At 39.4% G+C, this 72,089-nt stretch overlaps 5 protein-coding genes across 5 annotated transcripts in view; 2 read left to right on the top strand and 3 right to left on the bottom strand.

The window, feature by feature from the left end:
- The first annotated feature begins 2,303 nt into the window (after positions 1-2,303).
- Positions 2,304-6,063, top strand: LOC143886204 (Pentatricopeptide repeat (PPR) superfamily protein). Its single transcript, XM_077390157.1, has one exon. It carries the CDS (start codon positions 2,645-2,647, stop codon positions 4,910-4,912), a length of 2,268 nt encoding a protein of 755 aa, XP_077246272.1. The 5' UTR covers positions 2,304-2,644; the 3' UTR covers positions 4,913-6,063.
- Positions 6,064-8,118: 2,055 nt separating this feature from the next.
- LOC143886543 (Eukaryotic aspartyl protease family protein) lies at positions 8,119-21,919 on the bottom strand. The gene is made up of 10 exons (XM_077390558.1): positions 21,348-21,919; positions 21,082-21,217; positions 11,089-11,324; positions 9,872-10,096; positions 9,635-9,770; positions 9,473-9,546; positions 9,290-9,389; positions 9,075-9,132; positions 8,714-8,785; positions 8,119-8,587 (listed from the first exon to the last, which is right to left on the bottom strand). The coding sequence occupies exons 1-10, from the start codon at positions 21,653-21,655 to the stop codon at positions 8,355-8,357; spliced, it is 1,578 nt and encodes a 525-aa protein (XP_077246673.1). The 5' UTR covers positions 21,656-21,919; the 3' UTR covers positions 8,119-8,354.
- A 15,399-nt stretch (positions 21,920-37,318) lies between these two features.
- LOC143886544 (uncharacterized) lies at positions 37,319-55,413 on the bottom strand. Its single transcript, XM_077390560.1, has 4 exons — positions 55,052-55,413; positions 47,725-47,827; positions 37,678-37,839; positions 37,319-37,606 (listed from the first exon to the last, which is right to left on the bottom strand). Exons 1-4 carry the CDS (start codon positions 55,318-55,320, stop codon positions 37,448-37,450), a joined length of 693 nt encoding a protein of 230 aa, XP_077246675.1. The 5' UTR covers positions 55,321-55,413; the 3' UTR covers positions 37,319-37,447.
- Positions 55,414-61,053: 5,640 nt separating this feature from the next.
- On the top strand, positions 61,054-61,600 carry LOC143885968 (L10-interacting MYB domain-containing protein-like). The gene is made up of 2 exons (XM_077389994.1): positions 61,054-61,443; positions 61,580-61,600. Exons 1-2 carry the CDS (start codon positions 61,054-61,056, stop codon positions 61,598-61,600), a joined length of 411 nt encoding a protein of 136 aa, XP_077246109.1.
- Positions 61,601-69,996: 8,396 nt separating this feature from the next.
- LOC143886545 (early-responsive to dehydration stress protein (ERD4)) overlaps positions 69,997-72,089 on the bottom strand; it is a 3,026-nt gene continuing 933 nt past the window's right edge. The window contains exon 1 of the mRNA XM_077390561.1: positions 69,997-72,089. This exon is cut by the window's right edge and continues 933 nt beyond it. Within this exon, the coding sequence (XP_077246676.1) occupies positions 70,146-72,089 (1,944 nt within the window). The 3' untranslated portion in view covers positions 69,997-70,145.

The following is a 72,089-nucleotide window of genomic DNA, read 5'->3' on the forward strand; positions in this document are numbered from 1 at the left end:
TCCTCTAAAATGTGAGCCCGTATGGCTGTTCTATCTTTCAAAAGTGAGGCGCGAAATGGGCTGTTCTATCTTTCAAAAGTGAGGCGCGAAATGGCTTTCCATGAAATTGTCCAGCAAATCCCTAGTAAATTTTACTGCCCAATGAATAAGATTTCTTTCCTACCCCAGGCATTATAACAAATGGCACATTCATGCAGTGATCAAGGTCAATGACATGGCAAACCATCATAGACCAAAACATGATCAGCCGAGTAAACAAGATAACGATGGAAAAAGACAAGAATATCCCATCTCATCTCATGGGTTAATTTTCAAAGGGTTTTTCGCTGATTAGTCTGCAAAATAATTGCTTATTAGTCCCTAAGAAAAGCATATTAGCTAAACAGTCCTACTCTTAGAAAATATTTGCTAAAAGGTCTCTAAAACTCACGAACTTCAATTTTCTCCATTTAAAATTTTAAAATGGCAAATTTAGCCCCCAACCCATTTAATCAATTTTAGCGTTTTTTTATTTCCCTTCTAATATTTTTGGAAAAAATCTAGGATATAAGCAACAATATTATCTCTTCCATTATTCTCGTCAAAAAACCTTCAACAAAAAAATCATTTTAGGAATTAAATAAATTAAAAATCCCTCTAAAATAAATTAAATAGGGTCGGTCTGAGATATCTTTTTTTCATAGATGGGCCCCGTTGGATTGTAGGAATTTTATTGGAAAAGTTTGGAAAGGAAAAAATCTAAAATTTCTTATTTCTTACACATAAAAAAAAAGATAATGTAAACCAACCCTATTCAATTTTTCAGTTAGGGACCTTTGGTTTATGATGTTATCCCTGTAAATTAATAAGACATAATTCCTCAATAAAAAAAATTCCATAGAAATAATTTTCCATCAGAGATATTTTCTTGCAATCCAACGAAGTTAGGAATTTCTTAGAAAAGTTAGAAATGAAAAATATTCCTAAAATTTCTTACCTTATTTATCTATGAAGGAAAGATAACTCAAACCGACCCTATTTAATTTATTTTAGAGGGATTTTTAATTTATTTAATTCCTAAAATGATTTTTTTTGTTGAAGGTTTTTTTACGAGAATAATGGAAGAGATAATATTGTTGCTTATTTCCTAAATTTTTTCCAAAAATATTGGAAGGGAAATAAAAACCTCCAAAATTGATTAAATAGGTTGCGGGTAAATTTGCCATTTTAAAATTTTTAATGGAGAAAACTGAAGTTCGTGAGTTTTAGGGGACCTTTTAGTAAATATTTTCTAAAAGTATGACTATTCAACAAATATGCTTTTCTTAGGAGACTAATAAGCAATTATTTTGCCATGTAGGGACTAATCAACAAAAATCCCAAAATGTCCCATTTTCAAAACAATAGCACAATCTACATAGTCATCTCTGGGACTAAAAAACACCAAAATTGACTAAAGTGTTGCCGCTCAGCTCAATACGAAAATTATGGCTCTCGGCTGCTGAGAAATCAAATCTAAATTCTAAACATAGATCAACTATTCATTCACAAATCAAATATATATTCTAGAATGATGATATGGTAACTTTTAAAGTATAAAAGATTAAATAACGCCTTCTCTAACAGCTTAAGCTTTTGGAGTAATTGGTTGTTTCACATTGTACCAGAGCCAAGGTCCTGAGTTGAAACCTCCTCGATATTAAAAAAAATCCACATGGAATGGCCAACCCAAAAGGGGGGCCACATATAGGCCAACCCTAAAAAAGAGGGGCCACACGTGAAGAGGACTGAAAAGTATAAAAGATTAAATTTCGCCTTCGCTTCCAGCTTAAGCTTTTGGAGTAATTGGTTGTTTCACAGTAACCGAGTTGGGAACCGAGCATGAAAATACCAAATAGGGCCTTCCTTCTTTTTTTCCTTTGCTTTTTTCTTAAAATGGCAAAACTGCCCCTCCCTTTTCCATGTGGTATGTAGTATGCAGGGATTTACTTGGTTCTACTCACGTTAGGCAACCAGTTTCCCAGCAGTAGTCTAAATTCTGATATATGGATTCTTTGATGGTGGGCGTATATTCTTTTGCTGGCCAGACTTTCCTATCTTAGCTAGATGACAAAAATGAAAATGCAATTTCCTAAGGGCTCTCTTATAAAAATAATAAAATGCAATTTCCTAACAGCTCAATAAGCTCAATTTGGTTAAAACTACATTAACCCTTGATTAAGACTATATTAATCCATTAAGCACAAGCAAATCCCTTAGTATTATTGTTTGCTGTTGTAAAAGTACACCGAGATAAATTACTAGTAAGAGGAGGCCAAAAGCGATTGAGGGAGAGAGAAGGGCAAAACCAATGGCAAATGAATAGACATAGGAGTCAGGCTGTTGGAAATCACTCTCAAGCATTACAAAGGAATGCTTGATAAAGTTGAAAATTTTCCCTTGAAAAATTGTTCCCACAAAAACAAGAGCTATATGTTGGGATTCAAAGTTTTTTCTTTTAGACTTGTTCCCTGAAAAAACTTCCAACTAAAACAATTGGTTACAAAAGGTTATTCGGCCCCCACCCCACCTGTAGGATAATGCGCCACCTTTTATTGTGAAATTTCATTAAAGCCGTTGATGTTTTCAAATTCAAAACTTTCTAACAGGGCTGTGGCCATTACCCATGGCGAGGCAAGCTCTACCTTTGATAGACAACACCTACACCATTCTCCACAGCCTCAATCCAGCAACAACAGCTCTCCCACAAGCCCAACAAGCCCATGCCCAAATCCTCAAAACAGGCCTTTCTAACCACACCCATCTCACCACAAAGCTCCTCACCCTCTACGCCAATCACCACCAATTCTCCGACGCAAATCTCGTCCTCGATTCCATCTCTAACCCCGACGCCTTCTCCTTCTCGGCCCTCATCTCCGCTTGTTCGAAATCCAATCGCTTTAATCACGCCCTCCATCTCTTACACCAAATGATCTCCCACGGCCTCTTACCAGACAATTTCGTCTTTCCTAGCACCCTCAAGGCCTGCGCTGGATTATCAGCCCTAAGAATTGGGCAACAGATCCATAAGCTTGTAAATGTAACTGGGTTCGCCACAGATTCGTTCGTTCAATCCTCATTGGTCCACCTGTATGTGAAATGTGGTGAAATGTGCGATGCCCGCCAAGTGTTTAGTAGAATGACTGAAAGGAATGTGGTTAGTTGGAGTGCGATGGTTGCGGGTTATGCTCGACGGGGATATATTGACGAGGCAATGGAACTTTTCGATGAGATGAGGGCGTCTGGGGTGGAGCCCAATTCGGTATCGTGGAATGGTCTTATTGCTGGGATTAACAGTAATGGCTACTTGAATGAGTCGTTGGCATTGTTGCAGAAAATGCATAAGCAAGGCTTTAAGCCTGATGGGACTAGCATTTCTAGTGTTCTTCCCACGGTTGGGGATTTAGAGGATTTAGTAAGTGGTGTACAGATTCATGGCTACTTGACCAAACAGGGATTTGGGTCTTATGCTTGTGTCATTAGTGCACTTGTGGATATGTATGGGAAGTGTGGGTGCACAACAGAGATGTTGCAAGTGTTTGATGAGATGGGTCAATTGGATGTGGGTTCATGCAATGCTCTGGTCTCCGGGTTCTCTCGCAATGGTCTTGTCGATGATGCACTGAGGGCGTTCAGGCAATTCGAAGGCCGAGGAATAGAACTGAATGTTATATCTTGGACCTCCATGGTTGCTTGTTGTGTGCAAAATGGGAAAGATATTGAAGCATTAGAGCTCTTCAGAGAGATGCAATTTGTAGGGATTGAGCCCAATTCAGTGACGATTCCTTGCTTACTACCGGCATGTGCAAACATTGCGGCCTTGATGCATGGAAAGGCGGTCCATTGTTTCTCTCTCAGGAGGGGAGTTTTTGGTGATTTGTATGTGGGTAGTGCTTTGATTGATATGTATGCCAAGTGTGGAAGAATTGGATATGCTCGGCATGTTTTCAATACCATGCCATCGAAGAATGTGGTTTCATGGAATGCAATTGTAGGTGGATACGCGATGCACGGTAAGGCTGAGGAAGCTATGGAGGTGTTTCAATTGATGAAGAGTAGTGGGCAAAAGCCCGATTTTATCACCTTCACTTGTGTGCTATCTGCCTGCAGCCAAACCGGCCTAGCAGAACAAGGATGGTACTATTTTAATAGCATGTCTCGCGAGTACGGGATTAAAGCTAGAACAGAGCATTATGCTTGCATGGTTAGTCTCCTTAGTCGTATAGGAAAGCTCGAAGAGGCTTATGCCATGATCAAAGAGATGCCGACTGAGCCGGATGCTTGTATTTGGGGTGCACTTTTAAGTTCTTGTAGAGTTCATGGGAACATGAGTTTGGCTGAAATTGCGGCAGAGAAACTGTTTAAATTGGAGCCTAGAAATGCTGGGAACTATGTGCTTCTTTCTAATATATATGCTGCTAAAGGTATGTGGGATGGAGTAGATAGAGTGAGGGATGTGATGAAGAGGATGGGTTTGAGAAAAAATCCTGGTTGTAGTTGGATTGAGCTGAAGAACACAGTGCACACACTTCTAGCAGGGGATAAATCACATCCTCAGATGACCCAAATCCTCGAGAGATTAGATAGTTTGGGCATGGAGATGAAAAAATCAGGGCTCCTTCCAAATACCAACTTTGTCCTGCAAGATGTTGAGGAGCAAGAAAAGGAACACATCTTGTGTGGGCATAGTGAGAAACTGGCAATAGGTCTGGGGCTTCTGAACACCCGGCCTGGTACGCCCCTACGAGTTATTAAGAATCTTCGAACTTGCGGTGATTGCCATGCTGCAATCAAATTTATATCGAGCTTCGAAGGGCGGGAGATATTCATTAGGGATACTAACAGATTTCATCATTTTAAGGATGGGGTGTGTTCATGTGGAGATTATTGGTGACTGACCACATTTGGGGCAGGTTAAAGGTTTGCTGTTGATCTCTACAAAAACTGCATCTCTACAATGTTGGTTTCAAATTGTTGCCAATATCAATTGGCATAGGATACATCGTAAAATTGAAACAGTTGCCCAGGCCTGGTCAGCACGACCCCCTTTGTGAGGCACTCATTCTCATGAAGTTACAAGGCTATTTTGCCAAGTTCCTTGGAGAGAGTTTCTCACTCCCCTGGGTATTCTCTACGTACACACCTGTGTCGGCTTTGGGTACATGTTCCCTTTTGTTGAAGGTTACTCGATCTTTTCCTGGGAGTATGACATGGGGTTACTTTAGCGTTGCAGTGCCTGGTACTTGGACATTGGCTTGAGGCATTTCCTCAACTGCCACAGAAGACCTAATTACAGCTCATTTACAATTCAAAAATGGAGTGCGACAAGTGATCACTGGTCAACTCCCTGAACAGCTGGATTCAACTGTTGCACAGTAGAATTTGGCAATGGAAGAAGAGGCATGGAAGCATGGATTGACGCTATTGAAATGTAACTTATTAGCCTTATAACATGCCAATCTACAAAAAATGGGAAATTGAAACAGCTGAAAGAAAGGTTGAATTTCCACCAAGTGGCCAGGGAACTAGTTATAAAAGTACAAACAGTTTCTTATTCATAAAGATGGAAGGAATACATGAAATTTGGTACAGAAACATCAGAAAATATCTGCATCATACTGATGCAGTAATGAAGCAAATAAAGGGGGAAAGTCCCTGTCTTCGTTAGAAATTTCGAAAAATGAAGTTATGTTAACTTAGGAACATATAAAATATGTGAATCATCTTTGCACTTTTGTTCGAGTTTCAGAACTCCCATGCTGGCTGGGCCTTGAGGTCTCTCTACTGAATATCCCCCAACCCCCTTGTTTTTTCTTATCAGTATCTTGCCTTTGAATCTCAACTTTTGATTTTGGTGAATTTGGATCAGAACTGATCCCTGTTGAATTGGGAAGCTTTGTAAAGTTCATGGGACTTCTTTCCTAATCTATGTTCATCTCCCTTGAGCTTCTTTGATCACCAGATGCATCTGTATTTGGAGTCCTGAAAATGCCATAAGTTGAGTCAAGTACTGGCTTAGAAGTTGGAGGGCCAACATGCTGTTTTGGACTTGTATTGATCCATTGACCTACTGAAGCAACAGGTTTCTAATTTAACACTTATGTAATATCAGTGACCTCTTGAGAAAGAAAGTTAGAAGAGCGTCCACACCATCAAATCAATGGACCCATCAGTAAATCTTCTAGCCGTTCCCATTATCATCGAAATTAAATACTTTTTTCAAAATCATCACTCTCATCAAAAGCTGACCAAACTAATTTTTCACCAGTGTCTACTTCAGATACTTATATTGGAGTAGTGATAGGTGTGCGTGGTCACCCTTCATACATTCAAATGCAAGATTAAAAGTTTTTTTAAGGGTGCTACTAGGGTGGCATTGGTTCGGGTTGAGGCCAACCCTAGCCCAACACTAGATAGCATTCCCTCAACACTAACCCGACCGAACCAGAACCCAACCCGCTTCTAAATCTCTCCACCGTAACCCAACCTGTCGAACTCGTTTTTTCCAAATCGGGTCAGGTTCAGTCGGGTTAGGTTCGGGTTAACCTAGGGCAAAAAAAAAAGACATAACTCTAAGAAATCACAATAAAATTAGAGGACAGAGCTCGGGTTTGGGTCAGGTCCGGTTCAACGCTAACCCAACCCGAAATTAAATCAGGTTGCCTTTTTCCAGCCCTAACCAAACCCAACCTGAGGAAATGCCAACCCAACCCGAGCCAAAATCGGGTTCAACGCACCCGACCCAAGTTGCACCCCTAATTTTAGGGGGAAAAACGAGATCTCCATGATATTTTTGGAACTTTTGAGAAATTATGCTCTAGATTTTTTAAGTGGCATGGAGCTTCCATGAGATTGCTCTGGATACATTTTCGGACTGTCAATTCTGTCGGTCAGTTGTCGATTGCGTGGCCAGTGGGTCCATATTTTTGGTGGGCTAAATCCATCCCATTTTATTCTTTCATTTGCAAAATATCCTCTCTACGGAGTGGGGTTTAAGCCTCTAGCTCAATTGACAAAGACTGTTTTTCAATCCTGAGGTCGGAGGTCCAACCCCAGCTTACCTACGCAAAAAAAATCCACTAGTAGGATAAATTTAAGGTGACTACAAAATCTTACACCGACAAAAAATATTTCATATCTGAATAAGATTTTCCAATTCAGCTGTTTGGCACGTGTATGGCTATATCCATGGATAGCCATCCTCAGAACAAGAGGAGCAGTGGGAAGAGAAGGGATACTTCGGGCGTGTTTGGCCACCATGAATTTTTTTTCATGATAAATTGGTGTCTCCAAGTGGTGGGAGATTGGTAGGGCGTCCCATAAAAAAAAGATGGGTAAAAATCAGGAAACTGATTGTGAAAAGTGGCTACAAATCAAGAAACAAAAGAAATCTACACAAAATAGGATCCACTTTTTACTGATTTTAGCCACTTCTCACCCCATCTCAATCGTGCCCTCTCAAATCTCTCTCCTTGCACCCGCCCTCCGCCTCTCTCACCACTTGGGGCATGTTTGGCTACCGTGAATTTTTTTTCATGATAAATCATATGTCCATATGGAGAGATGAGAGATGAGGGTGAAGCAGTTAAAATCAAGAAAACTAGTGTCTCCAACTATTTATGAGAAGTGGCTAAAAATCAGGAAACAAAAAACTCTACTCAAAATAAGATCATTTTTAGCCACTTCTCAGTCGTGCCCTCTCAAATTTCTCTCCTCCCACTTCCCTACCCCTCTTTCATGACTTAAAGAGACCGATTTATCATGAAAAAAAAACTCCTGCCCGCCAGACATGGCCTTAGAGTTGACTACCCGGAATCTGCTCAAATGGCGAACCTCCGGCACCCATATATAAAGGGACTGCTTGTTCTTGATCTTTTACATATGATTTAGCTGCACTCAATTCCCAATAGTTTTTAATTGATAGAATACAAAGACCAAAAGAAAGGAAATACTCAGTGTAAGCAATTATTACCCAGCTCATTCCTCCTAAGACAGAAGAAGAAAAGCTGTAATCAAAATGTAATGGTTAGTGGTAACAGACAGACAGAAGCTCCCCACTTAGCAAAAAGAAAGAACATGCCAGCACAGAACTTCAAAATATAGAGCAAAATCTGAACTGTTTAAAATCCTCAATGCAATAATCTTAGATGAAAAATACTTACGACACTGTCTTGAGATTATCTGGCATATCCCAAAGGAAAAAAATACATGAATGCCAGAGATGTATGCTTCAATTAGGTGTAAATTAAGCCTTTTATTCTGGTAATAGATTATATACACAATAGGGCTACAAATTTGTGTGTGTGGAGCAGCTTCTCAGCTTGGTAAAAGAATGATCAAAGAATGACTGACAACAGTACAAAAAGAAAGAAGAGAATATATATGAAGCAAGGAATCAAATGCGGTGAATGGCTGAAGGAAGGTGTTAACACGGAAACCTGACTTCCGTTCCTCGTCTGTCTCGTGGCTTCTGGAGTGTAACTATTCGGCCCAATTGCCGGTGATGGAGGCTCGGTTGTAAAGTTTTGCTGGTTCATGGGTACAGTATGGGTATCCTCCATATCATAACCTTGGGGGAGAAAAGATTATAATCTCTTGTATCAATCAATCATTTCAAAAAAAAAAAAAAACACAAACCTCTTGTACCAATCAATGAAAAAAAATCAAAGAACAGCGGGTATGACAGAACACTTACAGTCAAACTTCTTCCAACCCAAGATGGACTTCTCTCGATCAAAGACGATGCGATTGCCAGTCAAGAAATTCTCTGCAGGAAGTGAGACAATTGTGGGTTAAGCAATCATTGAAAAAAAGTCAGGACCCAACACAAGATATTTCGGATTATATATTTCAGGGCGTTCTCAGATTATATATTTCAACTTGAAACCAAGAAGTCAGTTGCCATGTATAATTTAACTGGCCTTGCATAATTAAAAAAGATTTCCAGCTCAACATTCCGAGTCATTGAGTCAATATTTGCTAATGAAGACAGATATATGAAAGATTAAATAATGTTATATACAAATGTTGCTTGAATTTAAAACTATCATACTTACGTCCAATGATATTTAAATTGTGACTCTTGACAACAGCCAAACAATATACAAATTCAGCCTGTAAATCAAGAGGATAAAATATTTTATTACAGGTCTTGGGAAATAACTCTATCCTAATAGAAACATTCAAAAAAGGGGGAAAAAAAACTCTATTCTATCAGAAGAATGATCATTTTTTTTTTTTTTTTCGACTGGTATCAGAAGAATGATCATACCTCAATAGACATGACAATAATAGGGTCAAAAACAGAAAACTGGCTTCCACCTTTCATTGTTAAACTGATGCTGGGTATTACAGTGGAATTCTGATTAGGACTGCATATTCAACGACAGAGTTAGAAGTTTGGAGTTCAAAAATACAAGTACATACAAAGAACAAGCTTGTGTACATAAGTGACCTCATAAAATAACAATAATCAAAAGGGATCCTGGGATCGGGTGAACGCTGTTTATCTGCCACCAGAGAATGGAACTACAGAATAGCAGAATACAAGTCATGTTAGACTAGACACACCAGAGTTCATATAAAGTATCAGGTTTCATTACTTAGAAGTACTTACACTCTCAGAAATGTGGGTATAAGCTGGATCTGCCAAGTATGTGAATGAGGTACCAGAGTCAATAATAGCACTAAAATTTGTATTGATGATATTTGTCCCCACACGTATTCCGGTTACACTGACATTGTACGTTGGACTGGCGCACAAATTGCAACAGAAAAAGCAACCATGTCAATTTGGGGAAAGCTAACCAGATTATTCTGAATCCATTAGAGAAATGAAGTAATGAGTACTCACTAACGCGGTTTAAGATTAAATGGAGTTTCTCCTTGGTCTGGGCTGCCTTTATCTCCAAAAATGATTCTTCCAATACCATCACGTCCAAAGCACATTGAAAAAGAATTTGCAGTGAGGCCCGCGGAGGATAAAATGCTTGGAACAGACATCTTCTCCATACCAAGCCCAAATAGACCATTAGGAGCTGCACCATCTAGAAATGAACCGGTTTGAACCTTTCCACAACTGCACAACCCAAGTAACACTGTTAGATCTCATGGGGTGCCAGTAAGAGTTCCAAAGGATCTATATAACTAAATGCGTCCATCATAGCAGAAATCAGAAATGCTATGATTTGTGGACACAGACACGAGTGTCGCGTATCACGAGTGTCGGACACGGCAAACCCCAAAAATTTAGAAACAGGACACAGCTAAAATACAAAAAATATATATATAATCATGATTTGTAGATACTGATTCGTCTTGAGTTTCGACGTAGATACGAATTTTCTGACATGGTAACATCTAAAAATCTAGAAAAAAAAATCTAGAAATGGTGATACATACATACATATAAAAGTACTGATTGCTATCATAATTTGTAACAATATAAATATGATATATTATTTTTGAATGGTTAATGCTAATATAAATGTGATATTCATTTAAAAAACTAATAAATCTCAGAATTAAATAATAATCAAATATTAGATAATCAAATAATAATGCATTCATCAATTTAATCTAGTTCTCTTCCGTCCCCAATATACAAAAGAGGGAGACCAATGTGATACAATGAATATAGTATTGGAATAGGGATTTGCTAGGGACCATCGCAGAAGACATTTTGCGGACCAGCTGTTGCATGAGAGAGCAGGCACATTTGGTGAACTAAATGAATAAGACAAAAAGTGAGCCTATGTGGCTGCTCTCTCATGCAACAGCCGGACTGCGAAATGCCTTCTGCGATGATCCCTAGCAAATCCCATTGGAATAAGAGTCTGTTTAGGGTTTTAGGTTTATGAAAGGGGATATAGCAGCAAATATTAGTTAAAGAGCTAAAAGAAGAGTTTATAATAGAAGAAGATTTAATAATTTTTGCGCGAGAGATTTGAGGGCTTGTGCCAAAAGAAAAAGAGAGAGATGAGGGTGATGCATCCAACCCCTTCAAGACAATAGCTTAAATTTCTAACCAAACTAAAGCTACACTCTAGAATCAATAAGAAAACAACATACCCAAATATGATCTGGGCCTTAACAACATCGTGCAGAGTGTCTTCTGTTGTCAAGTACATAACATCCTCCATTAGAATTCCAGAAGATGAGGTATCAGTAGAAACATATGCAACCTTGTATGGACAATTGCCGGCTATTTCAGAGCATTCACTTCGGGCTTCACACAAACTGCTGTTGCAGGGGACGGTTTTGCTTGTTGATGATGAATTAGGACTGTAAATGCTGAGCTCCAAATCCTGTTGAAATGCTAGCGAAAAACTCAATCAAACTAAAATAATGTCTAGAGCACTCTGCAAAAAGAAGACTTGGGAGATATAGATGATGCCTAAAAAATAAATAAAATAAACGTTGCAGCTTAACACCATTTGGGAAGACAATGGATTTCCGCAGCAAGTTGATCAACAGAGCAGAGAGATTATCGTGCTATATTAGACAATGAAACTAATCGTAGAAACTTGCGAGAGACCAAGTCCAAATTCAGAAGGGCTGGAAATCAAGCCTGGCCATCATTATGAGTAGCTAAGTGAGTAGAGAAGCAGGTTTTCTTTTCTTGCTTTTACTTCGCACCAGTAATGAAAAAACGAAAAAAGGCAAGTAGGCAACTACACATTTGTGAAAGGAAATCAGACTGTGTCCCCCTATGATTTGTGGACATGGACACGAGTGTCGCGTGTGTGTCGCGTGTTGACACGGACACGGAGTGTTGGACACGGCAAACTCCCAAAATTTAGAAATGGGGACATGGCTAAAATAGAAAGTATGTATAATCATGATTTGATGACACGGATTCATGTGCTGAGTTTCGACACAGATACGAGGTATATGAAATGAGCGAAAAAGGTCATTTCAATTCACACAGGTATCTGAATTGACCGAAAAAGGTCAGTTACTTCAACGCTATCCGTCATTACCTACGTACATCAATTGGAAAAATACCCCATAGTTTGGAAATTAAGATTTTGACCTGGCCTGAACTGATTGAAAAAGATTGAATTGTGTACTAGAACCGGAAAGTTTACTTTTTATCCTTTTAGAACTTGGCCTCGAAACTATTTTTAATATATCCAAATAGGGTTATTCCCCTACTTGCATGTACATCTTAAGTAAATGTGCTTAAATGACTTTGCATATAAATACCCAATTCTAAGAAGACGCAAGAAGAAAAGAGATAAAAAAGTGTTTCGTCTGAAATAAAACATAACAGCATATTTCTGCCGAAACAGACCGAACACCGGACGAAACGGTACATAACCATGTTCTGTTCTGGTTTTCAGGACGAAACACAACGTTTCGGCTGAAACGAAACAAAAATGACAACTAAAGACCTTACACAATTGCTCGAGATATTAGTGTCAAATAATCTCAATTTCTCAATCATTTACGGGATTAAGTATCAGGTCTGCATACAACCCGCGTGCAACCGTACAATTTTATTAATTTGGATGAAACAGAACGAACGAAACAGAACGTACAAAAACAACAACTAAGGACCGTGCACATTCTAAAAAACTAACTCATTTGCTCCAGATATTAATGTCAAATATTCTCAATTTCTCAATCATTTTACTGGATTAAGTATAAGGTCTGCATACGACCCGCATGCAACTGTATAAATGTTTATTAATTTGGACGGGGTCATCCTGGAAAGGCTTGGTGAAATCAAGCCATACAGTGCCAACGTCAAGCCAACTGGATCCAAGTATGAGATAAGCTAAAGCGAGTGCAGGGTAAGTGTATGGAAGGCACTCAAAGGGAACCCACAAGGCCCAAACTGGTCAAAGAAATAACAGAGAAGAAATATTGGTAAAATACCTCACGGAATTTTTCTATGGTTTTTCACTTTTTCCATCTCATATTTACTTACCTCTGGATCCCTGTGCATGTAAAGCATATTCCACATGATCACAAACTAGCAAAAGTGACACAGCCTAGAAGAACAGATCTGGTGTAAACAAGAAGAACAAGAAGAATGTGTGAAGAAAAGTAAGCAAAAACAGGGAGAAAATCACCAAAATAGGTGTATCCTGTCGCTCCATCAATTTGGGGGAGAAAACCCCACGAAAAAAATTCAGTGTTTAACTTCCTCCCACGATTACAATCAAATCCACGATCCCCCCCCCAAAAAAAAAAAAAAAACACCGCGCGCGTAAAAAAGAAGACTACCTTAGTAAATTCCACTAAAGTGATCGGCCCCACACCTTTATAATTTACGTGATTTAGATTATTTAAGTTATAAAGTGAGGTGTGTTGATATCGTCCATAAGTAACAAGGTCCAGTGAATTTACTTTATCTTCATTTACTGAAGTATCTCAACAGGTGGTTTGCCCAACTACTTGATGAGGAAGCATTGGTACCGGTTGCCAAGATGCATCTCCGTTATATCCAATATATCTTCAACTATATGCATAGGCTTCTTACAAAGCTGCTCTTCCTATGGATTGTTGTCCTTTGTCTAATCACCATCATCGAAAGCATAGAAATCATATAAGTCTAGCCACGTTGAAAATCAGGCTGATCTAAAGATGATCCGATAAATCAAGCACGTATGCATTGGAACTAATCTTCTTAACAACCTTACATGGACCAACCTTTCTTGCTTTCAGTTTCTGATAAGTGCCACGTGGAAATCACTCTTTTTGAAGGTTCACCATGACATTATCTCCTTCATTAAACTCCATCAGCTGACGGTGAGCGTTGACATCTCTACTTTGTAGAGTTCATTATAAACTCGAGTATTAGCGAAACTATATCAAGCATGTGTTGCAGTTTGTGCTCATATATAACTTAGAATGGAGTCTTCTTGGTAGACCTGTTGACAGAGTTATTGTAAGCAAATTCTGCCTGTGGTAAAACCGAATCCTATGTCTTCACATGATCACCTGCTATGCAACGTCATAGAATCCCATTAACAACCTCTGTCCGCAGATTAGTTTGAGGATGCATAGTGTTGGAGGATGCATAGTGTTGGATTATTGTAAATGAGCCCCCAATTTCTTCCAAAGTCTGCACCAAAAATGACCCACGAGTTTTACATCGCGATCTAAAACAATAGTTGTCGGCGCCATATACACGCAGAACCTCCCTGAAGTTCAAGCAACATGTGATGTGTTTGCAATTTGAGAACATGGTATAAAAATCTTGCAGAATCAATCGACCACAACGAGGATAGAGTCATGCCCCTGGCTGTTCGCAATTCGATCGCAAAATTCATATTAAGATAAGTCCATAAGGATGTGGAAACAGTTGAGGGCTACAGAATTCGATGTTCATACTGACAAACTCTGCATCGGCCATCGTCGGATCAGTCTCTCGACAACCCTAGGCTTGGTGAGCTAATAGTATCGTTGGGCTGCCCAATGCCCACCGAATCTGCCTCCGTATAGCTCCCGTATGGATCTAAACACATTGGTCATAGATACTACAATTTAATGGGCCTGGATCTGATGATCAAGATTATTCACAAGTTTTCACCCAGTGATACATTGATTTTGGGATGAATGGTGGTGGTGGGATGAATGGTCGTAGTGGTGCTTTATAAATTCAGTAACAAAGGTCGTTGGATGGCGAAATCACCAAAATCTGATCTGAGAAGCATGTTAAGTAGATCAAATTGATTTGAATCAACCTCCTTAATCGACCAAATTAGCAAGTTTCAATTGAATACTAATCAGTTTGAGTCGAATTCAAGAGAAGTTGAATTGATTAAAGTACTGAAAAATCCCATAAGGCATGTAATTTCAATCTCTACAAAGGGGCAATGGAGAATGAAACTTGAACCTTCAAATACCTTGATTCAGCTTGACTTCCCGAGAAGTTCAATAAGCAAATCTGTTGATCGCATATCTTTGACCATTTGATCATATGTGTTGGAATGGACAGTGGTGATAATACCTCGTAAATTTCATATCATAGATCTAATAAAGATCCCAGCCACATTTATCATAGGTCTTATGATTCGATGGGCCCATATATGACGATCAGGGTTGATCACAAGCTATTACCCAAGTGATCATTTAATTAGGATGGACACTTGTGATGATGCTTTTTTAAATTCCACATTTTTTAACTAATGATATGATATGATATCCATATTGATTGTAGATCAAATAATTTAAATGGCCTCAATGTATTGAATGAGATGTCCAATCTTTGATCATTAAATCGCCCATCTTAGAATGGATGGTGATGATGAATCCATGCAAAAAGCAGCTCTTGCTATTGAGGACGAGGAAGCTGCATGATGACCGTGCAATTTAAGGGGGGGGGGGGGGGGCGCCTTTTTGGTCGCGAGATGAACCGGAAGCTGGGTTACGGTGCCCAATTTAGTGCGAAGGGCCTGCCCACTGCGAATGTCGAAAAAACAAACACCATAAATGTGTGTCATTTGGGCTTTAAAACCACAATAAGTGATGAACCACAATACACTCCACTTATGGTGGCTCACAGACCACCGAACCTACCTCGGTTTGGTGGTGTCTTCTCCCTCACAAATGAAATATGAGGAGAGAGTTCTTTTTCACTGAGAACATATTCCATAGGCACTCCCATCATGATGTGGATGGCCTAGGATGGAACGGTGATCGGACAGAATTGTCCACATGGAAAGACAACCAAGAAACGACCGCCAACAAATGAAGGTCGACCAAGAAACCACACGCCGATCGTTGAGTGCCATTTCTCACCTTGTGACGGTATTCTTCATTCAAATTATATCCTGTTTGCAAAGCGAGGCTATGAGCAACCATCAACGATAGATATGTGGTTTTCTAGGATTAACTTGAGGTAAGAAATGTTTGGTCAGGGATGGGTAGAAAACAATAGTTGCAACCCAACAATCAGTTTGTGGTTTGCTAGGATTAACTTGAGGTAAGAAATGTTTGGTCAGGGATGGGTAGAAGAAAATAGTTGACAGCATGATCTTTGATGTATGAGATGATCTTGAAGGGTTGCAATGAGCCAAACTACGATCAGCATAGTATAAGGATGAATCTCAACCACGCTGGCTTCATTTTCTCAGGACAGAGTCTTCATGTGGATCTATGCCGTGAAAGCTCTCTTATTCAAGCACGATCATTGCCCTGTATGCAACTTTGGTTTCTCAGCCATCATTTCTCCTTTCTTCATGTCGCCTCCCTTCCCTTTTCTCTGATCGTTTTCTCCAACCCCCTCCCTCCCCTCCATGCTTCCTCCTTCACTCTCTTTTAATAGCTTGACACATGCTGAAGAGGGGTGGTTATTGCAACCCCCCAAACCAGTCCCCTCCCTCTTCCAATAACTTCCACATGTCCATCCGGGGGTGTTATTGCAACAGCCCATATCTATAAATTTTAGCCATCCAACTCATATCACTTTGGTTCCACCACTAAGAGTGTTCAATACATCATAGGGATATTCGATTGAAACCATCTGATCATGCCACGGATGTAGCAAAAGTTCTTTTGTAGGTCCAAGATTGTCATTTTAATGTGGCAGGGCTCAGGGCTCACTCACGTAAAATTTAACAAAATTTTGGTGTCAACATCTGCCACTGATTTCTATTCAAAATAATTCTCTTGACTAGCTTTTCCATCTCGAAATCCCTCTACAGGCATCCTTCCATCAAAATCTAGTACCTCTATTTGAACCCTACCGAAATTTAGATTCAGCGCTCTAGACAATAGTTTTTCAAGGCTGTCGTGCTCAGGATACGCAAGTTACATGGGCTCATGAAAGGGGTTTACACTAGAGTCGAAGCTAATCTCTCCATCGCAGCCTTCCAGATGGTCGATGGGATCTATATATTGTGGTCGCCCTTCTAGTACCTCCATCTGGGCTTTTACTCACTCCCTACACCGTTAATTCTGTAACAAACGTGTCAAATTTGTTACAGATCTCCACAACTCTTGTGTTTCTTCTTGCTAGGCTTGATTTACAAGGCCAACACGTCATCTCCCGCATGCAGCCATGGATTGATTTCACTCTGATGCCCATTTGACATAGCCTAGAAGAAAAGGGAGAAATCTAAATGCAAACAAGAAGAACATGGGGGAAATGTGAAGAAAATTAAGCAAAGAATGGGGGAAATCACCAAAATAGGTAATCCTACTGCTCAAGCAGTATGGGTGAAAAAACCCACAAAAATTTTAAGTTTTCAACTATCTTGCAGGATTTTAATCAGTCCCTCCTTTTGTGCATACATTCAAAACCTGAAAACTAATCTCAACCCTTTATTTTCATCTAATCTCAGTCATCAAATAAAAATAAAGACTACCTTATTAAATTTCACTTAAGTGAGCCCACACCTTTTATAACTTCAGTTATCCAAATCCGTGTTTCAAAATGTGGATGCAGTGCGAAACGCGGCCGAAGAAAATCCTTGTCAACTCGGCACGATGAGATCAAGTACTCGGTTAACACAGCTGAGTACTCGGTTGACACAGTCATAATTCGGGAGAGTCAAAGGGGTTTTTATTGACTCCGTAGGGCACAATGCATAACGCAGTAGCAAAACGCGGAACGCGGCCAAGGTAAAAGGGAGTCGACTTGGAGGAGTATATTATGACGCGGGGGAGTTTTAAAACTATGATCCAAATGAATCCAAGAAGCCAAGTTAATTGGGTTCCTTAATATGGTACTTTGTTGAAGGGTCCTAAACTACTCATTTCCTTTCTGAAATAACAGACCGTAATGTTTGCCGCAGCCATCTGGCACCACCCACTGCCAGATAATCTATTCTAAAGAAATTTAGTCCCATTAAATTCAGGACTTTATATTTTAGATTGAAACAAGTGACTACAGTATGAATTCCCCATTTTGCAATTGTTTGAATCTTTAATTCTATCCCCTCCATCGTTCTAGTTTCCCTTATAATGAATTTATACAACACAGCTGTATTATGAGTTACAGTAAAGACAGTCAGCACTTGAGCCTGCCAAATGATATGTACCGCTCTAATGAAGGCTCTGAAATGGATTGACTTGCATTGCCTAGAACAAAGGAAAAAAGAAAAAGAAAAAAGCCTCCTAGTTGTATCTTCTGGCAACTGGAGGGCCATAAGAGCAACTCAATGAGATAATCGCATCGCTCATCCAAAGCCTAACTAATGAAAGCAGACATCATCTCTGTGCACCAAAGCTAATGCTTTTGAATTTATTTTATTTTTTCGGAATGGTAGCAAACTTTCATTAAAAAAAGGGAGGACCGAGATGGTCAACCCCTTTTTTTTTTTTTTTTTTAGAACGGTATCAACCCCATGAAATATACGATAGCAACAAAAGAGTAAACAACATAAAGAGAAAATGAAAAACGGATCAAGGGGAAAGAGAAGACTTTGAAAAAGCTAAAGCTTTTGACAAGTGTTTATAATCATTCAGCTAAGCCAACTACAAGATCTGGAAAACAGCACTTTGCAACTTTCATCTGGATAAACAGAAAAGGCCTGCCCAATGACTCAATCCTCTCCATGGTCCCTCACGGACTTGAAATCCCAGCTTTTCCTTCTTGTATTTCAGATTTTATATTGAATCCATCTCAAGAAATCCCTCCAAAAGCTTTTGGTTTACCTTATTTCCATAAAAGGTGATTTGAAAACTCCCCAAGTGGAAGGCCCATTTTTTTTACTTAGACCCCATATGCAAACTCCAGAGCTGGTTAGCTAGAACCATAATTGCTAGATTTCCTTATCTTGTGTACCCATAAACTCTCTCTCTCTCTCTCTCTCTCTCTCTCTCTCTCTCTCACACACACACACACACTCTTTGAGTGCTCTACAATTTTATTAGATCTGGAGGGTCTCACACACACACACGCACACACTCTTTGAGTGCTCTACAATTTTATTAGATCTGGAGGGTCTGTCTCCTACTTCTAGGCCCATCTATTTCCTCACCTTTTGCTGTTATCTTGATTGCATCCAGCCCACTAGAGTCACACTCATCTCAAAGGAAAATACAGAAAAATAAACAACATGAGTCAACTGATCAATTCCATAACAGTAAGCAGCCATGAAGAAAATATCAGCCACCGTGAGGAATTGAATAGATCACATAATAAGATTATCAAAATTCATTGAAGGAAAATACAGAAAAATAAACAACATGAGTCAACTGATCAATTCCATAACAGTAAGCAGCCATGAAGAAAATATCAGCCATCGTGAGGAATTGAATAGATCACATAATAAGATTATCAAAATTCATTCAAACAACCTCCTATATATATATATATATATATATATATATATATATATATATATATATATATAGAGAGAGAGAGAGAGAGAGAGATTTTGGGCACACCCTATCTATGTGAGAGCCCATCAAATGAATGCTTTGGATCACCCAAACAATGTGGGCCCCCACTGTATTTTAAGATAGTGTGTAGATAACTTATCTACACTTGTGTGTAGAAACCGTTTTCTCATATATATATATATATATATATATATATATATATATGAGAATAGAGTTCCTAAGGTGTCACCTCATATAGCTTATATGAGGTGGCGCTCACAAAACATAAGGGGCCCACATTTTTGGGGTGATCCAAACCACTCATTTGTAAGGCCCTTAGATGGATATGGTGCCTACAAAAAATCAGGTCCATAGGATCATCCTAACCCTTCCATTTATGGAGGTTAAAAATGGGCAGATTTGTGGAGGTTTTTACCCATCCATTTCAACCTCCACAAATGGAAGGGTTAGGATGATCCTATGAAGTTAATTTTTTGGGCACACCCTATCTATGTGAGGGCCTATCAAATGAATGCTTTGGATCATCCAAACAAAGTGGGCCCCTTATGTTTTTAAGCGCCACCTCATATAAGCTATATGAGGTGACACCTTAGGAACTCTATTCTCTCTCTATATATATATATATGAGTTAAGTGAAGCTACACATACGTGTAGCTAACTTAGCTACACCGACGGCTTAAAATACAGTGGGCCTACATTATTTGGGTGATCCAAACCATTCATTTGATAGGCCCTCACATTGATAGGGTGTGCCCAAAAAATTAGCTCCATAGGATCATCCCAACCCTTCAAACTGTGAAGGCAAAAATTGATAGATTTGTGAAGGTTTTTACACGTCCAATTTTGCCTCCACAAATCGTAGGGTTGGGATGATCCTATGGAGCTGATTTTTTGGGCACACCCTATCTATGTGAGGGCCCATCAAATGAATGGTTTGCATCACCCAAACAATGTGGAACCCACTGTATTTTAAGCCGTTGGTGTAGCTAAGTTAGCTACACGTATGTGTAGCTACACTTTTCTCTCTCTCTCTCTCTCTCTCTCTCTCTCTCTCTCTCTATATATATATATATATATATATATAGCCTTTGTTCTAAAACCATTCACTCCACCCGACCAAAACTCTAAATCTTATGTGATATCATAATATAGGGAATTTGGCATCATCACAGGACCCCATTGTTATGTTTTCCCTCTTCTGATACCATTTTTTCATTGATAAAAATAAAATGGGAAATGTAAATTGCGGTTGAGAACGAAATCGAAATGGTATAAACTCGAAACCTCATAAAATTTCAACCAAAATTTCAAAATTTCGGTCGAGTTTTTTTGTGAAATTTTGGTCCAAAATTTAAGGAAAATCCCAAAAATAAAAAACTTAATTTTATATATTATCCCGAAATCTCAGCCGAAATTACAGAAATGTCGGCTTCATATGACATAAAATATATTCTTATTTGATTTCGTTGGATTTCGCCTGAAATTTCCGAAACCAAAATTTGAACCATGCCGAGTAGATCCTTTCACCTTCTTCATGAAATTTTTCTAAAGGATTCATCAGCCGACCCCAACTAGTTTGGGACAAAGGCTTAGTTGAGTTGAGTTGAGTAGTTTAGACATGCATTCACATAAAAATCCACATGCTAACAAGTAACAACACAATTAAAATATGATACACCATTAAAAAAACAACAACACAAATAAAATAATACTAAAAAATTCAATAAAAAAAAAAAAAAAAAGAAAGAGAAGAAAACATACAAAGCCATAACGCGCAGATGAAGTAGATGCGCATCTGATGCAATCACAGGGCACCCAAAACAGATCACTTCCAGTATCAAGCGCCACCAGAAACGATACACTCGGCGTCCCCAGCGACACAAACGTATAATGCAAACTGAATTCCAAAAAAAGATTCAAAACTAATTAAATAATATAATATAAAGATATTCAAGTTACGAATTTAAATAACCCTAAACCAAGAAAACAGAATTTTAAAACCCTAAATCCTAAACAAAGAGTCTTACAATCCCAACGAAGGTATTTTACACGTGATATTCCCATCAGAGAAGGTTAGCATCTGTTCATCAGATGCCAATCCACGGCCACGAATAACCCTATCTTGATCAGCCAAAGCTGAATAGTAATCGATGCTGCCTTTCTCCGGCCACTGAAATCCGGTGCCGGATTTTTCGGAAACCCATTTTTTTACCGGATCGGAGAATCGATGGTGGAGATCGAAGCTAAAAGTCCGGCCATGGGAATTCTGAAAAGTTAAAGAGAAGGCTAATGAAAGGGAGATGAAAAAAAGTAGAAAATCATAGCAAGAAGCCATGGATTAGGAGATTTCTCTGGTTTGAAACCCTAGAAACCCTAAAAACCCTAGAAAAGAATGCATTGAAAGAGAAACCCTAGGGTCTTTTTTATGTGAGAGTTTGGGAAGCAGACTTTGACTCTTTGGTCGATAGAAATTAGGGTTTTGACTGAGGAAGAGAGAGATTGAGGTCTCTTTCTCTCTCTCTCTCTCTCTCTAGCCTCTCTCTCTCTCTATCTGTTTTGTTTCCTTTTTTGTGAGCTCGAGTAGTGACGTTAGAAGGTGGTGGTTGGAAGCCGTGTTTTCATTTTAAGTGTCGTGACACACGTTGTCGTTGTATTTAGTATCATTAGCGAAAGAGTGATGATATTTTCACCACACCTCCTGCATTAGGCATGCGCCCCCCTTATAACTTGATGCGCCCCCTTTTGTAAGGGGGCACTTCAGTTTATCATTCCTCTTTTTTTATTACAAAGGATTTCTTTGCAAAATGTAAAGAAATTGATATTTGCACACCCAGTTTTAATAATGGGACGACCTAGGTTTTAAATTTCGGTTTGGGGGTAATTTTGGTCCTCACTGAAACCGAAATTTTAGCCGAAATTGGGTAAATGCGCTTGAAATGTCTTTTTTTAGGGCCGAAATTAACGAAATTTCGATAATTTCAGCTGAAATTCTTTAAAGGAATAAAAAATTAATATTTTATCAAAAATTTCGCAAAAAAATTAATATTTTTGGGCCGAAATTTGGTAAACTTCGGCAATTTTGGTCGGTACTCACCGAAATCCAAAATTTCGGCCCGTCCTCACCGAAATTCGAAATTTCGCCCAAAATTTGAAACCTTGGGACGAATCACGTTATATTACACTTTTTTATCAATTGGCTGCCAAGAGCTCTTTGAGAATTGTTATAGCTTGCAAAAGCTAGTTAAAAAATGTAAAACAAGGCATCAAAACATGATCACGCGGAAACTGTCCCAAGGATTATCTAGACAATCTTGCTAAAGCAATTTTGCAGCTCCTCTTTTTCAGGAGAGAAGTGACACCTCGTATGAATTATATAAATACGGTGAAATGGCTGGGTGCGAACTTGCCAGGACATTTCCTAGTCCTTGAGAGTCCATTTGAATCCACCTAAATACAGAAGAAGGAAAGGAATATAAATGCTGATTTTTTACTTTCCTTTATCTCTTGATTTGAGAGGAAAGACAAACACTACAAAACATATTGCATTTGGAAAATTTACTTTGATTTTACTACTATTTGGGATTGGTTTACTTGCACCAAAAATTGGAAAAATCAAAATAAAATGTCATATTTCCCCTCTACTAGCCTTGTTTAGTTGCTATTTACTATTCACATGACAATCCTACGAATTTTCCAAATGTAAGCCATTATTTCTATTTGACATTCCTCCCAGATCAAGAGGAAAAGGAAAGTAAAGAAATGATATCGATTTTCCTTTCGTTCTACTATTGTTGTTGGTACATCCAAATGAACCCTCACACTTAGTTGGAGTGTGAGTGTGACTAGCATGGTTTTAAATTTTGGTTTCGCCCTCACCGAAACTGAAATTTCAGCCGAGACTGGTAATGAAAAAAAGTAATATTTTATTAATTTCGAAATTACCAAGCTGAAATCTTGGAATAATGATATTTTTAATTCCAAAATTTCGGCCGAAATTTGGAAATTGACGGAATTTGGATTTCGGCCAAATTTTGGTTTCGGACCCAACCGAAATAATTCCGGGATTTCGGACGAAGTTTAAAGCCTCAGTGACTTGTGAAGAGAGCAACAATATCAAAATAAGAGTGATGAATCAAACAGTGGTGTGTGGTGCACACCATAAACCATAAACTAGTAAATGATTAAGGCCTTCCACACTCAAATAACCATTTTGCACCACACACAGACCGTATTAGCCATGTGGCACTATCAAAAGTATGACATTCTAGAGTGCATGAATTGATTTGGGTCCCACTAGTTACATCAGGTAGGGCAACTTCACTTCAATTTCAGATGGGACTTCCATAATTAAAGCCAATTAATGAAAATGATCTTTTTTCTTTAGAAAGGGATTTCTATTTTCAAAAGTGGTTCCTTGTTTGACAAAAGCCATATAGATCTTTGATTTTTTTGCCCCCTTGATTGCTATTGTTCGTGTAGTTACCATTTCAAAGAAGAAGAAAAACGTGATTTTGTGTTTAAAAAAAAGAGAAGATGAAAATAGAAAATTCCTCTATTAAATTCTTAAATTTTTAAACAAATGCCATCACCATTAAGGCCCTGTTCGTTTAAGATTATGACAACCGATTGTGAATGCAAAATTTATCTCTATAATAATAGGTATTTTAGTAATTTCAGTCAAAAGTTGAGATATGTTAGGTGATCTTTTAATTTCAGTCAATAGTCAATATGACATTACTCTTTCAAGATGAAGAAATTCTGAAGCATGAAAACGGGCAAATTGCCTCGTCAGATATTTTCTGGGGAAAAAACCTTATTTTGTCTCCCTTCGAGATGGTCTCACTCGTAAATGGAAACTTAAAGGCTTCCTCCAAATGTTTACCATGGAACATGGGTTCTTCCTCTTTAAATTTTCCTGTGCTGAAGATTGTTCTCGGGTTCTAGAAGACTCGGGACAGAACTATGGACGAAGGCCGCTGATCCTCCAAAGATGGAACCCTGATATCTCAATGGAAAAAAAAAATCTGCTGGAAGTCCCTATTTGGATTAGGCTCTATGGTCTGCACCTAAAGTTTTGGAATCCTCACTGCTTGAGTACGATAGCTAGTTTGATTGGCAAACCCCTATACATGGACTCACAAACCGTAGAGACTACTAGGCTCAATTATGCTAAAATGTGTGTCCTAGTTACAACAAATAATCCTCTCACAGACTCTATTAAGCTATGTACTTCTTCAGGGGAGGTCACTCAAGAAATATCTTATGAATGGAAGCCCAAAGCCTGCTCCTATTGCAAGGATTTTGGGTATTTGTCTGAAGACTGTATCAACCATCAAGTGCACCTCCGTCCTAAGAAGGAATGGAGGCCTGTTCAAGCGACTTCTAAAATTGAAGACACTAATACTGTTGTTCCCTTCCCTTCCATTGCCCCACCATCTGAGACCCAAAATAGAAAGACATCTGAGGCCCAAAACAGAAAGTTCCCTGATCATATCTTTTGCTCTCCCATTCTAGCTCCCCGAGCTCAAGGCTCTTCCAATCGTTTTGCTGCCCTTGTAGGCAGGGGCGATGCCACTTGTAAGGAAAGGGGGACAATTGCCCCCCTTATTTTTTGGAAAAAAAAAATATACCTTTATTTATTAATATTTTTTTATACTTACCCCTTTTTAAAAAAATATGCCCCCCTTTCCAATCATCCCTAAGATAGAAAATAAGTTTAAAATTTTAATGTTACCATTTTTATCTCCCTTATTTGTGCAAAATTTACTATAATTTTTGCCCCCTTGTGCAAAATTTTAGATAGAAATTTTTTCTATCTTAATTTTAAGATAGATAAAAAATTACTATAATTTTTGCCCCCCTTGTGCAAAATTTCTGGCATCGCCTTTGCTTGCAGGCCATGATCCCATATCATGCCCGGTTGAGGATAGCATCCAGCACCTTGATGACAATTATGCTAAATTTGATCCTCAACCTTCAATTCTGGATCATAGCTCTTGGCTAAGAGTAAAGAATAAGAAAAGAAATCCGCCATTTACCTTCCCATCCACTCCATCTAGTGGGCTTCCTTTCTTCTCCAAATTAACTCTCGGAAGAAGCTTATGAGCCTGGTATTCTTTATGGTTGAGGAAGTCTGATCTCTGCTCTTCTCTTCGGAGTTTGGCGCTCTTGTTTTGCTTCTGGTTTAGTTTTTTCGATTGTTTTTGCTTTCCCTTGTTGTTGTTTGCCCCTAGCCTGTTGGTGGGTTTGCTCCTAAGCTTCATGTATTTCTCTTTATTTTAAAATATATTTGGTAGGGGTCTGCCTAACCCCAGCTTGCCCATAAAAAAAAAATCTTTTATATTGTTCCTACGCACGTGTGGAGCAAAGAGGATCCCTTTTTTAAGGAAATTAGAAGAAGTGAGTTATGACACCACCTTAAGAACGACACATGGCCTGGACATTTATGAAAGGAAAATGTGAGATCTGACCACAATGTTTCCAACAAGACAGTGGTGGTTTGAATCCACCAAGATCTTTAAACTTAGTAATCTATTTTTAGGGTTTTATTAACTCGTTAAGGTGCATTGAAAATGTAAATCTACAATAAATTTACATTGCTTTTGAGTTTTTTTTTCTCAAACAATGTGTAGATTTACATTTTCAATGCACCTTAACGAGTGCCCCTTAACAAAACCCTTTTTATAAAGGAAGATGATATTTTCACCCCCTGCAATACGCATTTGCCCCCTTATAATATGAACAGTGGGCAACTTTAACGCTTTTTGACGTCAAATCGTCAAATCACGTTATAAAGGGGCGAATGCGTACTACAAGGGGGTGAAAATATCATAGCCTTTTATAAAAGAGAAAAATGGGTTTTGCTAAGTGCACTGGGAACATGTTTTTACACACGCTTTGAGAATGTTTTAAGATTTTTATCAATGTCTTAAGACTTTTTTGTTGGGAATAAGTGTGAAAACATGTTCCCAATGCACCTTAATGCGTGCCCTTAGAGCACTCGTTAGCAAAACCCATTAAAAATGAGTACAAATGATTTTAGTGGGCCTACAAACCCCGCTAATATTTGGATCCATAACACTAAAAATTTGAATGTTAGACTTTTAGGACATAAAGTAGCATATTTGTTGACGACTAACACAAGTGGGGTCTGACTCAAAAGTTCTTGCCAAAGTTTCTTCACAGGAGCTTAGATCCTTACACATTCAAAGTCCAAGCCCGTGCATATCAAAGACAATTTGTCAGACTTCACACGACCTTCAAAATCCCACACGACTAAACCTCTTTTACAATCATCGAAGTTTCCTGCTTCTTGATATTGAACAAATCCTAACCGTCAAGGGCCCGTCTGGATACCTCATGCATTTGTATTTTGATTTGGATTTGAGTTTTGGATACAAAACACATCAATCATCTTCATGATCATGTTTTAAGAGAGAGAGGGAAGGATATCTCGCTACTGCCGGAGCAACGTCGAGGAGGAGCAATGGTGAAGGAAGTTGCCACAAATATTGATTTCCAAATAATGTCTCACAGAACAGATTTGAAAATCGGAATTTTTTGCACTGTTATAGCTGATTTGGAAATCTAATTAAGGATCTGATCTAGTTCAAAATATCAACTAAATCCAAATCTAAATCGTGTTGGTATCCAAATGTGGGCTTTCATCAAAGCATGCTGATGTGGGGCCCTCTTTCTTGATGTAAGATCAACATAAAATTAAACAAAAAAGGAAAGAAAATCTAAAATATTGCAACAAATTATTTATTCCTTGATCAATGCAATAATATTGTACAAAGTCCATGGATGGAGTTTGCTCACTCTATTTACATAAAACGCCGCTAGATAGTTTGATTGGAAAGTGGATCGATGGCCAGGATTTTTTGATTATTGAGAATTTGGGCTACGACCCATCAAACGGTGGGACCCATTAGATAAATGGTCTAGATCAGAAGCCCGGACGATCTGATAACTGTGTTCGAACCAATGGAGAATGAAGCTCCATCTGCTGGATGAATTGAATGTCATGAACCAATGAGCATTCCGTAATTACTGGCTCTCTTCCTTCATTGTCCTGCATGAAAAGAAATCATGTTTTATTTCTGCATGATCAAGGGTTGCGCCTCTAGAGACCGTTACCGTGTAAGAGATCTCACCATTGGATCATCTTGGTATCAGATTGGGTAACTAAACTAGATTGGGTAGTTAAGTTAGATTAAGACCACTTTCTAGGGACCTCTAGCTCAATGGTCAAGGCTTTGTTCTTCAACCTGGAGGTCAAAGGTTCAATCCTAACTTACCTACAAAAAAAAAAAAAGGGAATCACTTTCTATGTTTATTCTAATCATGTTTTTCCCTTTCAGTGTTCCATATTAACACTCATTCAGGCTAATAGTAAACAAATCAAGATTAGTGAAATCTAATTCATTTTAAAGGGATACCACTAAAACTATTTGCATATAGTCTCATGTGCAAATGGTTTTAAAGTTAAATTAGTTTCTCATGATAAATTATTTTCTCAAGTGGTGATAGAGGCGTAGGGTGGGAGGGAGGAGGAGAGACTTGAGAGGGCACGAATGAGAATTGGCTAAAAAACAAGGAAAAAATCAATCATATTTTCAGTTGAGTTTTTTTTTTCCCTAGTTTTCAAGCTTTTCTTACCCTCTCCTCACTCAATCCCTCTCGTGTCTATCCATCTCCCACGCTCCCTCACCATTGGGTAAGCTAATATTCCAGGGAAAAAATTCATGGTCCCGTAGATGCAAAGGAAATCCCTTTAGTGTCTTATTTGCAAATCACATTAAAAAAAAAAAACTGAGATAGGCCTATAGCTCAATTGATTGAGGCTTTATATCTAAACCTTAAACAGCTTGCCTACAAAAAACAAAGATTAAACCTTAAATAATCTTATTTGTTAGTGGCATGCAAAGCAGTCTTAGATTTTCACATCAATCGACGTCCCAAACGTATGGTTGGTGTGCACCACCACTAAAAGAAGAAATGCTAACTAAAGACAAAAACTCTTTATGTCTCGAATTGATTTCAAAGCACAAAACAAACACAAAGTCATATACCAACACAAACTAGAATTCTACCTCCAATATAATTACAGAGGTGATAAATTCGCACCCTCCGTAGGATAATAAAAACCCCTTTTAACGTTAATCGTGGGCAGAGTTTAATGCTTTTTGACGTCGAATCACGTTTAAGGGGTGTGAAATATCCTCAGGGAGTGCGAATAAATCATTGCCCTATAATTAACCTCTATAAAACAAAACTAGAATTCTAAAGATCAAAGCAGTTGGGAAAAAACCCTTTCCCTTTTTTATTGAAACTGTGAGGAAACGATTGAACACAAATAATGAAAATATGCGAACCACAAATAAAGTATCAACAAACAACCACAATCAACACACGGGAATTTTTACGTGGAAAACTCCTTCAACGTGAAGGATAAAAACCACGGAACCTTTCTCGGAGTCCACCCAAATCTCCACTATAATACTTTAGGTACAAAACTTAATTCTCAACATCATCAATGGGATAAACATCCCCCAATCCAACAACAATGGAATCCACAAATATGAGTGAAGATAGAGCAACAATATCAACTCCAAACAAGAAGAAAAAAGGTGAAGAAAATGGTGAAGATCTCACCCAAAATCTATTGTTCGTAAACGACCTAGAAACCTGATTTAGAGAACTCCAAATCACAATCCAACCGTTCAGAATGTAGATTAAGATGTCATGAACATGCTGTCCAAAAATCAGCTCAATCGGACCACGGATCGATTTCCGATCGTCGGTGTGATCACTGCTGCGCAGAAACCCTATTTCCTGCGAATTTCACTTCTTTTTTCTTCTATTTTTGTTGTTCTTGTGTTGCGAAATATTAGTGCTGCACTTGGAGATATGCTTTAGGTATAGAAAGACCATATTGTCCCTCTAGATAAAACAAATTCCAAATAAGCCCTTATTGGGCTGGACTTAAACCCAACAAATCTCCCCCTCCAGCCCAATGAGGGAGATTCCAACACTGACTCATCAAGTGGAATCCATGCCGGCCAGATGCCGGCAAAAATCAAACTTCTCTCTCGGAAGTGCCTTTGTCATCATATCTGAACCATTGGCTTCGGTATAGGGGTGTAAACGAGTCGACCCAAGCCGAGCTTGGCCAGGCTCGGCTCGGCTCGTTAAGCTCCAAAGCTCGGCTCGGCTCAGTCAGGCTCGGCCAGGCTCGTGAGCGGCTCGCGAGCCTTAACGAGCTTTTGTTATATTAAGTTCGCACCCCTCATCTTCCCTGGACAACCCTATCTAGTGTAATTCGACTACTCTTTTTACACTACGGGGGTGGTCCAAGTAACAAATGGGGTTCCAAAAAAGAAGTGACATATTTTGCCTCTCGCTTTCACTCTCTGGACAACCCTTTTAGTGTATATATTAATATATAACATATATATTTAAATATATTAAATGCTTAACTAGCCTTAACGAGCCGAGCCGAGCCTGGCCTATCTTGGGTTCGGCTCGTTAAGCTTAACGAGCCTGGACAGCCGGCTCAGCTCGGCTCGTTAAGGATTCGAGCCGAGCTTTTTCCGAGCCGAGCTCGAGCGAGCTTCCGAGCCCGAGACAAAATTGACACCCTTACTTCGGTATGTACTTTTTGTAGTTCCAACTCTTTGGACTTTAAGATGTCTCGTATCCAATGATACCTTACATCAATATGTTTCGACCTTGCATGAAAAGTGAAATTTTTCGCTAGGTGGATAGCACTTTGACTATCACAAAGTAGCACATACCTTTCTTGAGTGAGACCAAGTTCCTGTGTAAGCCCTTTCATCCAAAGCAACTCCTTGCAAGCTTCAGTTGCTGCGATGAATTCTGCCTCTGTCGTAGACAAGGCAATACATTTCTGCAATCTTGACTGCCAAGCCACAGCTCTCCCTGCCAAATTGACCAAATAGCCTGAAGTAGATTTCCTGGTGTCAACATCCCCTGCCATGTCTGAATCGGTATACCCAACAACAATCGGCTGCTCACTTCCAAATGAAAGTTTCAAACTAGAAGTGCCTCGGAGATATCGTAAGATCCACTTCACTGCATTCCAATGCTTTTTTCCTGGATTTGAAGTAAACCGACTAGCTACTCCAACCGCATGAGCTATGTCTGGCCTTGTACAAACCATTGCATACATCAACCTACCCACGGCGGATGCATAAGGAACTCTTTCCATGTCTTTTACCTCTTTCTCACTCGATGGACATTGTTTCCTACTAAGCTTGAAGTGTGTAGCAAGATGCATGCTCACCACTTTAGCTTTACCATTTTGAACCTTTGAAGCACTTTCTCTATGTACTTCTCTTGAGACAACCATAACCTCCTGGCGTTTTTGTCACGACTGATCCTCATACCGAGAATTTGCTTAGCCGGCCCCAAGTCTTGCATTGAAAACGACTTACTCAAATCTCTCTTCAACTTTTCAATCCTTGAAGCATTCTGGCCAACTATAAGCATATCATCCACATAGAACAATAAAATGATGAAGTCATTTCTGAGAACTTCTTCACAAAGACACAATGATCGTAAGTTGTCTTTTTATAGGCTTGCTCCCCCATAAAAGACTCAAACTTTTTGTACCATTGTCTCGGTGCTTGCTTCAACCCAAATAAGCTCTTCTTTAGCTTGCAAACATAGTTCTCTTTACCTTTCACTTTGAAACCCTCTGGCTGCTCCATGTATCTATCTTTCTCCAAATCACCATGAAGGAAAGCGGTCTTCACATTCATTTGCTCAACCTCAAGATCAAGACTAGCTGCCAAACCCAAGACAACCCGGATTGACGACATTTTCAAAACGGGCGAGAAGATCTCATCATAGTCAATTCCCTTTTTCTGACTGAAACCCTTAACGACCAGCCTAGCTTTGTATCGATGATGTGAATAATTCCCATCATCCTTCAACCTATAAATCCTTCGATTCTTCAAAGCTCTCTTGCCCTTAGGCAATGTACCAACTCAAAGGTGCGATTGTCATTCAACGATTTCAACTCATCTTGCATCGCATCAACCCATTCTTTCTTGTTCGCATCCTCCATTGCTTTTTCAAACCTTTCAGGCTCACCTGCATCTGTCAGTAGCACATACTCCTCGGGAGGGTATCTAACGGATGGATGTCGGTTTCTAGTAGACCTCCTCAAAGCGGTAGCTGGAGGAACTGTAGGTGCATGCTGCTGAACATCAACAACATCATCTGCCTGAGCATTACTATCATCTGCACTCTGGTGGTCATTCTGAATCTGATCCTGAACATCATACTGACTATCGTCTTCAACCTGATCTTGCAACTGTCTCTGCAACTCGATGGATGGGGGTGAGTCAACGTCAACCCAAATATCAGAATCTTAGGATACTGTCTTCTCTATCTTCTCAATATCCATTATGGTCTGATTCTCAACAAAAACAACATCTCGACAACTCACAAGTTTCTTCTCAAATGGATCGTAAAGTCTGTAGCCAAACTCATCATAACCATAACCAAGAAAGATGCATTGTCGCGTCTTGACGTCCAACTTGGACCTCTCATCCCTCAGAACATGAACAAATGCTTTGTAGCCAAATACTCTTGGATGGTTATAGGAGACATCCTTGCCAAACCAAACTCTATCAGGCACATCACCATCTAAAGCAATAGTGGGCGATAAATTAATAACATGTGCCACTGTACTTAAAGCCTCACCCCAAAAGGATTTGGGCAATTTGGCATATGAAATCAGGCATCTGACTCTCTCAACCAATGTTCTGTTCATTCTTTCTGCTATGCCATTCAATTGAGGTGTTTTAGGAGGTGTCTTCTAATGTCGAATACCCTGTTGTCTGCAGTACTCATCAAATGGTCCGATGTACTCACCACCATTGTCTGACCGAATGCATTTCAACTTTTTTCCTGTCTGTCTCTCTACTGAAGTCTGAAACTGCTTGAATACATCCAACACTTGGTCCTTTGTCTTTAAGGCATAAACCCAAAGTTTTCTGGAATGGTCATCAATGAAGGTAACAAAGTAAGCACCACCACCAAGTGTCACAAGTTTTATTGGACCACAAACATCTGAATGTACCAATTCTAATAAATCTGCTTTTCTCGAAGGAGGGTGACTTTGAAATGAAACTCTTCTTTGTTTCCCAGCCAAGCAATGTGCACATTTCTCAAGTTTTGCACTCTTCACTCTAGAGAGTAAATTCTTCTTAGCTAATAAGCTCATACCTTTCTCACTCATGTGACTCAGTCGCTTGTGCCACAACTCAGTTGCATTCCCATCTTCCATGACATTACAGATACCCTTAGAAATCTTGGCCTGCAACAAATATAAAGAAGACTCCTTCTTTCCTCTAACCACAACTAATGAGCCTTTGGTGAGTTTCCACTGTCCATTAGCAAAGGTATTGCAAAACCCTTCATTATCGAGTTTTCCCGTTGAAATCAAATTCAAACGAATATCTGGTACATGTCTGACATCTCTGAGAACCAGCTTTGTTCCATTATTTGCCTCTAAACACACATCTCCCACACCTAAAACTTTGGCCAAGCCATCATTGCCCATCTTCAACGTGCCAAAGTTCCCTAGCGTATAGGAAGTAAAGAACTCCTTCTTTGATGTGATATGAAGCGAAGCTCCACTATCAATGACCCAAACTCGTCTCATTGCATGCAAAATTAACATTATCATCATAACATACAATGACAAGTTCCTCAGTGGCGGTAGCGACCCGATCATTATCATTATGATCCTTCTTCTCATTGTTGTCACTACTATTTTTCTTCTCTCTTTTCAGCTGGAAGCAATTTTTCCTAATATGACCCTTCTTGCCACACTCATTGCACTCTACATCATTTTTCCATGAACGTGACTTACTTCGGCTCCTGTGTTTACCTTTTGGACCTCTACTTTGACTTCTCCCCCTGCTTTCGACAACCAAAGCTTCAGAGTGGGACGAAGAACCTTGAGTTTTTCTTCTCATTTCCTCATTTAGAATGCCACTCTTAACAAAGTCCATGGTGACAGTTTCATCAGGAGCAGAATTACTCAACGACATACGAAATGTCTCCAACGAGTCCGGTACATGTCTGACATCTCTGAGAACCAGCTTTGTTCCATCTTCAAATCCTTCATTATCGAGTTTCCACTGTTCCAAAGCCCTTGTACCTCATCTTCAAATCTAATATTCATGGCTGAAAGTTGGTCTATCACTCCTTGAAACTCATTCAAGTGATTGGATATAGATTGTCCATCTCTATATTTCAACCCCATAAATTGCTTTATCAAGTACATCTTGTTGTTGCCGGTCTTTCATAACAACTCAAGCTTGCTCCATAGAGTCCTGGCATGTGATTCTTTACTGATGTGATTCAAAACATTATCAGTCACATATTGTCGAATGAACCCGCACACAACTTTATGCTTAAGAGTCCAATCGGCATCGGTCATGTTGTCAGATTTTGTATCACCGAACATCGGTAGATGCCAACGCTTCACATATAGAAGGTCTTCCATTTTACCCCTCCAAAGATGATAATTCCTTCCGTTCAAGCTAATCATTCTATTCAAATTCGCTTCCATCGTTCAATCAAAGTCAATAAGAACCTTGCTTTTCTCAAGCAATATCACAAACACCTTGTGTGCAAACAACTCGAATGGTCTGATACCACTATATTGGGAAAAAACCCTTTCCCTCTTTCATTGAACCTATGAGGAAACGATTGAACACAGACAATGAAAATATGCGACCCACAAATAAAGTATCAACAAACAACCACAATCAACACAAGAGAAATTTTACGTTGAAAACTCCTTCAACGTGAAGGATAAAAACCACGAGACCTTTATTGGAGTCCACCCAAATCTCCACTATAATACTTTAGGTATAAAACCCAATTCTCAACATCATTAATGGGATAAAAATCCCCCAATCCAACAACAATGGAATCCACAAATATGAGTGAAGATAGAGCAACAATATCAACTCCAAACAAGAAGGAAAATGGTGAAGATCTCACCCAAAATCTGTTGTCCGTAAACGACTCAGAAGCCTGATTTAGAGAACTCCAAATCACAATCCAACCGTTCAGAATGTAGATCAAGATGTCACGAACATACTGTCCAAAAATCCACTCAATCGGACCACGGATCGACCTCCGATCGTCAGTTTGATCACTGCTGCGTAGAAACCCTATTTCCTGCGAATTTCACTTCTTTTTTCTTCTATTTTTGTTGTTCTGGTGTTGCCAAAAATTAGGGCTGCACTTAGAGATATGCTTTAGGTATAGAAAGACCATATTGTTCCTCTAGTTAAAACAAATTCCAAATAAGCCCTTATTGGGCTGGACTTAAACCCAACAATAACAGCCACACGTCTAACTCTTTTGTTTTTATATTTATCTAGATAAAACCAAAACAAAATGCTAACTACTAAATTCCAAACAAACTAGAACTCCTTGTCTTGATGTAGATTAAGACAATCAACTCAAGCCCAACCGCTTGGCTAAGGGTCTGCGATGACTACATCACCACCATGATCAATATAAAAATGATGGTTCGAGTCAATGTGGGCATGACACAATCGTTTGCTAAGGATGACACGGCTGAGTACTAACGCAGCCATAACTCGGGAGAGTCAAGTGATTTTTTTAAATTTTTTATGGGTGAGTCAAAGGAGTTTTTATTGACTTTCTAAGGCGAAATGTAGACTTGGACAAGAATGTGGCCGGGTAAGGGAGTCAAATTAGGCAAGTTAACTATGGCATACTGGAGTTTTGAAACTAAGGTTCATGTCACACACCAAATTAAAAACCCACAGGCGTAAACCAATTTCTAAACTAATAAAAATGAAATAAAAGCTACCGAACTTGAGAGAGAGAGAGGGACCTGTGATAAGAAACTCAGGCCGGGCAGGTCCGAGCCTGCGAGGTTTGGGACAGACCGGGAGCTCGTCCCCTCCAAACCTGAGCTTCACCATTTCCGAACCTGAACCGACGAGATTGCTTTGCACTGCAAAATGGTGCATTCTCTATCCTCTCCTCTCCTCTCATCTCCTCTGTTCTCTTCAGTAAATGAAATTAAAATCTCACAAGTAATCTCTCTATTTATTCCTAATACTTGTGGTGATCTACTAACTAACATTGAGAGAGAGAGAGAGAGAGAGAGAGAGAGAGTAACATATGGTGGTGACACGTTGAATTTGTGGGAAGCATTTGGTTGGGTGAGAGGAGAGATCGGATGAGTTTTACTGATTGGGTTGAATTCTTGTTTCTTTTGTGCTCATTCCTACAAGAAAATGTCATGAAAATCTATTTATAATTAAGACAATTTTTTCTTTTGGGGTTTATCAGTAGCCTACCTATGGGGTTGAATTCATGTTTTTTCTACCTTAATTCCTATAAATAATTTCCTCCAAAGTGGGAAGGATTATTATTTTCATTTTTATAAACCCGGCACATTTATTCTTTTTGGGTTGATCCTATTTTTGTCTTTTTAATTTTTTTCTTAATAAAAAAAATTATCTTCAACATAAAAAAAAAAACACATTATTTGGGGCAATAGGGTGTCCAAATATGCGATTCAGATCAACCGAAGGTGGGCCTCACTGTGTCATAGCGAGCGCGCCTGATTGTATTACAATGATCTGGCCGGGGACTACAAGTCCGGCTCATTTCCATTGGCGCACCTTGATCAGATGATCCTAGACCGTTCATCCATTAAGCCTTGAATGGGAGGTCCATCCAGTATGGATATGATGGCCCACAAGATCAATGGTCACGATTACAAATGCATAAATATACCTATCCGAGACCCAAAAATGATCATTATTATTGATCTAAGGTTAAATTACCGATGGGGGACACAAAAAAACTGGAATTGCCAACGGGGGGAGGGGGGCACAATTTTGAAAAATTGTTAGAGAGGGACGAAATGGGGGTTATCAAGTCTCTCAACCCTCTACATAGGGTTTATGAAACTCTCAAAAGAGTTATCAACCCTCTTTAACAATTTTTCAAAATTGTGTTCCCCATCGGTAATTCCAGTTTTTTGGTGTCCCCCATCGGCAATTTAACGAAAAATTATTGCTAAATTATTAGGGATTTGCTAGGGAATGCATTTCGGTGGACAATACATTCTTTAATTGAAAATAAAAGCAGTAAAAACATCTAATTGACTATTGATAGTGTATTAAAAGCTGGTAAGGCCTAAGCATGTCCCATACCAGGCTGGGTCTTAACTAGTCCCATACGCAGGTAGGCCCCTACTTTGGACCATAACACACAATAATTAGAACCAACTAATCTCAAATATTGATAGGATTTTTTTGAAGATTTAATCCTTTGAAGTTATGGGGTATATGATCCAACATACTATTAACTTCTCTGAAAATCCTAATTTTTATTTTTATTTTTTTTATACTGGTTTAGGACATATAGTCCCTCAATATCTAAGGAGTAAGATCAAAATGATGAGCTATTAGAAGAAAATAAACAAAAACATCATGTTAGAAGAAAATAAACAAAAACATCATGCAATGGTAATAGGACTATATGGTGTCAATGTGTATTTTTTTAAAAAGCACTATAGGGCGAGGATAAGTGATGTATGCAGCTGAGGCATCCTCATAGATAGAAAGATTTGAACGTTGTTCCTACATGCCCCGATCAATTGGATGAGGCACTCGCCATCTATTTTCATTGTTCAACTGTTTGACAACATGAAAAAACCAAAAGCTCTGCCCGCCCTCTCTATCGATCAAAGGGATGCAAGGGCAGACGCCTTTGGTGTCCCTTTCAGTCAAGAATTGGGGTCTCACAATCACTAGCCAATATGCTTCTCTCATGCCTTTCTTTAGTTTGATATTTTGGTGTCCTAGGCGTAGAGGAACCACACTGCAATGATGCCACCCTGCTAGTTAACTCAGCACGAAAAAGGTTACTGATATTCAATTCATGGCCCCAGAACTAGTAACTTAAACTTAGTAATTTCATTTACTTATGTTGAAAAGTTAAATCTGAAACACAAAAGTCACTTATATATCTGTTTCCATGTTTCAGAAACTAACCTTTGTTATTCTAAAAGAGGCTGCTTTATTCATAAGAAAAAGTGCAGAGGCTCTGCACTGTGTTGACCCAACAGCGGATCGATAATGCTTCTCCATTTCTTGTAGTCGAGTGGCGAGCCAGAGTCGAGCAACGGAAATCCATTAACAAAGAAATAAGGCGTCCCCGTCACCGCCCTTGAACATCCATACTACAAGACAGAACCCAAGATTAGAAGTATGCACATGGAAATGTTTAAGTAAAGAAAATTCAAGCTCTCACCTTGAAGGAAATCCTTGTTGTCAAATCAGTTTCCCTGTTTTTAAATCCGGCTACAATTGCAGATAATGAGGAGTTTCCAACTACTTTTACCATTAGCTTTATCATATGGTCAACAATGGAAGCTCTGGACATGTTAAGGGTCGGTTGATTGTAATACTTCTCCTGTTTATATCCATATAAACCAAATTAGTATGGGATTTGGAAATGGAACTAGAGAAAAATCCATTTAGACTATTAGCTAACATTCAAATACTGAAATCAAGAAAATATTTTACAATATAAAAAACTAAGGGCCTCTTTGGATGCCACCAAAATTGGCCCTTATTTGGAAATAATATTATTTTAATTTAATCATATTTGGAAATGAGGAATTAAGACCCCTTTGGATGACATTAAGTATATTATTTCTAATAATATTATAACCATTATTTGCAAATAATCGTATTTAATTTGAAAAGAATTTGCATGTGAGATTATATGCAAATAATTTTTAGAGTCATTTAGAGAGGCCTTAAATTCCCAGCCATGGATGATGAATCAGGCATGTCAAAAGGATTATCAGCCAGAAACAGTGGGTTTGAAATTTGAACTACAGAAAGAGCTTTGAAAAGAAAAATCAATAACAATATGATCTATTTTACAATTACTGAAAGTCCAAACAAAGAGAGCATAATTGTTGTTACAAGACACTTATGATGTAACTCATTTGAAAATCCAATCCAAATCTAAGCATGTACGCACAGTAAAAAGATGAATATATCAAAAGAAACTCTTCCATACATTCATTTCAAGTATTATAGAAACTTCCACCTTTATTCACCTAACATGAAAATTCCGACAAACAAAACTGTAGAATTAATATTACCTATAAAAGAGATGAAATAGAAATAAAAGAAATAAAAATAGTTAAAATTCTTAAAATTTAAAGAAGTAATAGATGAAATCAAGTGTCAAATATTGTTTTCATCTATCCAACCCACTTCATCTGTCCCAATCAAAGGTCCCTTACAGTCAAGGAGGAAGAAAATCAAACATCTCAAGGGACTCCAGGTGAACTCCGCTTTTTGCCAACTTATCCGTCATACCATTGGCCGATCTCCTAATACCAAGGTCCCTTCTTCTAAAACCCGTCTCACAATACATTGAAGACATAAAGCCAAATTGCAAATGGCTAAAAATACTGATATCAGTAACCATATCAACTAAAGGGCGAACCAATATGTATCGGTCATATTGGTGATATGTACCATCCATTGTCAGCAGAAATCAGAAAATATAGATGATGATCGGCCCCTAAATATCGTATGGGCCTAGACCAATATGAATATGCAGCAAGCCGATAAGATACCAATATTTTCTTCCGTGGTAGAGACTACTAAATTACTCCAAGGAACCTTCCCAGTGAAAAAAGGCAATTTGAGAGGCCATCAAAATCCCTTCAAGGAGGTCTATTATCAAAAGGCTGTCAAATGATCCCGGATGTCAATAGAAGAATCCAAAGACCATTTGAGTGACCATCAAATCCATCCATGATGAGGTGATATAGGACCGGGAAGCGAAGTAGAAGAAAGGGAAGAGAAATAGAAGAAAGGGGAGAAAAGAGAAGAAGAAGAGAAGAGGGAGAAGAATAGAAGAAGAATAGGGGAAGAAGAGGAGAAGAGAAGAAGAAGAATAGAAGAGAAGACGAATAGGGAAAGAAGAGAATAGAAGAAGAAATTTGGGAGAGAAGAAGAGAGAAAATTAGAGGGAGGAGAAGAAACCTGTAGAAGGGAGAAGCCAATCAATTTTTATTAATCATCCAAAGTTATGATTCCTAATACAATGAGGCCTATATATCTTGGCAATGGGATGGAAATAAAATTCTATGAAAAATAATTAAATTCAATAATTCTAAATAACATGGAAAATAAAATTCTAGAAACTAAATAACATGGAAATAAAATCCTAAAAACTAAATAACATGTAAATAAATCTTAATATCTGCATCATGAGGTCTTCTAGATGGAATCAAACACATCTAAAGTAAAAGGCTATGAAGTATCAAATGCTGTCAATCGAAGAACCCAATGACCATTCGAGTGACCATCAAATCCATTCGTGAGGAGGTCTTCCAGATCGAATCAAAGGTATCTAAACAAACCCAATTCTAAATGAAAATGGCCTAATTTCAGCTCCTTCCCTAATTAGATTTGAGGCAAAATTTCCACCCATAGTCTAATTAAGTGGGTAAATTTCTCCACATTTCAAACTTTTTAATCCAATAACAAATGAGCCTATCCCATACTCATACAAATAAAGTTGTGTGCCCCCTCTGTTTATGAAAAATTAAATTAAATTAACAAGTGCCCCCTCAAGTCTTACAAGAGCAAAATCTCATGTACGGATCGAATTAACTTTTAGTTGTCTGAGATTTGAACTAGAAACGTATCTTCTCGCGGATCTTCAAACATTGGAGTCGTAGCTCATTTATGTAGCACCTCTAAAAAATACCACACATTTTCTCTTCTTATTTTTTTTTTGAACATGAAATCAGGGATTAATGTATCAGCCAACACTAAAACAAACTGCCAGATACTTTCCGGTTTTCTAGTTGGATGTGAATCTTACGTCGATACCAAATTGATGCAAACTGTGGGCTCAGAGGTTGATTTTATGAGAAATTGCATCATACATTCTCATAACAGAATAAACAACAAGCAGTAATCAAAAGACAGTTAGGTTTTCAAAAAGATTCAAAGCTTTCAAATTCCTCCATTAATAGAAATCAAATCAGCCAAGAATGTTTCATACAATAGATTATAAATCCAGGAAAATTAGCGTACTAGTCAATAATAATCAAATGCCTAATTATGTCTAAAAACAAAACAGATCGATAAAATAAACTCCCTAACTATGCCCCAATGAAATCTAGGAGTAATGGAATAAGGGTAGCGTTATGTGTAGGGGAGAGGATTAAGGGAGAATGAATGTAGGTTCAATGGAGAAATACTGGAAGGCTGCAATGAAAATAAGATTGTAGGAAAAAGCTATACCCAGGTAGTGTATAGCAAGGTTTAAAATTTCGGTTTCGGAAATTTCGGCAGAAATACAGAAATTTCAGCCAAAATTCGGTAAAAAAAAACAAATTTCAAATTTTGACCGAAATTTTGGAACAAGTAAATTTCAGCCAAAATTACCGAAATTTCGGCAGAAATTTGGGACTCCGGAAGAAATTTCAGTTTCAGGTAGTTTCGGTTTCGGTCGAAATTTAAAACCACAGTGTGTAGGCCCTCAACCTTGGTCGTTTAGCTGTAGGTATCCTCCAAGAGAAGAAGGAGATAGGTATAGATATGACAAGGAGGGGGTGTTCTCATCCGAGACAAGGAGTGATGAAGGAAAGAAGGATCAAAGATCAAGAAAGATCAAAACCTGAGAGATCAAGATCTTCAAAAGAAAGGAAGATCGAGATCCAGGAAAGATCAAGAAAAGAGGAATGAAGGTTGAGGGGAAGAAAAGATAAGAGAAAGAAAGAGGAACAATTCATAAATCGAACCGGGAAGGGTGAGAGGGGGAACTGTTTATAAACCCAACCGGGAAGGGATGAAAAGGTAAAATAGAGGGAACGTTTTATTAAGCCAACCAAGAAGGGTAAAAAAAAGGGAAAAGACGGTGTATAAATCCAACCAGAAAATGGTGAAAATTGAAACAATGGTGGAAAAAATGAATGTAAGATGTAAGAAGGGAGAAACAAAATGAATAAAGGATGTAAGAAGGGAGGAGAGAGATGGAATTGTAATCGAGGTGAGGAGAGAAGAGAAAGAAGGGAAGAGACAGGGGGGCGTCTTCTTACATCTTTTCCAAGATATCCATGAATTCTCTAGGGCTTCCTCTTTAGGTCTTTTATATAGAAAATGAGGGTTTTTTCCAAGGTTTGTACGATGGTAGGCCAAGGTTAAGTCATAATATGTGGGTTTAAAAGAGTAAGTGGGAGATGGGGGAAAAATGCAAGGTGGGCCATAGGTGATGCGGATATCCCCATGTCTAGGCTAAATAAAATGGTAATAAAAGAAAATAACACATGTTCAATAGTTCAACCAAAAAAAAAAAAAATTTACAGCTGCTAAGATAACTGAATCACATTGTGAATTGTACAAATAATTGTATGTATATAGTGTAAAAAATACTATAAGATGAAGATATACAACATGTAGAATAAAGAGAAGAGCAAGAGGAGGCAATTATATGCTTTCAGTCATTACAAGAAATGTGTTACAATGGCTTTTATACAACTTGTGATTAAATAACAAAAATTACCATTACTTATTCAATTCGACTATTTGCAACACTACCCCTTATGCTGATGTGCTCTACAGAACATGTTCAGTTTGTCAACCAGATAATGATGATGATCTGCTAGGAGAGCCTTCGAGAATGGCAAGATTTACCTACCAATAAAAAAAGAACTCATCTACTACTTGTTCTTTACTAGTAACGATCAGGGGTAAATCTTTCCATCTTCTAACCTTCCACGAATGAAATGGTTGTCTATCTTAGGGCGCATTTGGATTACCGGAATAGGGAATAAAAATTGGCATCTGATTCTCTATCCACAAATTCCAGAATTTGGACTGGCATTGCTGGCGTAAAAGGAAATTTAGGGCAGAATATTACCGTTAAAAAAAATACAAATATTTGAAGGAATATCAGGCGGATTTTGATAGCACCCAAAGAGGTGGTATTTTAAATTTCCATCGTCTCTCTCTCTCTCTCTCTCTTCCCTCTAGCTAAAATCTTTCCATATTTGCCTCTCTCCCTCCCTAAAATCTCTCTCTCTCTCTACATGACTAATTTCTGGGAGAAAATCTCTTTCTAAACTTAAGGGGAAAATATCTCCCTATTTACCGATTCCTGATCCTAATGGTTACCCAAATAGTAGAATCGGAATTGATATTTCCTTTACCAGGGGAATTGGAATAGGATTGGAATTGGATTTCAACACTGAATCCTGATTCATGTAATCCAAACACACCCTTAAATTCTAGGACATGAGATAGTTTGATGGCACTCTAATTATTGCATTGAAGAACATGTACTCATAATCTCAAACATAACTCTTGTAGGTGTCTCAACCACATATGCTAGATTGTAGTGGACATCATGGACCTGCATTCTGCCTCTGCACTTGGCTATAGTCCTTTTCTTTTGGCTGCCCCAAGAGATGAGACAGTCGTTGGGAAAATTGCAACTTCCCGACACTGATCTTTCATGCACTAGATCACCTGCCTAGCATACATTCAAATAACCACATACCCTAACTATCTTACCCTATTGTGTCATGTACATAGTCCATAATCTAAGGCACCTCAGGTGCACCTTTGAATCCTCTTGGCAGATTAGAAATGATCCTCTCTAGGATCATGAAAAAATTGACAAACCTGATTCATTGCATAGTTTATGTCAAATCTAGAGAGTCAAATACTAGACTGGTTCTGCCATACTTCTATAGGTATGAGGATCATGGACTTTCTGTGCTCCTTTTCCATTGATTTTCCTGTTGTATACTGTTGGTGTGTTAGATAGAATTAAAAATGAACACATCCGTAAAAAGGTGGGGGTGGCACCAATTGAGGAGAAGATGAGAGAACACCGCTTAGGATGGTTTGGGCACATCCAACGTAGGCCTTTGGATGCTCCAATGAGAAGAAGTGACTCGTGCTAAGTTGATGGAGTAAAAAGAGCTAGGGGCAGACCGGAAACAACTTGAGTAAAAACAGTGAGATAAGACTTGATGGCTAGGAACATAACAGAGAACATGATCTTGGATAGGAGAGAAAGGAAGAAAATGATCCATGTAGACGAACCCAACTAGTGTCAGGATTAGACTTAGTCAATTTGAGCCGGGTATAGATGCTTTCACCTTCTTCATGAAAATTTTCTAAAGGATTCATTATCCGACCCCAACTAGTTTGGGACAAAGGCTTAGTTGAGTTGAGTTGAGTAGAGGAGGTCCACAACATACTTCTTTTGAGAGGGGCACATCACTTCCTTGGATCTTTCTACCTTTACTCTAAGAAAGTATCCCAGCTCACCTAGGTTTTTCATGTCAAGGTTATCTTTCATGTTATTTTTGAGATTCTGGATGTTAGATCTATCACTCGATTCTTTGACAATGTTGCCTACATGGACTAACACTAAAACTACGTCAGAATGAGAATGCTCAATGAAGCAAGCGTTATCAGACTCACTTCTCCTATATCTGCTATACTTCAATGCCTGATGAAGCTCATTGAATCAGCCCTAGGATTCTATTTCACTCCATAAATCGCCTGCTTGAGTCTATAAACTATTTGATCTCTATCTGCAGCCGCAAAGCTTCATGTTGCTCCATATATACCTCTTCTTTCAACAATTCATGAATAAAAGTATTTTTCAAGTCCATCTTGCTAAGGTCCATCCAATGGTATTGGCTTGAGCAATAACAAGTCTCACTGCTGTTGATTGCTGGACTGAATGTCTCATTATTTTTATTTATTTTTGAAAGTTTAGATATTTCATTAATATTAAGATAGCATTCAGGACCAGGAGTCCCATCCTGCGTTACAAAATATTGAAAAGTGTTGGCACGGGCATACCCGAGACCAATTCGAAAATACAGCAGAGTAAGTCAAAATACAATACCCTAACACCTCCTCCTCTCTTCTTCCATCAGCAAGCTTTCTTTACAAATTCCAGAAGATTCTTTGTACACCTTCACCTGTGCCCTTCAAAAAACTGTGTATAAATCTGTTCTCATAACAAAAATCAAGCTGACACTCTGAAACTCTGAAACTCTAGAGCAATCATAATCCTCCAAGAAAAATATAGCAAGGCAAGAGTATCCAGAGAAATAGGTCTAAGCGAAAGACAGAGTCTCTCAAGCCATGACTATTGGAGATTGTGTACTTCTGGATATAAACAAGTATTTCACTTTGCTATTTTAATAGCAAAAAGTATCTCGGATGATCATCAAGAAGATTTTCCAAGTTAAACAACTAATGTTCTCCAAACTAATTTCAGAAAAATCACTACCGTCTTCAGGCAATAGACTAAGGAAGGAATCAACCCAAAACGAAAGACACTAAGGCCTCTCAAGCCTAGGGGAGTCAACTTCCCGCCAATTAACACATTTCCTGAAGTCGTTAAGATAGTGAACTCCATTTTCTTTTTCCTTGACTCTATTCTCCTCCTCTAAATGATAACTATTTTCGTTTTTCTTTCTTCTTTCTTCTTCTTTTTTTCTCTTTCTCTTTTTTTCATTTTTTTTTCCTAAACACTTCTGACTTCTGAATAGCTAGGGAAACTTACCAACTCTCATCCGGTGCCAGATGGTCCTTCCTTAGGGTATGCTACCCTCGGCCCCCAATTTTTCAACACTCTTTCCATCCTCCTGTTCCGCACAAGCCTCTCTTCGCCCCATCAAATCTCTGATCGCCATAGATAAGAACAGTTTCTTCGTAACTTCTAAATCATCATCGAAGCCTATCCCAAATACATCACCTATAACCAGCATCTCGTCCAATGCCTCAGATGGGAAAACATCAATTTCTCCCCCCCGCCCTCGCTTTCCTCAGCCATTTTGTCTTTCCTTTATCGTCAACCTCCATACCCATCCAATTTCAGATCTCCATACTCACCTCCTTGTCTAAAGTGTCCATTGAATCTCGGGAATCCTCTAAAGAAATTGCTATTAGTTTTTCTAGTCTCTCTATTTCATCTGCCTTCTCTTTTTCCCATTAAAACCGGCGAGCCCTTCTCTTCTCCTCCAAAGCTTCGTTGAAAAAAGAGAGTTTGTAAATTCGAACAAAGACATCTTTCGGATTAGCCGACCCAGAGACTTTCTTAAGCTCTTCTTTGTTTGCCAAGGCATCCTTCTTAAATTGCTTCCACTGCCTTTTCCAAATCCCCATTAATATCTCTCTTGGGGTGGGACACTCCTCATACGCCATTTTTTCATCGTATTCCAATTCTTTTACGAGCTGGAGATCATCAACTTCAAAGGATACGACCTTCCTCTTTCCGAGAGAGTGACCAGAGGCATTCGACATTAGAGGAGAAGGGGATTTGTCAAAATCCTTCAATAAGAGTCTGAACTTGGATGCCAAGAGATTTCTCTTGGATTCTTCCTTTCTATGACAGCCCAAAAGCCTCCTTTTAAAGAGGGAGAGACCCCCTTTAATGGCTAATAAATGAGAATCAGTTCGAAACCCTCGCCCAAACTGACCGACCCGCTCTACTCGGTTCAAATTTCTTTTCCTTGAAGCGATGACACGATCCCCACCATAGTTATAAATTCCGTTCCGGTCGCCGTTCCGTTTTGGCTACTGGAACGGAACGTTTCGGTGTTTCGGCCGTTTCGTTCGGCGTTTCGTTCGAAACTTTCCGTTCCGCTCCCGCGAGGGGAATTTAAAAAAAAAAAGTTAAAAATATGAAAAAAATTCAGTGGGTATGGTGAATTTTTTTGGAATTTTTGTTCCACTCCGACGAGGGGAATTTTTGGAAATTTTTTTAATCTTTTTCGAATTTTTTGCAAAAAGACAAAAATAGCCCTCCAAACAGCATCCCCACGGTCATAAAACGAGGGTAAATATGTAAAATACACTCCCCAACAGCCATACGGGCATTTCTGTAATTTTTTGGATTTGTTTTGAATTTTTTTAATTTTTTCCAACTTTCCAACCCCATTCCGGCCGGAATAAGGGGTTTCGCCCATTCCGCCGGAATTCCGGCCGGAATGACCGGAACGGACCGGAATCCGGACCGGAACGGAAAATATAGGCATTCCGTTCCGGAATCCGGACCGGAACCGGAATTCCGGTGCGTTCCGGCCGGAACGGAACGGAATTGATAACTATGATCCCCACTGATTTGATAGGAGTTATTAACCGGGACTCTCTACCTTCCTTTATTCTTTTTGTTTCTATTAAAGAAACGGTTTTTAATTTTCACTGCCCTAATCACTGAAGCCAACTGCAGAATTGGATCATCAGAAAGATCTTTCCGGGAGGCTTTTCCCTTGGCTGAATGTCTCATTATAGCCAAGTTCCTCTCTTTGGTTGTATCCCTCAGCAACAGTCTTGCTCTGTACATGTCTATGGTTCCATCGGACTTTTGTTTCACAATAAATAACTACTTGCCTGCTGGCATATGTATCGTTTCGATAAAATGCCCCGATTTCTTCTTCAATTGCTTCTATCCACCTAATATATTTATTGCCTCACTGAATGTATCTGGCTCTTCTATAGATGCTACAGTCTGAATAGTTAAAAGCTTTCTGAACTTGCCTGTGTTTTCTTACAAATATAATGCTTATCATCTAGTGCTACAGAGTGGCTGACAGCAGGGGGAGTAGCCTTAAAAGTGAATGGTTTTGGGATAACAGTGTCTGCAAAGGCAGGTTTGTGCATCCAAAGACAACACATCATGAGATATATCCCCCTTAATTTCACGACATATATTCAGTGAGTCATAGAATTGAGACTCGTTGAACATAACATACCATGAGTTTTCTTTTTTTCTTTTTCTTTTTTTGAGACGACAGTGAAAGGCACCGATAGCCATTGTGATTGTGCAATAAAAAAAAGAACATTGTTTTCCAGTTTTGCCATTAGAAAGTTCTAAACCAATGACACATATTCATGAATCTTCAACGCATTACATATTGAGCAGTTCTTCCAAGATATTCTTTGCATAAATCTATCGAAGTGTGCAATATCTTCACATAAAAACAGACAAGTAACAAGAACTTGAGTAAAAAGAGAAACATAGACCATCTAAAAGAGCAACAGTATTGATCCAATGACTTGAGAAGTTAATACATGTTAGCAAATTCTTTGAGATGTGAAGAAATATCCTAAATATCTTACTTATATATATATATATATATATATATATATATATATATATAGAGAGAGAGAGAGAGAGAGAGAGAGAGAGAGAGAGAGAGAGAGAGAGAGAAGTAAAAGCTAGAAATGCTCTTCTTAGTTTGCCACTATTGAAAATGACCTATTAGAAAATGTAGAATTATCCAACCTGATGCTTGAAGAATAGCTCCAACAAGGGGTACGTTGTGGAGTTGTTCACATTATTGGCAATATGTAGTGCACGACAAGCAACAAAAGAATTGTCATGGTAACTGCATTTTTCAAAAAAGAGTAGACTTAGTACAATAGAAGTACATTACGGAAGTTTATTGGAACGTTTAAATTTCAAATTAACAAATGATATAAAACTCTTATCAGATGTCACTTCAGGAAAACAATTGGCTCTTTTTGTTAATATATTTTTTGGCAATGAAAACTGTTGAGAGAGAGGTTTAGAGAAGAAAAAGTGACTTAGGGAGGAAACTCCCCCTCACTAATATATTTATTAAAAGAGAGGTAAGCACAATTACAACTATGCCCTCAGGCTTATTACATATATCCAACACTAAGCTGGAATGTAGATATTATACATTCCTAGCTTGCTACAAATATCATTCAACTTTGACTTAGGCAAGGGTTTTGTGAAAATATCTGCTAACTGGTCCACAGATCAAGTAAAAGAAACATGTATCTCGCCCTTATGGATTCTCTGGCGAATAAAATGGCAATCAACCTCTATATGCTTGGTTCTCTCATGGAAGACATGATTGGTGGCTATGTGAATCGCAGCTTTATTATCACAATAAAGCTGAGCTGAAGAAGAAGAGGGAAAACCAATCTCTATCATGAGGGAACGTAACCAAAGAAGCTCCCCACTCGTATGGGACATAGCTCAGTATTCTGCATCGGCACTAGACTTCGAAACAACTTCTTGTTTCTTACTTTTCCATGACACTAGATTGCCACCAACAAAGGTGCAGTAGCCCGTGGTTGATCTCCTATCTGCTGAAGATCCTGCTCAATCTGCATTATAATAGCCTTCCACCCTGACATGTCCATTTTTCTTGAATAGTAGTCATTTCCTCGGAGCCCCTTTCAAATAGCGGAGAATCTGAACTACTGCTGTCCAGTGAGAAGTACGAAGAGCACTCATAAACTGGCTAACTACTCCAACTGCATAGGAGATATCTGGGCGAGTAACCGTGAGATATATGAGCTTACCAACGAGTCTCCTATACTTGCCAGGATCTTCCAACAGATCTCCTCCCTCTGGAATAAGTTTCACATTGGGATCCATAAGCGCAGATACAGGTTTTACTCCAAGATTCCCTGTTTCTTCCAGTAAGTCCAATACATACTTTCTCTGTGATAGAGATATCCCTTGAGAGGAATATGCCACCTCTATCCCAAGAAAGTATCTAAGCCGACCCAAAACCTTTGTAGCAAACTCTGCCTGTAAGAAACTCTTCAATCTCTGAATTCCCCTTGACTTGCTACCTGTAATGATGATGTGATCAACATACAAAATCAAAAGGATGCACTCTGCAGAAGATTGATGACTGAACACTAAATGGTCTACTGCACACTATCTGAGTCCAAAACGTATGACGGCCTCACTAAATCGACCAAACCATGCTCGTGGAGATTGTTTCAAGCCACACAGTGATTTCTTAAGGCGACAAACAGAGGAGGACATCTCCCCTGAGCAGCATACCCTAGAGGCTGCTCCATATAAACTTCCTCCTGGAAGTCGCCATGTAGAAAGGCATTCTTGACGTCTAGCTGATGTAGAGGCCAACCATAATTAACTGCCATGGATAGTATCACGCAAACTGAAGGAACCTTCGCAACTGCGGGAATGTCTCATGATAGTCAACCCCAAATGTCCGAGTGTGACCCTTGGCAACCAGACGGGCCTTCAACCTTTCAACTGTCCCATCAGGAAAATACTTGATTGAGAATACCCAACGACAACCAACTGGTCGAGCCCCAGCAGGAAGTGGAACAAGATCCCATGTTCGGTTTGATCGGAGTGCACCCATTTCTAGATCCATAGCAGCTCGCCAGCCTGGATATTGAAGAGCCTCCTGTAATGACTTTGGTAACACAACAGAGGACAAGGCGAAACAAAGGCTTGGAAAGAAGACGTCAGACGGTCATAAGAAACAAAATGAGATATGGGATGTGCAGTAGAATGAGATCTAGTACGAGATGCAATAGGAGAATCGGAAGCAATAACAGAGGAGGGTAGAGAAGATACCTCAGTAGGCAAGGTAAGGACCTCGACAGATGAAGGCGATGGATCTTGTGAAAGAGGTGGAGGTCCGTCTTTCCGCACGCGTCGCCTATATTCTTTGGTAACTGGTGGTCGAGTCACTGGAACTGATGAAGAGGGCAATGGATCTGTGATCGGAACAGGCTGTTGGGGTACATGAACCGAGTCAGAAAGCAAAGGAAGAAATAATGGGACCTCATTCTCCAAGGGACTTGTAAGAGCAGGAGATGAAAGACCAAAGAAAGCTTCAGATTCAAAAAGGTCACATCAGCTGAGACAAACCATCGGTGTAGTCGAGGACTATAACAACGGTAGCCTTTCTGAGTTCTAGAATAACCCAGAAAGACACACCGTTCCGACCGAGGATCGAGTTTGTCCCGACCAGGACCAAGAAGGTGGTTGAAACAGACGCACCCAAATACTCGAGGGGTGAGAGGGAAAGAATCCTGCTAAGGGTATAGCAGCTGAAAGGGAGAAGAGCCACGAAGGACAGAAGAGGGAAGACGATTTGCAAGAAAATATGACGTCAACACGGCCTCTCCCCAAAAATACTTAGGGACTCGCATTTGAAACATGATTGTGCAAGTAACTTCAAGTAAGTACCTCAATATCCTTTCAGCGATACCGTTTTGCTAGGACGTGTAGGCACAAGAGGACTGATGAATAATTCCATGACCTGAAAGATAATCCTGAAACCTATGTGTGGAAGAGAAAAACTCGCGAGCATTATCAGTGCGAAGACATTTAATATTGCAATTAAACTGATTCTTTATTTCAACATGAAAATTCTGAAAAGCAGTGAAGACCTGAGAGCGGTCTTTCAACAAATATAGCCATGTCATACCCAAGTAATCATCAATAAAAACAACGAAATACCGAAATCCATTATGTGATGCGACCCTAGAGGGCACCCATACATCACAATGAACTAAGAGAAATGGACTATCGACTCGACTAAGGACTCGTGAAGGAAAGGCCACCCGGTGGTGCTTCCCGAGTTCACACGACTCGCACTGGAACGTAGAGACTAAAGAAGGAACAAATGACGTCTGCTGAAGGCGCTGAAGAGATGGATGACCAAGACGGCAATGCCACTGATAGGCATCAACCGAGGTATGCAAGGATGTAGGGGAACGACTGTAGTCAAGGCGGTAAAGTCCATCCACCTCACGACCCGATCTAATCGTCTTCCTAGTCGAAAGATCTTGAAACACACAATATGATGGATAGAATGGGATGGAGCACTGAAGATTTTTCGTTAATTGACTGACAGAAAGTAAACTAAATGGAGATTTAGGGACACATAGTACAGATGATAAGGAAATATTAGGCGAGAGACATATTGTACCAATACCAGTGATGGGGGAAGTGGACCCTTCAGCAAGGGTAATGGTCTGAGAGCCAGTGGGAATAGAACGAAAAGATGATAGCTGAGAAAAGTTACTAGTCATGTGATTGGAGGCTCCCGAGTCAATAATCCAGGACCCGGAGCTAGAGAGTAAGGTCGTGGGTGAGCTACCTAGCTGGGCAAACCCGACAGTGAGCTGTGAAGCACTCTGTCTAAACCGTTGCAGCTCCTCATAATCTGCCCTCGTGAAAGTAAAGGGCTCATCAACTGAAGTAGAACCAGGTGTAGGAGTCACGCTGTCAGATGGGCCAGAAGCAGTGAGATGATCTGATCGAGGTGGTCGAAGCTCAGGATGAAGCGTGTAGCATGTCTCGATCTGGTGGCCATCCCGATGGCAAGGAGTACAGTAAGAACGGCCACGCCCACCACCAACGCGGCCACCTCCACGGCCACGTCCACTCGCCCGGGAAAATGAGCCACCTCCTTTGGGTGGCCTGAAGCCACCAATACCATCAGAAGATACGAGAGCCGAACTATCAGAAGGGACGCTGGAAGATGAGTCATCAAGGCACTGCTGCGCTCGTGAATATGCCTCTCATAATGACAGAATAGTGCCGGAGCCAAGGATCTTACCTCGTCCAAGGAGGTATGTCTCAATTGCAACTTTCCAGGGTAAGTAGTTGGTTCCATCAAACTTGGCAATGTTCAACTGTGGGTATGAACCCTCCACAGGTGCCAAGGTAGGATGAGACGAGGAAGAAGTAGCCGAAGGTGGTGGGGCAGCACGGACATCTGTGGTCATGCCAAGAGAGGGATCCACAATGACGGGTGGATCCATAAGGACAAGAAGTGACGAGAGACTAAAATACCAACAACTAGAGGCGCTATAAAGAGGAAAAAGAAGGCGATGGACAAATCAACCAATCAAATAGAATGAATCATAGTCCGGCTCGACGGGCCACGGATAGGAACCGAGAGGGCGACATGCTGAAGGCGGGAAGAATCCGCGAAGAGAAAGTGAAGAGAGCCGACCGAAATCAGCACATGAGAATGAAAACGAAGAAGAGGAGTGAAAAACTAGGGTTAGGTCTATTTATTTATGTTTAATTTTGAGTAAGTAGGAGTGTCGAGGGCTGGAGGGGAGGATTTGAAGAGGGAAAGGGTTGGGGGAGGTATTGTAGCGGGTTACTGTAGCGGGGAATGGAGGAGAGGAGGAGGCGTGGGGTTGAGGGTGCTGGTGGGGGGGGGGGGGGGAGAGAGATTAGGGTTTAGGAAGGGAGAGAGAGGGAGAGAAGTGAGGGTTTAGGAAGGGAGAGAGATGAGGGAGAGAAGTGAGGGTGAGAGATTAGGGTTAGCGTTTTTGTGTTGGGATGGAGAAGATGGAGGCTAAAGGGGATCCCTAGGGATCAGAACCCCTAGGGCTCTGATACCATGTTGAGAGAGAGGTTTAGAGAAGAAAAAGTGAGTAAGGGAAGAAACTCCCCCTCACTAATATATTTATTAAAAGAGAGATAAGCACAATTACAACTATGCCCTCAGGCTTATTACATATATCCAACAAAAACAATTCCTAATCCAACATAGAGATGCTAGAGATGGATGAGATCAACAATTCATGCTTATCAAAGATTAAAGAAAAGAAGATGTATCAAGGATAATTGCTAACTTTTTTAAATATTAACAGAGGAGAGAACCATTAACAAATCCTATTGAGATTTTTTGCATCTCATCATGCCTCAAAGTTCATGTAAGCCATGGAGTAGGTTTTATTGGTAAGCATGACCAAACCAAAAAATGAACACATATGTTATATTACAGTGTAACAAACTCACAGCATAAGACAATCAACCCCAAATTTCAAGTGACTATTTGGTTTGTGTGAATATCAAATAGAAGCTCCAAAATGCAGAATGAAAGTTAACAAGCAATGACCTTTTGAAACAAAGAATGATAAATATATACGGGAAAACGCGGGAAAGATATATGAAAATACCCTAATTTATCAAATCAAAAGGACTAATTGAAACGAAGGAAAGGTGATCCAGGGATGTGCTTTGTAGCAGCATATGAAGGGTATCTTTTACCAGCTTAGTGACATGCCTTTCAATGGAACCCAGAGAGGATTACCAAATTGGAGAACTTCATCACAAAATTAAATCAATTTTACTTCCTCAGATTCATACTGTACAAGAAAAATTCAAGAGAAAAAAAGAGGGATCCTGTTTAACTGTATTTGGTGAAATTAAAAAGAGTGTCATAATAGGACAAATTGACAAAACAAAAATCAGTCAGCGGAATTTGCCACACCAAAATTCAAATGGTCACTAAATCGATAGATACCAAATGACTTAGCTTCTTTAAGTTTAAGACAAAAGTCAGAAACGATTACCCAAATTAGAAATATTATTCATGTAGTTAAATCAACATTAATTCCTCAAATTAAAAATTGCGGCTCAACAACTTTCAAGCTAGAAAAAACAAGAAGAGGATTTTATAAAACAAACAGTGAAATTTAAATGGGCTGAGTGGTATTCCAGAGTCCAGACAGCATAAAAAGTAACACCTGGAAAATAATGTGAGGAACGATTAAAGAGTAAACAAGTCATTCATTTGTTGACAAATGAACATGATAAACAGACCCGATTATGGTGACATGCACAGAAATCCAAATGGTACACTAATTCGAGGGATGCCAGTGAGTCGTAGGCAAAACAGGAAGTTGATTGCAACTCTTTGTGAAAGAAATGGCCATATCATATAGTAAAAGACATGTGATTTGTTTCAAAAAAAAAAAAAAAAGAGCAGTTGGATGGCTGTTTCAAAGATTCCCTCTAGGAATGAAAAACAGATACACAAAGTAATCTCCTGAGTATCCGAACAGACAAATAGACTCGGTGAAATTCAGATGGTATCTTTTTTTTTGGTAGGTAAGCTGAGAATCGAACCTCCGACCTCAAGGTCAAAGAACACGGTCTTTACAAATTGAGCTAGAGGCTCAATCCCACATTCAGATGGTATCTTAATGAACAGAAAACACAAAGAATTAAGAAATCGCCATATCATATAGCAAAAGTCATTTGTTTTGTTTCACAAATTACTGCAGTCAGGATGGCTGTATCGTCGATTTCCTCTAGCAATTAAAAACAGGCACACAACATAATATCTTGAGTACCCAAACAGACAAATAGACTTGGTGACATTAAGATACCAATGTGAAATTTTGGTCGAGAGTGGAGACAAACAAATAGATTCATGCAATGAAATTGATATGGACATCATAATAAACATGGAAACACAAATATTATCACAATTCTAGGCCAAAAAGAAAAAGGAGAAGAACTCTTGCAGTAAAATTCTCATCAAATAATTATCTGGTGCGAAAACATAGATTATTGCAATGAAATTCAAATGAGTATCCTAATAAATACAGAAACATCAATAGAGCTATCATGATTTTGGGCCTTAGAAAAAGAAGCTAAAACGGCTACCTTAATAGATTTGAACACAAACAAATCGGTTCATGAAATGAAATTCAAATGGGTATCCTAATGAACAGACAAACACATGCATGTATTGTACACAATGAAACTAGAATGGGTATCTTAATAAACATGAAATCACAAAGAATTATCTCAATTTCCGACACAAACAAATAGATTCATGCAATGAAATTCACATGGGTATCTCAACCCAAAGAACTATCCCGACCCAATACACAAAAAAATTATCAATACGCAATCAAATTCAAATGGGTAACTTAAAAACAGAGAAATTATACTAATTCTTAACACAAACATATAATGATGAGAGAGAGAGAGAGAGAGAGAGAGAGAGAGAGAGAGAGAGAGAGAGAGAGAGAGAGAGAGAATTCACGGTAAGGCAAAGGGGTGAACGATGAGAGAAAGGCGATTAGAGTAGTATTTGAGAGCTTGTTTCAATGGTGGCCAAGCATCTCTACTGTCTGGGCACAGAGGATCAAAAAATGCTTCAATCATGATTGAAGATTGTGAGTCCTCTGTTCTATAGACAAAGCCATCATACTTAGCCGGGATTGGAACCTGGGCACTGACCCTCTGTAGATAAAGATTAAAGAAGCAGATGATGAAGATCAACGGCCATGATTTCTCCCCCTTCATCGTCATCTTCTTCTACTGATAAGAGCGTAGTGGCAGGCAAAGGAGAGGTTTGTATAGGTGGAGTCGTGGAGTAGAGGGCTCTGTCTCTTTCCTACTTATTAGTGTAGTAAAATACTAAATAATAGGTCAAAGGCGATGATAACAATCTCGGGAATTGATATTCCCACTCCCTTGTTTCTACCGTTGGCACCTTATGCTTTAAGTTTAAAGTAGGTATTGATATTGGCACTACCATGTTTTACTAATTGCACAAAGTCAGTCTGTCTTTTGCATTTTTTAATTGGCTGCTACGTTTAGTTGACGGAATCTTTTTTATTCTCGGGACTTCTGTGGAATTTCCTCAGAAAACCCACGTTTGGTTGGCGGGCCCAAAATAATCCGAACCAAAATAACGCCGAACGAAAACCTAGGAAGGAAAAAAAAAAAACTCACACGAACCAAAAATAAGCTTGCAAAAGAATTATTTTCTTCCCAACAGTTCAAGCAACCAAACAAACTCGTCAATCAAACATGGGATTTTTATTTTACCGGGATACTTCCAGGGAGTTTTTTTTCCCACCAATCTCCAGGAAGTTTTTTGTTCCACAAAAATCCTAAAACCCAAAAAAAATCCGGCAACCAAACGAGCAGGGAACTGTAATAACCTTTGAGAGCTCTTTAAATACTGAAAGACAAGATCATTTAGTGTAATTATCAAAACATGGTTGTGGTGATATCCTTTGTTATGATATACTGGTAGGGGTATTTTGAGGAACTTAGCCCTCCCTATGTTTTCTCTGCTGGCAACTGTAATGGGTTTAAGCAAGGGTAATATTTTCATGAACCGCAACATAGTCCATTTTTTTTTTTTGAAAAGGGCAACAATATATATATATATATATATATATATATATGTAAAAACAGAACCGAGGTGGTCCTGAAGGAACAAAGATAATACAAAGATAGCAGTACGATAATTCAAGGAGGTAGATAGTCAAAGCACTCAAACGCGGCCCGAAAGACTCCTTTCTTGGCAAGGGTGTCTGCTTCCGCATTGGCTGATCTCCTGACATGGCGAAAAACTATTGAGGAGCCCTTAGCTCTGTCCTCTATTTCCTCTAAGAGATGCAAAAATCGCCAAGGGGGAGAAGCGTTACCCGAAAGCCAGCGAATAACATTTAAGGAATCCCCTTCGACGATAATTTTGTCGCACTCTAGACGAGGCATCGAGAGAAGCCCGCTATGAACGGCTCGGACCTCTGCCTCGTTTGAGTCTGCCACTCCGATAGGCCCCGAGTAGGCCCAGAGGACTTCCCCTTTGTGGTTTCTACATAACCCCCCTACTCCTGCCATTCCTGGATTGCCGATAGACGATCCGTCAAAGTTAAGTTTCAGGGACCCCGGAGGAGGAGGAATCCAGGAGGGGAGGATTTTCACTTTGGTAGCCGATTCCAAGCATATGATTGACCATCCTTCCCAGAGGTCGAAAGCTGAAACAAAACGAAACAGGGGAAGGCTTCGAGCCCAGGATATGACCGCAGCTATCAACTGAATATAAATCCAATAGGGAGATCTAGCCTTCCCTTCAAAGATACGAGCATTCCTCTCTTTCCACAAGAACCACCATGAGGCCAGGAGACACATCTTCCACAGCGTTCTGCCTTTCCTTTTCCAAGGAGTCCAGGCCCAACTCTGAATGAATTCAGCCATAGAGTTGGAGGGGACCCAACTGATTCCAAAACGAGAAAAAATAAGACCCCAAATATGGCGAGCAACCTTATAGTGTATGAAAAGGTGGTCAATGGATTCCCCAGCGGATAAACATAGAGGACAGTGATCTACCAACCACATTCCTCGTTTCCTCAAAAAATCCATAGTTTGAATGCGGCCCCAGCTAACCGACCACCCAAAGAAAGCAACTCTCGGAGGGCAAGATTGTCTCCAAACCGAGGAGGACACATGCTCCACTAAAGAAGGGATCAGATGGTTATAAAAAGATTTGACTGAAAATATCCCCGAAGGATTCCAAATCCAAATCCGACGATCTACGCCCGAAGACTTGATGAAGCAAGAATCCAATAAGGAGAGGAGGGCGCTGTAAGAGTTTAACTCCCTAACAAAAAAGTCTCTGCGAAACTTAGGAGACCAAGCCACCTTCCCATGTTCCCTTGCAAAACATTCCGATACCCAGGCCTCTTTCTGAGATGAAACGATGAATAAGTCAGGAAACATCACTTGAAGAGGATCGTCCGAACACCAAGGATCCTGCCAGAACCGAATCCGATCCCCCCTATATACTCTGAATCGGACGCCAGGAGCAAATAACGACTTCAACTTCAAGATGTCCCTCCAAACCGTGAGACCTTTGAGTTTAAAATTATCAACAGAGTCCCAATGCCCATGATCTGAACCATACTTACTTCCAATGACCCGGACCCACAAAGAGGATTGTTCTTCGCCAAATCTCCACAGCCACTTGCCCATAAGGGCCTGGTTAAAACTCTGAACCCTCCTGATACCCAAACCTCCATTTTTAGTAGGCAAGCAGACCATACTCCATTTAATCAGGGAGACCCCCTTGGAAGACCCTGATCCGCCCCACAGAAAGCGTCTCTGAATTTGTTCGATTCGTTTAGCAACCGAGGCGGGACATTGAAAAAGAGATAGAAAATATATCGGCATATTGGATAGAACGGCCTTTATAAGCACTAATCTACCTCCTTTGGAAACCAACCGGCGCTTCCAGGTGGCCAAACGTCGCTCAATCCTTTGAATAATAGGAGCCCATAGGTTGTGTTTCGGTCGACCCACACCAAGAGGAAGACCCAGATAGGTTGCTGGAAAGACATCTAAACCACACCCCATAATTCCGGCGAAAAATGATGCATCGCTCTCAGAAACGTTGATCGCGAACAACCGAGATTTTGCGAAATTAGATCTTTGACCCGAAACCATCTCATAACAACGAAGCATAGCTTTAAGGTTAAGAATCTGGGATATGACCGGAGAACAGAACAGAAGAGTGTCATCCGCAAACTGAAGAAGCGATACTTCCACCTTACTCTCGCCAATAAGGAACCCTTGATATAGCCCCAACTCACTTCATTTTTTCAGCAGTCTGCACAGTGATTCGGCCACAATCAGGAAAAGAAAAGGAGAGAGAGGATCGCCCTGCCGCAATCCTCTAGAAGATTTGAAGAATCCTTTTGCTGATCCGTTGATGAGGACAGAAAACCAGGCGGACGATAAGCAGTTCCGGATCCACCCTCTCCACCGACCCCCAAAGCCCATACGACCCATGAGAAAATCTAATGCTGCCCAATCCACTCGGTCATATGCCTTCTCCATGTCAAGCTTGCATAGAATGCCACCTTCCCCCTTCCTCCGATAATAGTCAATGGCTTCATTGGCTGTTAAAGAACAATCAAGAATTTGCCGGTTGCTTATAAAGGCACTTTGACAGACCGATATAATTGAAGGAAGAACCACTTTGATACGATCCGCCAGAACCTTTGCGAGGACTTTGTAAAGGCTGCCCACCAAGCTAATCGGGCGAAAATCTGAGCTTTTTGTTGCTCCTTCAATTTTTGGAATGAGGACGAGAAAAGTTGCACCTGTCCCTTTGTCAAGGATGGCTCCCTCAAAAAATTCTATGAAGAATCGAAGAATGTCCGATTTTACTGTTTCCCAGCAAGTTTGAAAGAAAGCCAAACAAAAACCATCGGGTCCAGGGGCTTTATCTTTTGCCAGAGAAAATAGTGCTGATCGGATTTCCACCTCAGAGAAAGGGATTTCCAATCCGGCTGAGGCTTCCAGGCTTAAGCTAGCAAAACAAATGTCTTGAGGAATTGGGTGTAACATCCCATCAGCTGAGTATAAAGATCTGTATTCATTACGGTTGATATGGTGTTTGGCTTTCTGTCTGCTCTAGCTTTTATTCTAATCTCTCAGGGTTTTTTATTAGAGTTTTATCTAGGATTTTTTTTTATCTAGTGTTTTTGTGAGTTCTGTTTGTTGTATCTTCTGTTTGTGGCTCTGATAAATCCACATCCATTATTTATTTTGAGCCTTGTAACATAGTATTGTTTTAAGCCTTTAGCATTATTGCTAACATTATATATTTTGGTTGTTGGATTATGATTTGAACCTATGATCACAAGAGAAAAGAAACTATAAATTGTAGTATACAAAATTACTATTAAATGGGAATGCCAGAATGCCAGATTAGGGTGGTACCCTTCAACCTTAAAACTGTCGCTTCAGTGGAGCAAGGACATGGGAGAAGAACCATAGGCCCTTTCATCCTTGCAGAATCTTAGGCATATATGTGACTCCACTAATCTTTCTGGGGTCTTGGCATTGGGGTTAGCCTATGACAAAATGCTAGGGCCTTAGTTTTAGAGGAGAGGCCTTAGTCCCTTGGGACTCTTAGAATCATGTGCAAGAAATTTTATGTAGAAGGCCAATGAGGTTCCCTTTTCTATTTAAGAGAGTTGATTTTGCACAAATGCCATAGAATCTATAAAAATAGGATTAGAAATGGGATTTAAGGAAAAAAAGAAATGGGATTTAAGAGGGGGTTTATTATATATAGTTTTTGTGGTGAGTTAATGTTCAAGTTCAAACCCACATTTGATGGGATTTAGGAGGGGTATATCTAGGTTTTGAGTTGAGTTAATGCCCTGCATATTTATTGCAACATCAGCATGCTGCAGTCCGCTCAATTAATGCAGAAGCTTTGCAAATTTGCAATCAATGATTACATGAGGTGAAGAGTTTTCCTATATTTTCTGTAAGGGAGCCCCAAAATGTCAAAGGTGGTCTGGCTCTCTGCTCCTTCTGTAGTGTTTTTCTAGTTTCTACTGTTTGAAAAAATTGTTGTCTTTCTCAAAAGGGACCTTTTCTCGGCAATGTGATCAAACACCCCTTAACTATGTAAAAAACCAAGTTTCAGATCAATTTATATCAAGTGAGTAATCTATGAAAAGATGAAACCCAACACAGTTAAAAGATTACCAATTGAATGAATCCATGCTATTTAATAATAGTTAATTGCATAGAGATAATGTTTCAACAAGCAACTCAAAACAACTAGTAGGTCATGCAAATGTTTGGGCAACAAAGGAGTAAGTAAATGCATAGGCGTTGTAATTCTGTTAACCTCGATTTAGATGAAACATATATAGTACTAAGGTAGGATTCCTTTATTTATGTATCAGCACACTATGATTGTTGAAGTATAAATGATTAAATAACACCAACTCTAACGGCTTAACCATTTGGAGTAATTGGTTGTTTCACGTGGTATCAGAGCTATTGCCTCACGGCAGGTCCTGGGTTCAAAACCCAACAACTCCTTATGTTAAAAGCCCATGTCTATGGCCAACCCAAAAGAGGAGCCACACATGAGGGGGAGTGTTGAAGTATCAATGATTAAATAAAATCAACTCACAATGATTAATTATGACATACGTCAACAGATTCAGCATCGGCCCATAAGATAAAATGCTAGAATAACAACTCTATAGAGCATTTTAGACTCATCTCAAGCAAATGATTCTCTATCTCCAATCTTTTCTATCCATTTTTTTTGGGCTCTCGCTTTCACTATGACGGTCTTCTCCCCCTCTCTTCTAGGGTTTATGTATAAAACGATTGGAGGATATGTTTATGGGAGATGAATTCATTTTAGTTTTGGAAGGCTCCCTAAAATCGTGTGTATTTGAATATCTACATAAATAATTGTTATTCAATGAACAGATGGATAGCCAACAAGGTAATCCTACCCCATCCCTCCCTCAAGTTGTCTCTTCCAGGAAAGGGAAACAAGTATCTTCGGCTAGACCCATACGCAAAGCAGTATGGGATAGCAATAAGCATACCATATTCATCGATCTATGCTTAGAACAGGTGAACAAAGGAGAAAGGCCAAGTACTCATCTTACAATAAAAGGATGGGAAGCGGTCTTAGATGGCTTTGAAAGCCAAACCGGAGTCCGTTATGAGCGCAACCAATTGAAAAACCATTGGGATAATACTAAATATAGCTGGAAGGCATGGCATGAGCTGCTCAACAACACCGAGTTAGGTTGGGACCATCAGAAGGCGACAGTGATAGCCGACGATGAGTTCTGGACAAACTTTGCAAAGGTATTAAACACTAAAAAGTTATGTTTTGATCCTGTCCTTTAATTCCTCTTTTTCATATTCTTTTGGGTTGTCATGTTTATTCAAATATTGTATAAGTCTCTGCGATGATGGCATTTCTTTCTTTTATGATTTGCAGGTCTTCAAAGACTGCCCTTAATTGGTAGTTTTGTATAGTTTTGTAGGCACATCTTTGCGATTCTTTCTTCTTCATAAACTTGAAACCACTCTTTATGATGATAAGTTCATAGCTGATATGTTGATCACAGATGCATAATGGGGGAGAGCATTTCAGACAAAGGGGTCTTGAGCATGTTGGCAAGTTAGACATTTTGTTTGGGGGGGACAACCATTAGGGGTGCTCTTGTAGTCATGCCAACATCTGGTTATATCCAAGATTCCGACAATGGCCCATCTCAGGCACCAATTTCTGAACTTAAACATGTTGGTGAGAATGATATTACCCCTAATGTTCAGGACAAAGACATTACAGTTTCACCACCCACTGTGACAACACTAGAGGTGGTCAATGAAGCTGTCGAAAGCAGGAGTGCAGTAATGAAGAGCATTGCGACTTCGGCATGCCAAGATGGCCCATTTAGAATAATTTCAGTTGTGCAGATACTGAATGGGCTACCTGAGTTGGAAGAAGCTTCACCATTGTACCTATTACAAAGAAGCTTCACCGAAAAATATAGGATTCTCGCTTTTAGTATAGCTTTAGCAATGATAGTGTTTCAAAAGAGGAGGCCTACCTTAAACAAATTGAAACCACGGGGGGTCTACTTGTAACTTTTTAAACATTAGGGGTAAAGTTGAATGTGTCAGAAACCACAGGGGGTCTAAGTGTATTTTTCCCTAAATAATAAGCATCCAAACTACTACTCTCTATGGATTATGAGGAAGAGGAGTTTTTACGCTGTGTTTGGATTGCTAAACTCAGGAATCGGAATGGATTTCAGATTCTGATTCTTAGTATGATTCTACCTTAATTACAAAGAGCAAAGAATTAAAATAACAAATTTAATTAATAAAAATTTCACTGACCAAAGTGGAATCAGAATGATAAACTTTGGGACGCGAAACAGATTCCTACATTTCCCCCTCTAATTTTCTCACCCTTGATTCCATTCTTTCTTTCTTTCTTTTTTGAACCAAACACCAGAATATGGCAGAATTGGAATCAGATCCTGATTCAAGTGCCTGATTCTGGTAATCCAAAAGCATCTGATTTGTAGAGTCACCCAAATATTTTATTAATCAGATTGTACTACAATTGGCCAACAGACGGCTTTAAAGAAAGATCATCAATGGTCCACATTAACTGAGCAAAAACTTACAATCAAAGAGTTAAGGATGGATGAAGCCCATCTATGGCTCGGATTGCTCCAAGGAATGTCATTGTAGATGTGCCCGTTTCTACTAGGAAAAGATGCAAAAGCATGTCCTGGCAGAACTTATGTTTACATTTATTAAGCATTTCTGTGATTGGTTGGTTATAGCCTTTCGCATTCTAATCCCACTCTGGTCAGAATGAAAAACCATTGTTAGTTTGTCCACTGGTTCTTTATGAAAACAACAATACTAACAGATTTTTTTGGGCCCCCCTTGGAAATACCTTGATCGGATGATCTATGCCCTTAATCTACCAAGCATCATTTAGGGTTCTGCTAAGAAAAGATGAACCATTTCTTTAGCAGTCCTTTATCTTACACTCATGGGACTACACATTTTTTGCAATTTTTTTCCTCTCTTCATAGTATGTAATTGACTTCACATAAGAAAATGAAATGGAGGTTGCAATGATGTGATTGGTTTCGGTGATAACCCCAATCCACATGGCTCACAAAAAATCAATGAGGAAAAGAAGAAACAAAACACATGTGAAGGCAGAAGATGATTAAAAACAAACAATAAGGGAGGAAAAGAAAGAAACAAAACACATCAAGTCGGAAGATGATTAAAAACAAACAATAAGAGAGGAAAAGAAAGAAACAAAACACATCAAGTCGAAAGATGATTAAAGCTCTCCGGTACTGCTCAAGTAACACTGATTGAAGGCCATTTTGAAACACAATCACATGCCCCTCAACCAAATCCAAGACCACCTCTATAGCAATTGCCAGTCTCCAAGGAATGCATGAATCCAACGAATAGCATTGAGAGAGTCCCCTACAACAATTAATGAACAAAGAAAGGTACAGTGAACACGCCCATTTCAGAAAGGACTTACAGCAAGAATATCAAGCAGTGGCTTCAGACACCATTAAAAGCCGAAAAAACCAGCACCTGCACACTCTCAACTCTAGAGGATCCCTTTAAAATCATTCTATTTCTTTCCTTCAAGACAAGCCAGAGAACCGCCACTACAGAGACGTTCCATAACAACCTCTCCTTGAGGCTAAGGAGCACAAGTCCGACTTTAAATCACATCCTCAATAGGGTGCTTTGGCACACCCTATCAACACTAAAAAGCCCACATATTAAAGTTGTAATCTCCCTCTAAATGTGGTGTCTGTATGGTATAGCCTTTACCGGTGGATAGATTATCCGCCTGTAAAGATAGGTTTTCTTTCGGACATTCATGACTATCGCTAAATGATGAAATTTACCGACGGTAGTGACCGCAGCTATATTGTTACATTTCTACCGCCTATCATGATCACAAGTAAAAAGGAAAACAATTTTTTTTAAATATTTTTCACTTAGCTTTACCAGTGGCAAAAGCAAAAAGTATATTTCAAAAAAAAAAAAAAAACTAAATCGGCATGTCAGTAGAAAAGTAGACTTGCAGCATTCCTGAGAAAAGAACAAACCTTGCAGTCAATCCTAAAAATGCTAACAAATTTGATCCTCGGATATTACTATTTTTGGTACCTAGATGTGGGGTATCCACATCACCTAGGGCCCACATCATCCCACCCTTGGGGGAGCATGCTTCCTTATGTTGTTAATTTACCCCGAACTGCTAAGAAATTCGATTCTCTTTGTAGCAGTTGACAAATTCTACACAATGTCTCACTTTATTCCGTGTCAGAAAACGTGTGATGCGTCACACGTGGCAAAATTGTTCTTTAGAAAAGTCGTTCATCTACATGAAGTTCCTAGGTCCTTTACTTTAGATAGACACAAGGTTCCTGAGTCATTTTTGGAGAACCTCATCGAGCATAATGGGGACTACACTTCAATTTAGTAGTGCTTACTATCCCCAGACAGATGGGCAGACGGAGGTGGTCAATCGCAACTTGAGAAACTTCTTGAGATGTTTAGCTGGTGAGAGACCTCACCAATGGGACTTGATTATGCCTCAAGCAGAATTTATCTACAATAGTTACTTCAATATGACCACTGAAAAATCACCCTTTGAAACCATTTATGAGTTTCCCATACCTCATTTGCTAGATCATACCTCTACATCGTACCCCGGTCGGAGCAGTGTTGAAACTGAAGATCTCGTTCATCATATAAAGGAGGTACAACAAGAGATGTTGGAGCGGTTGCGCTCAAGCAACAAAAAGTACATGCAGCTGCATATCAGCACCGGCAAGAGCAAACCTTCAGCGTGGGAGATCTTGTGATGACTTCATACGGGAGCAATTTCCAGTTTGAGCCCACGTCAAGTTGAAGAGTAAGAAGTTGGGTCCTACCGCCTATCCATTGGACCTCCCTAAGGATGTCTCCATTTCTCTCGTATTCAATGTTGCCGATATACATGTACAATGGAGACCCACCAGAGCCAATTGATATCACCGCATTAATATTTCAAGCAAGCCTGTCCGTCGATGGCCAAATCGAGGATATTATGGACATTAGGATGATGGACACTCGTCGCAGATCACATTGAAGGTATCTTGTTCATTCGTGAGACCGTCTGTTGACAAATTGCTCTGGTGTTTACAAGGCGAAGCTGCGTCAACTGGGAGAGGACTTGTTCTAGTGCATTATGAATGCTTACTCAACTGAGTCGAGTTCTTCTCACCCGAGGACTGATGTGATTTGGCTCGATGACATGTTATTCGATTGGTGTTACATTTATTTAGTTTTTTTTTTTTTTTTTTTTTTTTTTGTGTGTGTTAGTACCTTTTCTTTTGGGATACTATTGGACCAATTACCAATGGGCGACAAACATTAGGCAAAATTATCAACAGGACCCATGCTTTTCAAAAATTATCAATGGGGGACAAAAGAGGTCTTGTCAGTAAAAGTTGGACGAAAATGCCCTTTGGCATTTACAACACGTTTTGACCTTGGTTTTTCCTTCTTCCCTCTTCTTTTACTTTTCCATTATCACCTCTCTCTTTTTTTTTACCCTACCAATCATCTTCCTCCTTGTTCAGCCACCATTGTTGTTGGCAAATCTTGAAAACTTGAATGTTGAGTTCTTACCATCTATCTCTTTGTATTTATGTTTTGTTTTTCTTTTCTTTTTTAGGGTTTTGTACTAATTTTCATTCCTCTGTTTCTGGTTTATCTTGTTTAGGGTTTAAGCTATTTTTTTTAGGGTGAGTTCTGGAGATAATGCATGGATGGCTTCACTCACTTTTTTGGAAGACAAGTGGTTGTATAAGAAAAAGTTCATGTAATACATGAATGGATGGCTACACATTTTTTTATTTACTTTTTTTTTTTTTTTTTTTTTTTTGTAATACACAAATTGGGATGTAATACATGAAGCACATTTAATGAAAACAACATCCATTTCTTTTGTTATTTCTATCATGAGCAGAATTGTAATGCCATTAGAAGAGTTGCTATAGGCTGGGGGTTTTGTAGCAGAAGGGGTTTATCAACTCTCTGGAAGGGGGTTAGCATCTCTCAAAAGTAGGGTTACCAATTTTCAAATGGGCTTATCAACTGCCTGAAAATTGGCCAAGAGTACTGGAGTTTTCGAAGAGGGTTTTCAAGTCTCTATGAATGGGGTTATCTAGTATAAAAAATGGGGTTACCAATTTCCGAATGGGCTTATCAAGTGCTTGAAAATTGGCCGAGAGTACTGGAATTTTCGAAGAGGATTTTCAAGTCTCTAGGAATGGGGTTATCTAGTATAAAAAATGGGGTTACTAATTTCCGAATGGGGTGATCAAGTCCCTCAAAATTGGCCAAGGGTACTAGAGTTTTGGAAGGGGGTTTTCAAGTCTCTGGGATTGGGGTTATCTAGTATAAAAAATGGGGTTACCAATTTCTGAATGAGCTTATCAAGTCCTTGAAAATTGGCCGAGGGTACTGGAGTTTTGGAAGGGGGTTTTCAAGTCTCTAGGATTTGGGTTATCAAGTATCAAAATGGGGTTAGCAATTTCCGAATGGGCTTATCAAGTCCCTGAAAATTGGCCGAGGGCACTAGAGTTTTGGAAAGGGGTTTTCAAGTATTTGGGATTGGGGTTATCTAGTATCAAAATGGGGTTACCAATTTACAAATGGGCTTATCAAGTCCCTTAAAATTGCCCAAGGGTACTGGAGTTTTGAAAGGGGGTTTTCAAGTCTCTGGAGTTGGGGTTATCCAGTATCAAAATGGGGTTACCAAATTCCGAATGGGCTTATCAAGTCCCTTATGAACACGTTTTTACTTCCCGTTTTTTTTCACTCGTTCATTTTCACGTTTTTTTTCTTTCTACCGTACGATTCATCTTCCTCATCCTCCATTGAAAGGGAGAATGAGAAATGCAAAACCTTAAAACAAATGAAAAACAAAACCTAGATATTGAGAGATAGATGGGAATGAACTTACGTTTCAAATTTTTGAGTTTTCCCACCTCCAATGGTGGCTAAATGATGGAAAAGATGACTGGTAAGGTAAAAAAACAAAGTTGAAAATGAAAAAGTAGAAAAAAAGAGGGAAAGGACAGAGAAGAGGGAAAAGTGGAAAAGCAAAACGTGTTGCTTAAGAAAAGGGCATTTTTGTCCAGCTTTTAATGACAAGACATCTTTTGTCCCTCTTTGATAATTTCTGAAAAGCATGGGTCCTGTTGATAATTCCACCTAATTTTTGTCCCCCATTGGTAATTGTCCCATTACTATTTTTGGAATCTAGATGTGGGGCTGTCCACATCACCTAGGGCACACATCATCCCAGCAAGTTCTATCCCATATTTGACCATAATATACATCGGAGAGCATACTTTCTTTTATCCTTAATTAGGGGCATTTAAGTCATATATTAAAGACTTAAGTGACTTTACCACACTTGACTATAATACCCTTAGGAAAGTGGACTTTCTTTTATCCTTAATAAGAGGCATTTTAAGTCACTTGATAATGAACAAAGTGGACTTTCTTTTTTCCTTAATTAGGGGCATTTTAAGTCACTTAATAATGAACTAAGTGACGTTATATCTCATTGATTGTTAGGGAGGGTCCACCCCAACTTTCACTTAAGTAATTATATAAGGAATAAGAGGGTTAAAGATCCCTAATTTTTGGACCTGAAGAAAAAAACATGCAGCAGCCCCATCCTCTCAACCGCAATGAGTTTTCCTCCTCCACTTTGACACAAGCTCCTCCTGTACCCCCTTTTGTACTTTATCCTTCCTCCTTCAGTTCTTACCTTTCCCCTTCCTTTCCCTTCTCTCTCTCTTTTTTCTCCCCACACTTCTTCCTAGCTGTAGGTTACAAACCCCTGCACTCTTAGTGCAGCCGACAGCCAACCATTCCCTTCCCCATTTCTCGACTAGCTTCTTGGCTGATCCACTGATCCTTTTCCTTCCTGAGTAAAAGCTAAGCCTGTAGTCCGTTGTTTTCTTTCCCGACTCCTGTAAACTGCTAGTTTTCAGCCAATTTCCCCTAGTTTCCCATTCCTACCAGTCCCTTGCTGATTTCTTTGCCTTCTTTGTTGAAACTTACAGTTCTAACAGTTGTATTTCAGCATATCTCCCCATTGGCTGCTACATACTGTCCGAGTTGTGCACTAGTTCTTTACTACTTCAATTAGATCTATTGCTAATTGATGCTGTCCTTGGGCGTATCGGGGCTTCTGGACTTCTTCCTCATTCTCTTGGGACTCCTACACGTGTGATTTGGATTGAGGTGCTGCCTTCTACCAGTGAGATCGTCCCTATCATTATTTAGCCTCTTGCACTCCTTATCTTGAGTTATTTATGCCATGACTACACCAACTATGCTACCACTCCCATTTCCAACACTGATATATGATTTGTTGGGCCCTAGTGACAATTTTATTTGATTTCTAGTTTGCATTCAGTGTTTTGTTCATCGCTGTCCTAGTTATTCATAGCCTCTATTGATGAGAATTTTTATGTCAATGCATGATTAAGATTAGTACATAAGCTTCTTGTTGGGTTATCATAACAACATAAAGTGTGTATACTTGGCCGGTTTGAATATTTCCAAATATCTTAATCTGTTGTTTTGGATATGGTTTGTGTTACTTTAATTGCAAGACTTACCCCTATAAGCTCCTAAGATTCTACAGTAATAACCCACGAACCCCGGGTTCGCACCAAGAAGTGTCCACAATGATTTTAGTACCATACGTATAATATAACACAATCTGAATCTATTTCAAAAATATATTTTTTATGATAAAAGAAAGGTATTACCTCGAAACCAGCAGAAGTTCCTCGCATCGGAACATCTAAACCTCAAAAATCTGCAAAGAAACAAAAAAACTACCAAAAGGAGAAGAGAATATATTAAAATTTTCATCTGTAAAAAAATTTCTGTAACAAGAAGCAAATTTCATAGGAACGAAAAAAAATCCAGGACATACCAGATTGATGGAGTTTAATGAGCCCTTAAATACTTGGTTCTTGCTGCTGCTCTACCTTTTTTTTATTGCATAATAGCCAAGAATTTATTAAAAAATAAGAGACCGAGATGGTCAAAGTACAAAAGACAAAAGAAGAAAGAAAAAGCAGACTATTCACTTAAAATCAAGGGAGAAGGGCATCTAATAATGTTAGCGCTTCTATGGATACTCCATCCCTAGCTAGGTTATCCGCCACTGAGTTGCTGCTGCTCTACCTATGGAACACTACACAGCAAAATATGCAAATAAATTGACTAAGGGCCAGATCTTAAACAGGCCTTAATCCCCACAAGAAATGAGGACAGAAAGAAAAATCTTTGTAAGTCCTGGTACCTGATGAGTTTTCAATAACGTTTCCCACATATGACACCCATATAATAGTAACCTTAAATGCCAATTCAGAAATCCATTGCCATGGATCAAAATGTTCATCTTCACAAGTGTCCCAACATAAGACTGAAATCTTTACAGGTCAAGTGGCCAATTATCAAATATTTTACAGAAGATCGGATGCCTGGAAATGCTGTCAAAGAAGAAGGGCTCCAACCTCAACATGTTGTCAAGTTTAAGCCCATCAAAAAAAGAAAAGAAACGCTAACTACATTAACATTTCTCTTCAGTAAATAACCCCATTCCTATATCAAAAGAAGTGTGAAGCAGAAGCCATAAAGTGTTCCGCATGAATTGCGAATCCAACTAAATAATGCAAAACAAATCAAAAAGTAAAAGCATGAAAAGAATGTACTCCTAATCTCACAGACCCACCAAATTAATTAAACAAATCCAAACACAAATCAAGAAATAATTGCACCACATAAATTAAAAGAAGATGCATTACAAATACATTAATAATTATACAAGAAAACCAAGAGAATCAAGTGGAAATGGGTGTACTACACAAGTGGCAAATCAGCGAAGGGACTGAATTGAGTTTGAACTTCCATTATATATCATATGTATCCCAATCAAAAGTGGGTTGTGAGAAAACCTCATAGTCTGTTGGCCCATCCACAACACTATCAACAGTCTGCATGCTTTCCAAGAGAGAAGGTTGAAACCCATCACTCCTAGAAGGCAACAGTTTATACAGCAATAACAACCCAAATGTAAATATAGCCTGCAGCTTCGTATAATCTCCCTGGACTGAGAAGAATAAAAGCATTGACAGGAGAAATAGGTCTACACAAAACCTCATGATGCACAACACAGTGTCCATCAGCTTCCCATCATTGCCCGCAGGGAATCCACGGACTCTGTACACAAATAAAAAGTTATATTTATCAACCACGTACCTATACCCAAAGTAAAATGCACCTACAGGGACCACGAGCGGTGCAAATGCAGAATAGATCATTGTCAGGGCAAAGATTGTCAGATTAAAAGCATAATACTGTGCAAAATCAAACGTCTGCTTTGGGACATGAGAGCTTCTGCTGATAGGATATACAGAAAGATCTTGGCCCTGAAGATCGATACCATGAGAAACACCATTAGTGCCAATATCAAATGCAGACTCTCTTTCCGACATGAGAGGCCTAGCAAGAGTGTCCTCTTCTTGGTTTTCTAAAGGGTAATCTTCACTCTGTTCCGGAACAAGTTGGAGCATGTCATTCTTCCGAAACTTCTGCATTTTCTTCTTTATCCAAGGGATTGGAGCCAACAAATCATAGGATATCCCTAAAAATGTACACGTGATGAGAAATGCGAGTGAAGAGAGGCACGACTTGGATAAGAACGATGCACTCATGTACTGTTCGATCCGTTTGCAATCTTCCCCATCCAAATAACATCTTCCCATGCGAAGTATCGCACTCTCAAGAGATGATTCAACGAGAGCACGCAAGAGAATCAAATTAACCAGAAAAAAGCAGACCATCTTCAATAGCGCTGCCCGTTGCTCTCCAGACACAGTGATATGCCGTTCAAACTTCGACAGGTATGAAAGAACAGATGGGATTATTATATACATGCTTACGAATATAAGAACATTCGGCAAGAATTGGAGGATTAAGGCCGCAGCCCAACTCGAGCTCTCCACCCAAGCCAACCATAATTGGGCACTATCCATTGCTTCCGCATTGATAATCCGCCCAGCACTCTTCACGGCTGTGATCACAGCAAGAGGAGAACTGCAGAACAAGAGCATCAGCACAAGGCAAGTGTTCACAGCCACTCGACGTAATTTCAACGAATGTTTGCTCGAGCCCAGATGATTCCAATATATATCGGCAGCTGGTGGGGCCCGCTCGACTTTCCACCGGTTCCTCCCAAGCTGAAGCTCCATTACAGAGATGAACTCCCCAGTCGGCCTCTTCTTCTCAGAACGAAAGTCCTGCACGGCCTTGTTCGTCGTGTAAACATCTTTGAATATCACAAACGCAATCCCAGCACCTCGTGCCTTGCCTTCTTTGTAAAGTGCCAATTCGCTCTCTAACTTCATCCTCAACTCCTCCAATCCTCTCAACCTTTCTTCCTCCGTAAAACCCAATCGAACGATAACAAAACGTGTCCATAAATCCTTCAATTGTCTCCACAAACAAAGAACCCGACTCCACAATCCATTAGATAAAACCCCTCCATCCCCACCATCCTCACCATTCTCAATATTCTCGCTCGAATCTGATAAATTTCTCGAGTCAATTCGAGCTTCCAACCAAGAAATATCATTCCTAACCTTCACCAAATCCGCAATCAAATCATCCAAAGAACACAGATCCATAGGCACTACAACCCTATAAATCTTCCCAGGATACCTATGCTGAAAATACTCTTCCAACGGCTTCTTATCCGCCGCTAACGTTTTAGGTATCCCATTAACCATAACCGTAAAAATCGCAACCAAATTATTCCCACTAGGATCACTAGGATTCCCATTCCCATCTCTAAA

Source organism: Tasmannia lanceolata, unplaced genomic scaffold (assembly GCF_043159265.1).
Source record: "Tasmannia lanceolata isolate RefF3 unplaced genomic scaffold, GAP_Taslan_0.1 ptg000011l, whole genome shotgun sequence".
NCBI classification, from domain to species: Eukaryota; Viridiplantae; Streptophyta; class Magnoliopsida; order Canellales; family Winteraceae; genus Tasmannia; species Tasmannia lanceolata.

Bases quoted from the DNA above. Each gene is read 5' to 3' on its own strand.
- LOC143886204 (XM_077390157.1), top strand. From the start codon at position 2,645: ATGGCGAGGCAAGCTCTACCTTTGATAGACAACACCTACACCATTCTC.
- LOC143886543 (XM_077390558.1), bottom strand. From the start codon at position 21,655: ATGGCTTCTTGCTATGATTTTCTACTTTTTTTCATCTCCCTTTCATTA. The intron at 10,097-11,088 runs GTATGTTGTTTT...TGGGTTGTGCAG, and splicing joins AAGGCCCAGATCATATTTGG to TTGTGGAAAGGTTCAAACCG. The intron at 9,133-9,289 runs GTATGATCATTC...CTTGATTTACAG, and splicing joins TTATTGTCATGTCTATTGAG to GCTGAATTTGTATATTGTTT.
- LOC143886544 (XM_077390560.1), bottom strand. From the start codon at position 55,320: ATGACGATGAAGGGGGAGAAATCATGGCCGTTGATCTTCATCATCTGC. The intron at 47,828-55,051 runs GTGAATTCTCTC...TGAAAAATGCAG, and splicing joins GTTCACCCCTTTGCCTTACC to TTACCATGACAATTCTTTTG. The intron at 37,607-37,677 runs GTGAGAGCTTGA...TCTGTCTTGTAG, and splicing joins CAACAAGGATTTCCTTCAAG to TATGGATGTTCAAGGGCGGT.
- LOC143885968 (XM_077389994.1), top strand. From the start codon at position 61,054: ATGGATAGCCAACAAGGTAATCCTACCCCATCCCTCCCTCAAGTTGTC. The intron at 61,444-61,579 runs GTATTAAACACT...TATGATTTGCAG, and splicing joins TCTGGACAAACTTTGCAAAG to GTCTTCAAAGACTGCCCTTA.